The sequence below is a fragment of the Drosophila santomea genome, chromosome 3R, assembly GCF_016746245.2.
Source record: "Drosophila santomea strain STO CAGO 1482 chromosome 3R, Prin_Dsan_1.1, whole genome shotgun sequence".
In the NCBI taxonomy this organism is placed as follows: Eukaryota; Metazoa; Arthropoda; class Insecta; order Diptera; family Drosophilidae; genus Drosophila; species Drosophila santomea.
The window spans coordinates 12,363,196-12,433,717 of record NC_053019.2 but is presented as its reverse complement, the minus strand read 5'-3'; the positions used below and the strand labels follow the sequence as shown (position 1 = coordinate 12,433,717).

Genomic DNA, 70,522 nt, shown 5'->3' with positions numbered 1-70,522 from the left:
TTACTTGGTTTTGGGTGTCGAAATCGCTCGTCAGTCTGGGTGTAAGTTATTTAACTTTGGTTGCTTTATGAAATTTAATAATTTATATTGTAGATTAATTGGGTTTAATTAAGTGGTAACGATGTGAAATCACGGAGTGATGGGATTGTCTTATCGGGCAGAGGAAAAGTGAATAGTAATTTATAGCTGGATTCAACTCTCAAGATCGGATCGTCTTAAAGGTGCAACTATTCCATGTTCTCAATCCCCACAACGCAACTTTAAAAACTCGTTCAGCAAACACACAAGCAGCTCCATAAACTAAGTTGAACAACTTTAGCTGTTTGCATGTTTCAGCTGGCTGAGTGAAAATATTTCTTAGCATTTCGACGCATGTTCAGAGTTTTGTTTGCTGTCGTTGTTTCCATGTTTTGATTTGCAACACGCCGGGATCCTTTTGTCCTCCGGTCAGCAGGAGTAGCCTCGCAAATGGGAAAGGAGGAGGGGGTGAAGGAGGAGGAGGAGCTGGCCAACGCAACAGCAGGCGATAACAGGGAGCAGGAAGGCGCTCATTGACTTTGCCCTCGAAGTTGTCATTTGGTGCGTCTACTGCTGCTGCTTCCGATAACCAAAGACGGACACATATTCTACACTTGAAAAAATACCAGTTAAAATTAGATATGTTTTTAAACATTTGTTTAATGCAAAAAATTTAAGCAAACTAGTTACAAGTAACACAATATACGGATAAGAGATAACGAATAACTAAGAATGTATTTATTATAATATAGATTTATGCATTTTAGATGTGTCATAAATTTCATTGCTTAAGAATAAGAGCTATATTTATGCGACTTTGCAGAGAGCCCTACATTTTTATGTTTAACTGACTTCTTTGGAGAGTTTCCTGCATATGTATATGTTGTTCACCAAGAAGTGAGTTAGATTTTCTCTCCGTGTAGACCACATACCTATGGATGTGGTGGGGCTACTCTCAGCCATTCCGTGTCGCAGCATGTTGTCAGTGTTTATGTCCATGCTTTTTGGGCATTCTTCTGCTCATTCTGTCCATTCTGCATTCTGGGCAGCCTCTCGATTTGTTTTGTTTTGCTTCTGGTTCTGATACTGGGCCCGATTCCACATCCACATCCATAGCCACATCCAATTCCGAATCCGAATGCGATTCTGATTCCGATGCTGGGTTTTGTTTTGGTCTTTTGTGTCGTCAATTGGTCGAGTGCGTGCCTTGCTGCCATCTCTGTCTTCCGTCGAGTGTTTATGCCTTTGTTTTGACTTCGGCCTGGACTCGATTTTGTATCCGATAATTTATTGCCCGGCTTGTGCCAAAAAAAAAAGAAGAAAAAAGTCGAAAAAAGAAGAAAGGAAGACAGTCAGAAGTTATAGCGAAAGGGAAAAGGAAAAGGATATGTCGTGTGCCCAGAGAGATATGCGGGACTCCCGATGGCGGGTCCTCGAAAGGCCAATGGCAACACCTTCGCATCGCATCGCATCGCATCGCATCGCATCGAGCATCTGTTACTACTTTGGTAGCCCCTGATTTTGGTCACTTTTGTGACCGAGCGATGCTGTTGTTGTAACAACTTTGTTGTGTCCTCTGTTTATGGGATGCTCCTTGGCTCCGGCCCTCCAATTTGGAATCCCGAATCCCGATACCCGTAAGGTCCCAACAATGGCCACAAATGAAAAATCCACTTCGACTCATTGTGTCGCCTGTCACCTGGAATTAGTAACTACAAGTATGTTAAAAGGTTCATTCATGTTGCGCTTGTTTTGACTTTTGTTTCGCGCCATCCTCCCAGCCGTCCTGAAAGACATTTGTAGTTCTCGGCTTAGTTTGGTCTGGGATTCGTTCTGGGGCTCCCGACATCTCGGTGCATCCATGGTATCAGTTTCGCTCAGCAGCTTCACGGTGTTCCCTTGTCTGTAAATTGATAGCCAGCCAAAATAGTCCGCATATTTGCCATGAACAATTCGTTCTCGAGAACATAAACACCGTAGCAGAGAATGCATTTTCCCAGTATTTTTATTTCAGATGAGTGTGATAAATTGCTCCAATTTAGGGAATTTAAATTACTATTTATAAAATAACATAAAATAAAAGAAACTTATACTAATTCAGGTTCCATTCAGTTATCATGATTCGATTCCCATTTCAAGTAGCTTTAGTTTATTTATGCTGGTGCCACAACATTCCATGAAGCATCCACGGGCTTATACTCACCACCTAAGATCTGTGTGGTTCTAGTGTTCCCTCTTGGGTTGATATCTTTAACGTCATTATAACTTACAAAATGTGTGGGATAGGTGTTACTATTATACTTTGGAGATCCGCTAATGGCAATTGCCAAATCGGTGCGCTTTTGCGAAATGCTTAAAGCTTGAGCTAACTCATTGATCGCATTGAAATTAGTAGGGGTCCAGGCCTTAATAGTGGCTTCTAAGGGATAAAATCTATTTTCTTGGGTCTGGTTGAACAAAGCCAAGTGGTTATTCAAGGCTGACAGTTTTGTGATGGAAGTTTTCGTAAGATTTCTAACCTCAGGAACGTTCTTTAGTTCGATTTGAGAATTCACTTGCGAGATGTTTAGATTAGCAACCGAATCCCTTAAGCTATTTACTTTAGGCACGATATATCCAAGGAGAAGTTGGTTCACAAAGTTGAGTCTGCCATCCAATCTTTTGGTGCTGCGCAGGATTTGTCCTTGGGTAGCGTTAAGTTTGACTCCGAGGTTCCTTACACGATCCTGATTCACCTTTTGGAGTCTAACTAAATCGGATACGGTTTCAATTGATCGGTTGGCAAATAAGTCTATTTTCTGAATAGAGGTGACAACGCCACGAAGAAGTTTCGCTTCCCACGGCAAGAGTTCCTGGCTCTGTTTATGGATAAACCCCTCGGTGGCTTCAATTATGTCAAGATATTCCGCCTGGTTGTCCAGTTCAGCGTCTATTTTCCAGTTAATTGTGCTGACAGCATCAAGCTGAGTATTGGACAGAGCGAGGGCTTCTGAGTTTTGAGCCAGGAGTGCAAGAATCCTTTCTTCTTCTGTTGGTTGTTCAGTGGTTGTAGTTGATTCAGTTGTGGTGGTCGTAGTATCTTCCGTTGAATCCGAGGTTGTGGTGTTATCTGTTGTTGAACGAAGTGTTGTGGATGCCGTTGTTGATAAAGACGGGGTGCTGGTGTTAATTGATGTGCTTGTAGTAGCCGTGGAAAACTCAGTGCTAGATTCTGTCGTGGTGAAGTCAGATGTGTTTGGAGAAGAATCAGTTGTGGTCGAAGTAGCTGCTGAAGTCCCAGAATTCGTGGTGGAAGCTGATGTCGTAGTTTCTTTAGGCATAAAATCGCTTGTGGTAGAATCAGTTGACGATGAAGATGTTAGGCTGAAATCAGTTGTTGAATCAGGTGGAGAAGATGTGGTCGGAACACTTGTGGTTTCAGTAGTCGTAGAATCGTTTGTGGTGGAATCAGTTGTTGATGGAGAAGGTGTGGATTGTGTTGTCGTTGAAGAGGGTGTGGCGGAATCAGTTGTCGATGGAAAAGTTCTGGATTCTGTTGTTTCTGAGGAAGATGTGGTGAAAACTGTTGTTTCTGGAACTCTCGTGGAAGCTTGAGTTGTGGTTGAAAATTCGGTCGCAGAATCTGTTGTGGTAGATTCATCTGTGTTGGGATCATTGGTGGTTGAATGGGAAATGTTGGAATCAGTTGTTATAGCAGACGTTGAAGAGTGAGTAGATGCCGGCGTCCCTGTTGTGGAAATCGTTGTTGATAATCCGTCTGAGGTAGATTTACTTGTAAAGCCAGTTGTCGTAATTGAAATCGGCGCGGCTGTGATGATTGGAACATAAGTAACGCCTTTAGATTCAGTTTTCGCCACATCGTCAATATCCTCAAAGTCCACGAATCCCTTCACTGGACTCAAGGGCGAATCTGCTGCAAAAGCAGCCACCATGAAGATCAACAAAATAATTGCAATTAGAAGATTCATTTTAAGACCACACTTAATGCTGGTTCTCTTAATAGAACTATGAGTTCAACTGCCATGTGATGGCCTTCACCCCAGCTTAAATACACTTTACATCGCCGCCCACGTTCACGTTTCGGTCTCAGGTGCAGGTGTGCTATCTTCAACCGCTTTCTGATTCTCAGCATTCTTTTTCTTGTACCGTGCACTTTTTCTTTTATCGGTTTTATGCTGTGCTTTATGGGTCAGCTTGTTCAGCACGAGTTTGATGTTTGAAGAAGCCACCGATTCTGGTTCATTGTACTTGGAAATGTAGACAAAGAAACGACAAACAAAGAGACATGTGGCTAGATTTCCACAAGCGACAATTGCGGAATATCCATCAATAGGAAAGCTAACTATTAACCACATAAAAGTCAACGCCAGTCACATGAGGGTCACACTCAAAGTCAAATTTTAATGAAAAAGTGATTCATCATTTAAGCGGCTGCATCAATTAATGGCCAACGGGGTGAGTGGGGCGCAGAAGGGCGGGCCCCTCAATAAGCGGGTCAAATTAGAATAAATAGTTACACAAACAAGCAGACCCCTTTGCTCCCTGCTACTCGCGGCCAAGGGGCGGGGAATTATTGCAACAAATCAAAAAATTAAAAATAAATAAAAATGAATTGAATAATTTAGGTCACCAATATGTGGCTCTCTCCCTGAAGTGCTCGATGCCTATGAATGGGTCGAGTCAAGATGATGGTGGTCGCCTTTGGTGGTTGGGGGTATGGGGATTGGGTTGCTTTCGATATTCCTCATTAATTAATTGCCGCATAATTCATGCATTGCATGCTGCATGGATGTACTCAGAAAATAGGAAATAAGTTCAAATTACAAAAATATGTTTTCCATGGCTTCAGAGTGTAATTTAGAAAAAGTAACTATTTTCCAAGCTTTTTCGGATACATAGAATGAATCTTAATCCGGTAAAAGGGGTACAACAATTCATGCAAATACATTTTTTTGTAGAAGTATTTCTGGCTGATTTTTAACTAGTCTTCTTATTTTAAAATTAGTTTTTTTTAAATATTTATCCATGTCAGCTTTCTTTCCCAGTGTGGAAGAAAAACATTCGATGCGCGTTCTATTCGTTATTGGAAAACATGAACATATTTGGAAATGGGCCTACGTTTTGAGTCCGTTCCTATTTCTTATGCTGGTTGACATTTAAACCCATTTCGATCGTGGCAGAATGGGGCTGCTCCGATGGGTGGATGGGAAGGGAATGAGGAGGGCTTGGTAGCTTGGCATGCAATTATGCATTCATCAAGATTATGACACGACATGCAAGTTCCTCTTGTGTCTTTAGCAGCAAATGAATTTGTACTTGGCTGTGGGTGTTGTTCTTGTCGCTGGGTTTTTGCCGTAGCCATAGCCCCCAGTGTTTTGATAGAACAATTTTGCCGCAAGCTATGTTTTTTTTTCCATTTTGCTGCAGGCTGTGGTGGCAGCACACGCGATTTGGAAGCGGCGCGTAATTAATCGTCAAATGAGTTTAATTGTTTATGTCTCTCGCTCGCGTCTGTGAACTGAATGCGGTGTCTTCAGATGACTTTCAGATAGGAGCGCGGAATAGCAGAGCACATCAAAATTTGGCTCACAAGCACTTAACTAAGCAGTTTAACTAATGGCCTGAACTCGAAACAAACTGTGCTGCGGATTAGCTTGATTACTTGTATTTAATTTATTTATGGATGCGAGCCATCTTTGCTATTTCCTAATGATACATTTTATTTTGTTTCGAACAAAGCAACCTCCTTACAAGCTCTATTAGTACGCGAAATTAGAAAATTATGAACCAGCCGCAGAGAAAATTAGAAGAGCATTTAAAAAAACAATTTCAGCTTTGGGGGTGCAAAGTCACCGGATCCCGGGAACCCTTATTCCTGACTCCTGGTTTCCTGGATCACCGACATACGCCTTGGTTCAACATTCATCATCATCCGAGTGCAACCACAGTGGATGTGGCTTTCCGCTGATTAAAGCAAAAAACAACAAAATTAACAAAAAATTTGCATTTTAATACAAAAATTTTGAGCATGAGCTAAAAAAAAGTGTCCATACCACCCAGTTTCGGTTTGTACACAGGGGCTGAAACAAAAGAAGAGCTAATAATTTTATCAGCCACAAACAGTTGACAAAATCAGCAAAATTCTTTTTCCAGCCAGCTCCTGCATCCGTTTCGCGTGGAAACTTAAATTAACTGTGAAAGAGACCACGCAGCCAAGACATTTGTCTTTTCCCACTCCCGGCCAGGATTTTTCCGCGGCTAGTGGTGGAGTGTTTTTGGGAGTCGCACTCCGCGTCCTGGAGATTATTAATCATCTTTTGTGCGCTGCTTTTCGTATGCCTCATTGCAGGGTCCTTTCCTCCTTTTGAACTTTCTGTCCAAGTCTGAGCTGCTGACTCCCATCCCGTGTATTTGCCGCATCTTCGGAGGAAATCCTTTGCTAAGGAAATTATTTTGTTTTTTCTCTAGCCATACTTTGTGTACGGTTTTAGATGCTGGCTAATGAATTTCTCTTGATAAAGAACTTCATAAATTTTCAACTTAATTAAGCTGCACCGCCTGTCAGTCGGCAGCTCAGAACGTGAGAGAGACCTGTGCGTGTACTACTTCTGGTAAAAATTTGTGGACAAGGTGGTTATGATGATATGAGAATGGTTCTGTGGATTGATTTACAGATGTAGCTGGTAATTAAGATGGCTAAGATAGCACTTAAACTGTCAGATATCACAAGCCATATATCTTGAGATTCATGGGATCACTTGGATAGGAAATCATATCCGGGATTAATAAGCAGTTTCGATATATATGTAATTTTATTAAAACTTATATTCCAACAAGTGGTACAATTCATGTACACATCCATACTGTGCTTGCAGTTTTTTGGTGGCATTTATAACCCTCTGGGCAGCGATTTTCCGGTTTCGTAATCTCTAGGAAGTGTGCCAAGCCAGCAAATTGATCAAAGAAAGCCTTCAGCTCTCCTTGCGTGTTTTGATCTTCGCCTCTTTGGGCTTAAAGCGTTAATTCGTAATTTATGTGTCACACAAATCGAAATTGAATGCCAGACAAAATTATGGAATATTTATCATTTCACACGGGCCCAAACGAAGTGAGCCACCAGGCATATTATACATACGATGGGGGCCTCGAAACGTTTGTCAATTCGAATTACGAATTACGACAAAGTGCGCTTAAGTTATGTGCGTGTTTCGACTCGGGCGGAGAAAGGAGTCGGTCGGTACTGGCCATAAAGTTGGGGTCCCATTTTAAGGGACCGTCCCCTTTAGGTGTCCAAGTCTCCAAGTGTTGTGCCTGCTAACCGTAAACCGTGAACCGTGGACAAAGAGTGAAATATTTATAACGTTTGCATACAGAGTCGAGGAGGAATGAATGCAACTGCCGGCGGCGGCCGTTGGCCAATGTCCAATGTCGGATGTCCAATGGCTGGCAATCCCTGCAGCGGTGGCAAGTGTTAATTGGAATCAATTTGATAATCTCCTCACCCGATCCACGGATATTCAGAGTATTCGAATGGCTGCGGGTCCGAAGTGCAGACCAACTCTGCTGAGTTCATGATAATTTCGCGGATGTGCGATTTTGATTGAAAATTACGCTGTGGGGGGGCTGAATGCTCGACTGGCCGAGTGTTTCCCTTTTATCGCACAAAGAACATAATTCAAGGTGAATTAATTTAAATGCCAATTTATTGCCAAAACAGGGACCCTCAATCCTGTGCTCCTCTCTGTGTTAAATGGAGCAGCCCTGAACGGGTCAAGAATAACTGTATATGGAAGTGACAGATTGATCATAAATATGGCTTTTCGGTTGGCGAGTCCGTTGTGGAGTTGTTCTCTTGATAAATTTGTTGTGACCGCGGGCTTTACAGCATTGCCATGTAAAAAACAGGATTTTTAACAATATATATTATAAAAACAAAGAATAATTCATATATCTCTCATACATTAAGCATATACCTTTTTAGAGAATAATACTTTATAAATTAATTTTACAAATCCTGTCTTGCTCTGAGATAAGCATTCTAATGATGAAATATCCTGCAAAGGTAAAAATGAGCAGTAAAATCTTGTGACTGACCCCATCCTCACTGAACTTCTAATTAAGCCAGCAGTAAGGGTCGCCACAATCCCCCAGAAAGGCCACCCATATCGCTGGTGAAAAACCCACCCGCAAGGCTGACATGTGGCTGATTAACATATTATGCGACAAAGTGCCACTGGACACACCACACACACACTCCACACACTCGCAGATACAGGCAACTGTGGCAATTCAACGCCTGTCACTGGCTGTTTGCGCAGATAATTCACGCCAACGCCAAAACAGAGCTAACCCAAAAAGTGGCTGGGGGCGGTGAGTCGAATGCGAATCCAGATACAGATACAGATTCGTATTCGGATTCGGATTCGGCTTCAGCTTCAGATCCAGATTCAGATTGGAGAGGCCACAGAGCGCGTTTGCATCGCTTTTTCGGGGTAATTGAAAAAGTTACCTCGACTTTTGTCGTTCTGTCTGGTTGCAGGAGTATCTGTAGTAGGGGATATGACGATTGCTATCGATGTCAGCGATATAGGTGAGTGCGAGACAGTCGGCTTGCCTTATGGGCCAATTAAGGGTTAAACATTTTGCATATGCAGTCTCTGTGATTTGCATAATTTCGGGTTGGTGTATCTGTATCTGGCCCGGCGATGTTGGTGTCCAATTTCATTAGCAACGTCCAGTCCCCAAAGCGAACCTTTCAATTTGCTGGGTGTTTTGAAATGGAACTTTCAGCCTATCTGTCAACGAAATGTGTGTATGTGCTCATTCGCCAGATCCCAGTCTTTTTGTCACATTTACGAGCATTTACATAAAATGAAATTGAATACGTTGAACATTTTTGGACATGTGGCCAGAAGGCCAGGAGGCAGGACAACAACCCTCTCGCAGTCTCCTTTTGTCATAATTTAATTAGTAAAGGTAAAAAATGAATCGTAACCCCATCCAACCATTCGGTACCCCCCTTTTGTTTGACCCCATCCCAGCTCCTTGAGGGACATAATAAATTTGTGGCCATTTCGCACAAGTCATAAATTAGGCAATTGGAATTTGTTTTCCAATTACACATATTTCACACCGCATGCCAAATAATTTAGCTTCACTGTCAGCCACTCGCGAGCAAAAAAGGCCGAGGGAGAATCGAAAGCTATTTCTATTTGATAATTTATAACGCACGGCAGCCGGAGCGTACAAGTACAAATTGTCAAAAGTGTTTTGCATCTCGAGAGGCGGCCAAGGACCACCCATGGTGCACTGCCTCCCCCTCTTAACCCGCTTTCCTGACCCCAAACCCAAAGATCGCCGCCACGCGACTCGTAACGAGTCACAAATTCGCATTGCAATTGACCAGACTCGGCGCAGTCTCCCATCATAATTTCTCAGCCAACAACACCTTCCTGGCCCAAAGTCCGGTTTTACAGCAATCCTCCACTGGGGGACAGAGATTCCGAGATTCAGAGATGCGGAGTTCCGGGGGAGGGGCATCTGCCACCCGCCTCGTCGGGCCTTGGCATTTTGTGCCACCCAACTGGCCGCTTATTTTTGCGTATTAACGCGCGAAATAATATTTTATTTTGACCATCGTCAAAGGATTGAAAAATGCCCGCTAATATCTTAGGGTCTTTGTGACGGCTTTGTGTGTTCAGCGGATCGAGGAGCATAGACTATGGATACTTGGCTCCACATACTTGTATGCATTCTCCGGGCTGGAGGAGGCTTATATAATTATTCTTTCTTTTCATGGCAAGTGCTGCGTATGTGAATGGTAGAGAAAAATCGAATGATGACTAGTCGAGTAAATCTTCAAGACCCTGGGCTTTCTATTATAAACAAGTGGCAAATTTGGGTAAAAATAAAAAAAATATTTTATGATGTTAATTAATTTAAAAAAAAAAAAATGCTTCATCAATTAATGGGGTATATACAATCTAAGGGAACTGTAAAGTTCTAGCCATAAATTACAAAGAAATTACTCATATTCGCTTTTATTTGCAGCAGAAAGAGTATTTTCTTATAAGTACAATGCACCTTTTATGTCCCCTCTAATATTCAGTGACAGCTGACCTTTTTGCCAGACAGACATAAAACTAGTCGCGCTTCAAATGATCATTAAAAGTTATTAAAAAGATTTTATGTGAAAACGATTACCTAGATTTTTGACTCAGAGTAACGTTGGTCTGTGTGGATTCTGTAACATTCAAGCTAAATTAAAAGATTGCGACAGGCCACTTTAACACCGTTTAAATCTATTAAATTATTCTCAGTTCTTGCAGCATATAATACGAAAAAATGGCCATTAATGGCCATTTTCCAAAATTTTCCGCATAATTTTGCATAGCTCATTTATGGCATCCTAAAGACAACAATTTTGTGGTACGAAATATAGTTCACGGACACACCTCCTCGCGCGGAAAATTGCGATTCTTCAAGCCAAATTCCCACGTTCCACCACCGCAAGACAAGACCAGGCCAAAAGGAGAAACAAGCCGAGTGCGAATGCAAATGCAACTGCTGTGGATCAATCATGTGCCTAGAGCCAAGTACTCAGTACCCGGCTTCATGCGATCAGCACCACTCAAGAGCAAATAAGTGCCGAGTGTGGGGGATTGGGATGGGGAAATAGTAGTGGCAGCAACCGTTACCTTCCTGGCCAATTGGTCACAAAATCTTAACACCTCCTTCAAGGTTGTGGATGATCAGATGCTCAGTTGATCGGATGGTGATGATCATCAGATCGGATCGCAGTCTGTTCACTGATCACTCAGTGGCGGCCATTAAAGTCAAATCATTTTTCACATTTAGATGCCGACCGTTGAGCCGCTGGAGGGAGGATCGTACAGTGAAGCCTAGTGCGGCACGGCGGCTTCAATTGATGCCCAAAATCTGAGTCCGAGTCCATCCATCTGAAATTGCCCCGATCACGAATCGTGGGCTGTGGGGGTGGGGGTGGATTGAAGTGAAGTGAAATATATTCGATGGCAATTGCGATGACTTCGCCATCGTGTTTCGACTGAAACTGAGACTGGAACTGAAACTCCGAGTGGTGGGACTGGGCTTACATAAAAGTAATCAAATCAACACCTTCATCAACTCCTTTGGCTACGCTCCAACCGCAAAGTGCCTTCCTTATTTCGGATCTTGGGGCCAATTTGGGTTTGGTAATTTTTCTCCCTGCCAACTTTGTAGCCCGGCTGTGGAGCAGTGGCGATCGGCTGTCGATCAAATTGTTATTCTCGATATCTAATTTGTCATTTGGCAGCGGCAATTTGGCCATTGGGCTGGATCTCTGGGTTAAGCCTGAACTTAGCTGGGCTTGACTCCAAGCTGAGCTGGCTACAAGCTGTCTGCAAGTGCACGATCCTCGAGATGGGCAGATTGGGCTTTGCCCGGGGCAAACTAGGGAATCCCGGCGATTATCTTGTCGGCGCGTGAAATTCCCCAGCCCCGAGCTCCGGAGGAATTGACCCGCAATTGATACCAATCCACGGCAATCCATTACAGAGGCTAAGCGCACAAGTTGCATGTCTCATTATTGGCAATTTCAGAGCAGTCCGGGTAATTGCCTCCGCGAATGCGGTTTCTGCCCGGTTTTGCGAGGTGGGTGCTTCGGCATGACTTGGGCATTTATTCCGGCAACACATGGTTTTTGGTTGCATCACGTACCGCTTAATGCCCAGATATATGTACATATATATGCCCGCTTTGAGGTTTGAGCAAGTTGTCCCGGAAAGTTATGAAAGTTTCCCTAGTTCAGCGGTCATCAGATGAGTGTTTCTGGGTTAAAGATCACTTCGGGGTGTGTAAATGTTTTCGAATCGGAATTTCAGTGGAATTTCAGCGCCTTGAGTCTCGTAGTTGAAACTATTTAGTTTAAACTTTTAGAATGAATTGACAAATTTTCTATAACTTTATAGTTTTTCTAATATGTGTATGTTGTTTGTAGACCGCCCTCTCCAAATTTTTCTAGTAAAAGCACCCAATTTTTGTTTAAATGTAATGGATTTTATTTAACATATACATACAATTTCTCAATTTTTAGTGTACCGAAAAAAACTGAAAGCAAATGCATTTCATTGAACGCAATAATCATTTCGTGTGCTGCTGATATTGATGTCTGTCTAACGTGATGGGTCTATAATCGGTGATAAGGACACATATTCAAACACTCACGATTACTCACACTCTGGCCGACACTTGCTTTTTAATTACAACTGCATTCATTATTTGTTATCAGTAGGTTTACTTTATTAAAAACATTGGAATCACTCTTAAAACTGTATTTACACGTGTTTACGTGATGCATTTAGTAAGCAATCAAATTGATTTAATGTTTATTTATACTTAACTTGTATTTACATACGCTTCGTTTGATTCTTACTAAGTGTTACTTTTTAATACGCATTTAAATTGAGTACTTCACTTATGTACAATTTGGCTGCAGTTGCGTCGAAATAGTGTTCTTACCCATGGAAAAAGATACCAAACAGAAAATGCAAACACAATACGGAATTCATTATAAACGCAAATTTTTATTATTACAAAATATAGAAAACTTTTCATACTCTATACACATAAATAAGATAATGCTTAAGCTTACGAAAAAATCGTTTAAGAACTGAAACTTGCACTGAACATTTTGTGTTTTTACTCGTAATGTTTACTAAATAAAAAATTCGCTAAATTTTGCATTCATATTCCAACAAATCGGGCTTTCCATACAGGTGCATCTTTGAGATGCACCCGGCGAGAGAAACCAGTCGAGAATCGAATGTAATTTTAAATTTTACTTAAAGTAAAAATAAAATTGCTAAAGCACACATAAAAATTGCCACACATCAAGTAAACATAGCTTAAAATTTTTGGTATATTTCTGCAAACCACTGGGAGTAGAGTTTCGTTTATGTATTCATATTTCATATATGTATATACGTGTATATGCTACATTACATATATAAATATTTTAACTATCTTTATGTTTTGTCTTTTGAAAGTGTTGGGGGGACTTTTCTCTTTCGCTTTCGCTTTCCACAATGCTTGTTCTTTCATTGATTTTCTCAAATGTTTGTGGTCTAAAATTAAGTAGAACTCAGTGCCATTTAAATATTATACACATTCATATGCAAAGACGTTTTTGGGCGCCTTCCTTCTTTTTGGGTTTAACTTTTGAAGTTCTCTGGGATATGTCAGCTGAGATTAGTTTGGCTCACAGCTGGGGCGGCCTAGAGAAAAACTTGAATTTTTCCGGGAGTTATGTACAAAGTTACAACAAAAGCTACAAATGGAAAATTAGTCAATTAAGCTACGCGGCGCTCTTCCTTCAACTGCTTTTTTTTTACATTTTTCTTTCATTTTTTTTTTGGGTTTTATGGTTTTTGGTGGAAGGGGGCGGGGCCGAGGGCGTGGTATCTACAAGGTTGCTTTATAGCCCCAATTCTAGATGCATAAATAATTACACTACTTGACATCCACAATGAGAGGAACTTCGCTGATATCGATTAAATTTGGCGGCGATTGCTGCTGTTGTTGCTGCGGGGCTATTGCTGCTGCTGCTGCAGTTGCTGTTGCAATTGCAGTTGCAGTTGCAGTTGCAGTTGCAGTTGCTGTTGGCGTCGATGAGGCAGATGACAGTGAGCCCGCCGAGGATGAGGTGGGCATTGCTGCTGCACCAATGCTGTTGCTGTTGCTGTTGCAGTTGCTGCTGCTGTTGTTGCTGCTGCTGTTGCTGCTGCTGCCGCTGCCGCTGTTGCCCACGAGCAACATGCGCTGGTGATGTTGCTGCAGGCACTGATTTGCATTGACTGCAGCAGCGGCCATCATCATGGTGGCGGCATCGCAGTAATTAGACAGCATCGTTGTGGTGTTCACCGTGGCTGTGGCTGCTGTCGCTGGTGTCGCATAAGCGGTGGTTGGCGTGGTCATATAATCGGTATTGCTATTGCCATTGCTGCTGTGGATGTTGCTGTTGGCCCCGCCGAAGAAACTGCCTGCACTCATATGATTGCTGCCGTTGCTGCTGTTGTTGCCGTAGTTGTTGATCTGCTGATTGCAAATGCCGCCGCCGCTGCCGTTGTTACCGTTGTGGCAGCCGCTGATGCTGCTGCTGCTGCTGCCACTGCCACTGCCGTATGTTGGCTGCATGACAGCAACATTGGTGAGCTGGTCATGACTGGCAGCGACAACGTTGTGGCTGCCACATCCACCGACACCGACTCCGCCACCGCCTCCACCACCGCCACTGATATTGCCACTGCCTCCGCCGCCGATGCCGATGCCGCCTCCGCCGGAATTGATGTTGAGCGTTGCAGCCGCCACAGCTGCGGCCGATGATCAAGTTGTTGTCAATTGGCGCCACATCGTGTGTCACATCGAAGGCAGATAGGGCCAGGAGAAACTGTTGCCGCTCAGCAGCATGTCGCGTATCAGCGTTTCAATTGGCGTTTTTCCGACTAGACGCACAAAAAACAATTGCTCAATGACCTAGCCGAAGAAAAGAACAGATAGGAGAAGACAGATTTTTATTAGGAGGGATACTTAATAATCTTTAAATAAAAAACTCAACGAGTACTGTATGAATTTGTATCCATAACAGAACCTCTAATCAAACGAGCTATTCTGGGAATTGCAAATAATCGGTTTCTATAATTTAAAGCCGCTATTTCATTTTATCTAAAGGGTTATCAAGTATATTATGAAACAGAGAGCTGTTTCAGCCTTACAATTCATTTTCCCTTTCTCGATATTCCAAGTACCTCCCTCATAAATGAATGTTTATTGACTGCTTATTGCGTAATAATTAACAAACTAATAAACTTACTTGTGAGGAGACCGTTCGCAGCGATGGCAATCTGAGGAGCAGCTTGCCGAATCTCGTGGGCTGGTTGGGATACTGGGTCCGGCAGTATTCCTCGAGGGCGCACTGCGACTTCTCTTGCAGGGATTCAATGTGCGTCACATCGGACAGGCCGCAGGCATCTTAAAGATAGGCATAACGAAAAGAAACCGTCAGTTCGCAGATTCACAGTTATGAATGCAAATAGGTGGTCGATACTCAAGGGGGCAGTTCACCTGGCGCCGACAGAGAGTTTCCAAGTCTCGAGTCTGCCTGTCACGTCAAACCAATAACCGAACATGAGCAGCTGCCACGCCCACAACGGCTCAGTTCAATTGCGCTGAGGCTGAGGCTGAGGCTGAGCACACTGAATAGCACAAGACAACAAGACAGCAAGACACAACGGCAGTGGATCGATGACGAAACGGGGAGATTACGTCATGTCTATTTGATTTATGTTCAATTGAAGTCGGCTGGTCTACTGAGAAGCGAACAACAACAACAGTAACAGCGAGTACAACACTTGGGTTAATTAAATTCGGGAAAATTAAGCCGCAAGACAACGCCCTGTCCCCGCAAAAACGATACCATACCAATGGCTTTTCCATCTTGTCGGCGGCTAGCCGTGGCATTTAATTACAACGATGCTAGATTGCGCATACGCAGCGTGTGCCGTCGAGTGTTAATTGCCAGGCACCAAAAGTTTGCTTATCAATTGCCGCTGTAAAAGCATCAACAAAAAACGGCAACGAGCGGTTCTTCTATTTTTTATACTCAAATGCACACATGTGCATTTATTTTGTTGTGTACTTGACTGTTTGAAATTCAAATTAGACATCAGCACTTGTAAATTTGCATAGCTTCAAAGCATTTCAAATGGTCGACGTTGCTGTTAAGAATGGCGTTTCGAAATTGCATATGAAATTTTGTTTGCTTAATTAGTCACTGCACACACGAGGACTCTATTACGCAAGAGAAAGAAACTGAGACCTGCAGCTGATATATCATTTTGCAGTCGAGCAGCTAATGATTGGGCCATTTGCCATTTGCCATTTGCCCACCGATATCATCGTGATGGCAGCTCATATATCCGATTGCCGAACTCTCTGCACTGTGATTGCATGGCCAGTTGTCTTGGTCTTAAACTGCATGTTGTTAATGGCACTTGGGGTCGTATTGGCTGTATTGGCCGCACGCAACTCCGAATCTGAGCTGGCCATAAAAGACGAGTGTCAGCTGTAAGCCAAAACCACAGGCAAGATCTGCTCGATGATTGGCTTTGGCTGGCAGATAAACGTAAATGTTCGACGGCAGTTATCATATAAATTTCCCGGGCTTTGCCCCCACACAAGGCGCGTAAATCAAGCTAAATGATTTGTCGCCAGCGGCAACAGGAATTCAATTAGCCATTATTAACCATTCGGTTTCATAAACAACGGCCAAAACAACGGCCAAAGGTAACTAGAGGTAATGGTAATAATCGTGAAGCTCTGGCGATACAAATTAGACATGGTCAGTCCGTCGAGCTCAACGAATCACTTCATTGGCCATGGCCATAATTGTCAATTGACTTTCCATTAGCTTGGACGAGATCCAAAGGATCCAATTGGGGGAGTCATAAGCACAGAGGGCGGAGGAGGTGGAAATTGTGCCAGGCCAGGCACTGAACATTTTTAGTTTCATTGAAATGCATCGGAGATGACGAGGACTTGGGATGCGGAGGAGTGGGAGTGGGAGTTGCATGCTCAAAGTGAAAGACATTCCACATCCAGGTCGGGCTCCACTCTGGGGAAGCACCAGCCCAGATCGGAGCTTTCTCGAGGGGTTAGCCTCGTCTCTGGGTTTTGATTTTTTGGCTTTGACTGCGGCTTTGTTAACTGTTTTGGGCTCGTAGTTATGTACCCTACGACGAGCTTGGCTTCGATTTGTATTTGTGTTTGGTTTTCAGTTTTCGGTTTTCGGTTTTCGGATTTCGGTTTGCTGTATTCAGTATTCAGTATTCGGTCGGTTTTGGGTCGTCGCAGTTACTAACTCAGCGAGGGAGAGATCGTGACCGCGTGTTTTAAATGCATAATGACCGTAAAGTAGTTGGTTGCCCAACCAACAGCAGACATATCGAAAAAGGAGCAACAGGAGTTTGGAGGGGGGCGGGGGTCTAAACTGTTTAACAAAATTATGAATTGCTGCATTATATTTTATTAGATTTGTGTTCTTTATGGCCCCAGTTCTGGCCGAGCAGGTCGTGCCGCGACCGCCAGAAACAGTTATAGCTTTATTTAGTTTTAATAAGGATCGGGTCGTGTGGGGTCAACTGTGGTGAAGGAGTTCCGCTCTATCGACTGCATCTAAATCTTGAGCAAACAGAGACTCCTCCGCCAGGCTGGCAAAAGGGAAAACCCAAACCTAATATCGAAACGCGCCCTTAATGATTCTAATCAACTCAAGTCTGCCCCGGCCCAAAAGTTACTGTTAATTGCCAGAGTCTCAGGCTTCGGGGCACGTCGTTGGCAATTTTCAGGCGAAAAGTAGCGCAGGCGATCAATGAGCGCCACAAAACGATTTGAGCGGCTGCTTCGAGCCGAGACGCTGCTCCGAGCCAGGCGAAAAACACACACAGAATGTTGGTCAAAAAGTGTGGCCAAGACATGAAAGCTACAACTCTTAACAACTGCAACAAACGACAGCAATCAGAGGGGGCTTGCGCGGAAAGGAGCTTTAGCTGTAGCTGCAGCTGAAGCTGAAGCAGGAGGAAGATGCACCATGGCCAGGTGGTGCACCAAGGTGGTGAGGTGGTAAGGTGGTAAGGTGGCCCCAGCCAGGTAACTTCGCCAGGCAATGGAGCAGCCAGAGGAGCAGACATGTCGTCAATGCGCTGCAGAAGATCTAGTAAGTCTATACCCGGTATTTTACTACCGCGATCGTGTCTCGTCTCCCACAATCTTCGAGCTGAAGACCCTGGGTATGGGCTGCGCAGCGATTGATCGGCTGCAGTTTATGGACTCATGCAGCCAATTCAAATGCAATTGCAGCTTGCCAGTCGGTCGGTCGGTCGGTTGGTCCAGGGTCTCAGCCAGCAAGACCACGAACTCCACGCCACACACGCCCCCTCAAGAGTGGGGCTAAGCTGATCGCGCCTTGCACTAAGAAAAAGTGGATTTAATACAAAACGTTTAAAAAATATTCGACCTAAATGAGGTGTAGAGGAGATCTGAAACCGATGGGCCTTATCAACAAGGAAAGTGGCAATTTAAACCGTTTTAAAGGTACATCATATAGAGAAATAGTGATACGACTGAGATCAAGTTTACTTTGACAAAATGCTTTTGGACGAAAGCTAAAGTAGAATTAATTCTAATCAGGCTGACTGAAAATTATTCGGTTCAGTGTAGTGAGGCCAAGCGACACACACAGCGTCTTGGAAATGGTAAAATTATTTTCATTGCAAGTTTGGCCAAGGCATGGACTTGGTCCATTCGTCCATTGACTTGGGCTTGTAAGTAAGCGACATAAACGAGTGTTGTATTAATGTTCATAATGTGGTATCTCGACGTCAATAAACGTCGCCACAAAGAGCAGGAGGGGATTTGGGATACCTCCAAGCCAGGTTGAGTTCAGATCAGCGGAAAAACAATTGCGACGTGAATTTGGACAGCTGCTTGACACGACACGAAAGAAGGGGGGGTACTAAATCAAAATCTCAGTTTTCCCTACCCATGCTGGAGAAGGGGGTACTAAATCATAATCTCAGTTTTTGCCTACCCATAACGAAAGTGATCTTAAAAGAGCTAACTTACGCTTAATTGCAAACTTAGCTTAGGCTAAAGTCAAAGAAAAGCTCAATTCACTCTATTTGCATACAAAAACTTCAGTGATTTATTTCGCGGTGAACCTAATTGTCTAAAAATAAGTGTGTATAAGGTATAAGGCTTTAAAAATATTTAAATTATTCGCATATAAGCTGGTGTGATTTATTTGTATACGTGTGCATGTTTTAGATGTGCATGTGTTTCAGTGTGTGTATAATCCCAAAGTCCAGAGTTTTGTTGCCACGTGCGGATGAGATTAAATTTTGTTTGTTTTTGTGTAAATAGCTTTGTTAAAAAATGAAATAAAAATGTGAAAAGATTAGTGTTAAATAAATGGTGGTTTTATGAAACGGAAAACTGATAAATTTGCTGAAATGATGAATGAAATGAATTCAACAAAATTAAAAGTTTTCCATCGAGCTGAAATAAATAGAGGTTCCAATACCTTGCGTTAGAGATGTGCCTTAAAAACTTAATCAGAACTGGTTCATCATTTTAAGAATCTAAGAAACTTGATTGATTTGGTTTCAGTTAAATAAGTTGTAATACTTATTTAAACGATGTGAAACTATTTTATTACAGTTTAAACTTTCTGGGTGAAGTAGTTTACAAAATACTAGTTATTCTTTTCAAACTATAAGCGGAATATTTACTTTAAAATATATACGTTTTTATGTGGAAATACAGTGGTATAGTAGGATAAAGTGGATTCCATTTCTTTAATAGTTAAGAAATAAAAACCAATTTATCGCAGATTAAAGACTTTACTTTTTGGTACTGAACATCAATGATCAAGTTGTTTAATTTCGTTACAAATTTAAAGCAATTTGATCATTGTTTAGCAAATTATTGAGTATAATCAAGTTTACAACTTCTAAATAATGGGAAAATGTATTTATACTTATTTCTCTTGATCAACGATAGATCCAATTTAATCAACAAAGCTCTAGTTTGTTTTCAACAACTGCTAGTAGGATCTCACTTGGAAAGATTTGCATCTTCAAAGATGAAGCATTAATCAGTTCATAAGTTAGTTCAGGTTAGTATGGTATTTGTTAGTAAGCCAAATATAGTAATTAATAAACAAATAAAAAAACTACAAATTAGTCAACAAGCAGTTAAAGCATTAGTAGGCGATAACGAGTAAAAACACAAGCCAGGATTAGATTTTTGTTTAACAGCAACAGCTTTATATATATTCTTAAAATTCTTTTCTTCTCCTCCCTCATCGAGTCTTTGTTTCATCAAATTTTTTGGCAAAAGTTCACTAATCGAATCTATGTAACTAGAACACTAGAATAAATTATGCTTAGTTTAAGGCAATAAATAGATAGAAACTAGCCATAGGCACTAAAGTAAGTACATGTACAGAGGGTTTCGGTCTACCTAACGCTATCAATATGGATACAAGTAAATTTACAATACAGGGGACTGCGATTTCTGTGAGATCCTACAACTGCCATCTACTACCGGCGAGGCTATAGGGCGAATACCTGTAACTGGGACTGCCGAAGGACGCGCTGCCGCTGCCGCTCGAGTGCGCAAGGGCATGGGCGTGGCCCACTCCCACTCCCACTCCGAAGGGCGTGCTGTGGTGGAACATATCGAAGGCCGAACCGAAGGCGGCGCGCGGTGGCGTCTGATAGTGGAACATGGCCGCCGCCGCCGCCGCAGCCGAGGGCGTCTGATAGGCTCCACCACCCAGCGAGGAGGAGGAGGCGGAGGAGGTCACTGGAACGGGAGCGGGCACAGGGAGCTGGGCCACGGAGGAGGTGGGCGCGGGAGCGGAGGCAGGAGCGGGAGCGGTTGCCAGCGAAGTACTCAGCGGCGAGGCGGTTAGGTTGCGGGAGGACGAACCGCTTTGCGATTGAGTAGGAAGCGAGGCGCCCAGCCCGCTGCTGTTGTTGTGACCGGAGGCGTCGCCTCCGCCGCTGCTAGGGGGCGTGGCCTGGGCCTGGGCATACAAACTGGCGAGCAGGTCCATCTCGGAGCCAGCGGACTTGGCCTGGCAGCTGCTGAACGCACTGCCGGCGGAGGGAACGAGGGGAGCAGAGGCGGACGCGGAGGCTGAGGCGGAGGAGGTGGGTACCTGAGCCTGTTCCGCCTGCTGCACTGCAGCCTCAACGCCGGCCACGCAATTCATGAAGGCTGCCAGGTGAAGCGGCGCCTGCTGCTGAGCCTGAGACTCCTGCTCCTGGCGATTCAGTTCGTCTAGGTGGTCACGCACCACAGCCAGGACATCGTCATTGGATGCCGTGGAACCCTTGCCAAGCAGTGCTGAAACCTTGGTGAGCAGTGCCGGCACATCCTTGTACAGAATGTCCAGCAACTTACCGGTGGTGAAGAGCACGATCGCCTTGAGGCAGGAGTACTCCGCGGAGTCGACATGCAGCGCCTTCAGCTTCTCCACCTGCTCCTGGAAGATGCGGATGTGGTCCATGAAGGCCACCACACGATCGGCGGCCATAGGGGAGGCATGAAGTCCGGCGGCGGCCAGCAGTGGCGCCACATGGAGCGGCATGGAGCACTGGCTGGCGTTCAGGACGAATAGCTCTGACCAGACAAGCCGGAGCAGGGCCACCTGGTCGGTCACCTGCAGCTCCGGAAAAAAGGGTATGTTCTTGGCCCACTCGACCGCCGAGAAGAGCAGTCGGGCGGCCAGTTCGCAGATGTTGTCGATGCCCATGATGTTGTTGGGCTGCATGCACTGGCCATATCGCGAGGTTGGATACGGCTCCGCCCGCAGCAGGAGCGAGATGTAGGAACTGAGGTACGAGTGCCCGTTAAAGCCGGCAATGCCCATGGGATCCCCGTTGGCAATCTGGTACTGCCCATGCATGCCGGCCAGACCGGGCTGAGTGGGTGGTACGCGTCCACGTTGGACAGCTGCAAAAAAAGAGGGAGAGAACAGGATTAGATTGGTTGAAAGATGCTAAATAACTAACAGATAGTAGTGTCAAAATGTTTGTTTGCCTATTTTACGAAACTAATCTTATAGTTAGGGTTTTCTCCTAAGAACATATCCTTTCCAAGGATGTACAGACACCCTGCGAAAGGGAATCCTGCTTTTGTTGGGCTTATTTTGACCGCCACATCACACTCGGCACAATGCGGGGCATTCAGCTCTGTTGGCAAAGCTGCCACAACTCACAATGCTCGCTATCTGGATATATCTGAGTATCTGGCCACCTCGATCTGCATGTGGAAAGAACTGCGTTGTTGCTGCTCGCCCTTTGTTGCAGGCGAAGACATCGTCATAAGATACTTTGCTGCCACCCCAGAAAGCCTTTCAACCCCTTATGCTATGTTGTCTCGACTGCTTAGATATGCAAATTTCAACTAAATACTTTCAACGCATCCTTCGGATACACACACACTGCCAAAGATACCGAAGGTATGGCAGATGTGGGGAGAGTCTCGGCTGATTTTGGGCAAATACGGCTGCAGGCAGGAAAGAAAATAATGGGCAGGTTTGTTTTTTTTTTTTGTTTTTTGCAAAGAGCGCGGCTATATATAAACATTATAATTAACAATGTAAATGCTTAACAACTGAGCAGCTAAATGGAAAGTGAAAGGCCTTTTGAACTCTGGCCGGAAACGACATTTCGCCAGACATTGACGTGGATACGTGAATAGTGCATTCGTGGATTCGTGGATTCGGACAGGAACATGAGCGCTGTGGATATAGATACTTAATATCTGCTGAAAGTTAAGCCGAGGCCACTTGGACACGCTCTCGAGTGTGTGACATGTGAGCGGGAACTTAAAACTTGAGCACGTGCTGGCGGAAGATTCATTCATTAAGCAATCAGGCAAAAGGGCAAGTCGGGTTAGTACTATCTCAAATGCCCATTCCAAGGCAAACCCTTTGCGCTGCTGCTTTCTTGGCTGCTGTAATCTGGGCCTGATCTCGGACGAAACCACAGGCTTAGGCAGATTCTCCATTTGGGTTTTGCGGCCAGCAGCTTTTAGCTTCTTCGCTGTTCTTGCGGTCAGACAATATTTTCCCAGGCGCATAAATAAGGCGCTGGACACTAAACCGGTTTTGCCGTCATAGATCACCAAGTGCATCTTATACAGAGGTCCTACGGACGGCCATCCCCTCACTCCACGGCTCACAATTACGCAAATGTATTGTGTAAATAAGTGTCCCTATCTCGCTTGCTCCTCCGCCGGATTGACCGAGTGGTCAACTGGTTCGGGTGGTGCAACCCCCGGCTTAATTGCTCCGGCAGGGCAATAAACAAACACCTTCGGACCCGGGACAGAAAGGGATTTCAGGATATGTCCATTGTGCGGACTGACCAGAAACGCTTTCGCTCTCGCTTTTCCTTTAAATCCGAATCGGAATCAGAAAGACGTTACGTTTCGTGGACGGAGCTGACCAGGTAGAGATCGGCGAATCCAGTTCCAGTTCCACTTTAACTTCCAGCTGCACCACCATGGTGGTGCTTCGATCCATAATGCTGTGTGCATTTTTAGCAATGCTTTGTTTTAGTGCGGATTCGAATTGGCCTGGCCCAAGGCTCCGATTGCGTTGGCCAGATTGCGATGGAGCTCTAGGTGTGCCTGGGATGTGTGCTTGCCAGCCCAGCTAGGCGGGTTGCCAAGGTGTGGAGTTTCCATCTGGCCGTGGAGGTGTAAAAAACCTTTTGCTGACCCACTTTCCTAACCAGCCAAGTCTCTCCAACTAGCTCCATCCATTGTCTGCCCAGAAATGCGTTCGACCAAGCCCACAAAATCAGTGAATGCAGGTGGTGTTGATTTGCAACCGGTGGATTTGGAATTCCAGTGGTCAAAGTTCACGAGCAAGAGTTCACAGCATTGGAATGGCCAGTCAGCCAGTTCCCTTCGCACCCCGAAATAGGTGGAAATCCCTTTAAAAATTCATCCTAAATCCCGAATAATTTTACATAATTTTGCTACCCCTAACAAAAGAAAAAACAAGTTTTTGTGCAGGAAAACTTCAGCTACCAGTTCCGCCCCATCCCACTTCCCTTGACTAATTGACACTGCAATTTAATTAGAGCGACCCGGAACAGCGATTTGATGTTGTTTTTTCAGGTTTTGTGAGGCTTTTTGTGCGCCAAACCCGTACAATTTCTTGACCCAGGGTCGTTCCAGGCACAACCTTTGTCCCGCTTCGCAACTAAGTACCATGGCCCTCTCATAAAGAGGGTAAAACCGAAGGAAACCGCCTATGCAGAATTGGGATTTTCTCACGATTTCTCAGCTTTGATAGCGAGGGACTAGTTTTACGCAGAACTTGTCATTAAAGAAATGTGACTCAACATCGAGTGGACAAATTTTGAAAAACAAAACCCAGATCCAGAATGTGGCAAAAGGTGTTGAACTCTTTTGCGTTTTACGAGTTCTGGGGCAAGTACTGGGTGAGGAAATATCAGATTTAATGGGCCCAACAGGTAGATCGCGGACCGGGGTCGGACTATGTCATTAGCCAAAAACTAGTCTTGGCTTAGGTAAATTTGAAATGCCTTTTTCACAATCCGACGGCGACTAAATAAATGTTTATATTCATTTAATTACAAGTGCATTGGGAGGAGAGGAGGCTGCTGTAGCTGCATTTTAATTGCCCGTAGTCGCCATAAATTAACGTTTTCGTTCTTAACCCAAATCGATGTGTACACTGTTCAGACATCTGTAGCCGTTGCCGTTGCCTTTGCTTTTGCCTGTGCCTGTGCCGTTGGCTATAGCCACAGCTATATCTATTAGCATTTTGCGAAAAACCTGTCAATATTAGTGCAAATAATAACAGCTTAGTGTCCGCTAACTGCAGTCAGTCTCTATCTTTTGTATCTGCGACTCCCTGACAGACGCTAATTGTTAATGCTGACAAGTGTAACTGGCCATTGGCAGTCAGTCCGTCAGTCAATCCGTCAGTTAGTCAGTCATTCAGTCAAAGAGTCAATCATTGTGCCGCTGCAGGAAAACGAGTCTCACCCAAGTATGCCAAATATTTGTCTTGGCCGTGCTTACAAATTAGTTACACATTGGGCTGCATTTGATTAACTGATCAATTGTGGCGCATTTCGCACAGTGTACGCGACTGGGCTTCATTGTAATTATGAACAAGCGATCGAACAAGTTTGCATTTGATCTTCGGGGTCAATAAGCTGGTCAATCGCCTGCCTAATTGTCTTTTCTCAAACTACTTCTATTGGGGGGCTTGCGTGGTGGATTACAGTGATACAGCGAATAGTATGCGAATTTGGGTGCCAACACTTGGCCTGATCCGCACTGATCTGGCATAGTTCCTGGCACCCAAATAACTAAACTGATCCGCACCGAACCGAACCCAATTGTTCTCTGCACATTCCTAGCATGTGACATTTAGTCATCGAAATGCTCTACTTCCGTTTCTTCTGCCGTTGATTTAATTTATTCTGTTTGCCTCTGGGTTTGACTTTTAATTGACCCACAGCACACACAGGCAGCAATGCCAGAATTTCTTTGTTCTGAATAACACATTTGTTTTTCTGTTCTATGCTAGTTGAGCTTCTGAATGGTGATGATGATGATGCTTACCTTCGCGTCTCATGCCCATTTTGAGGCACTTCTTCAATCGGCAATATTGACATTGATTGCGATGATGCTGATCTATGGGACAGTTTCTGCTGCCGCGGCACGAGTAAGTCAGATTGCGACGCACCGAGCGCTTGAAGAAAGACTTGCAACCTGAAAGGGAAAATATTCGATATTAATAATATGGAAAAACCAATGTATTTAAAGGTATTTCAACTTCAACCCAGTCTTAGAATGCCTGCGAACGCTACAAATTCCTTGGCACCACACGCTTCTCTAAGAAAAACAAAAAGCGAAAAGAATCGTTACCACTTGTGTATGGCAAAGTGAGTTCCGAACCGGGTTCCCTTCCTGATGCCCATGTCAATGGTCATGTTACACGTTTCATGGCTTAACGCCTCCCATAAAATTACCTTTAATGGCTTTCAATTAACAAAGTGTATCTTGGCCGCGGCGATACAACATCCCTCCCGAAAATAAAAGAGGGAATAAAACTGGCAGCAAGTTCAAGTTCGGCTGGCTGCAGCTCGAATGCCACGAATTTACTGTTAAGCTAGACGGCGGCCAGATCAGCCATGGCTCGTTGGGCTCCGGGGTTTTGGCCGCAACTTCAACTTGGCTAAGTGCTTTGGGCCACAGTTGGGTGTTGTTGTAGGACAAGCCAGCGACACGGCAAGTTAATGTCGCCGACGCGTATCTAAACATGTGTATCACTTGGCTCAGCATCAGAGTTTTCTGCATATAGAGCCCAGCTATTTGCTTTGGGGATATATATACACGATATATATATACGTGTATGTATAGGAGGCATTGTGTGGACCTGGTTTTCTGCCTTTTTTTCGCTTTTCCACAGACCAAAAAGATTTCTCACAATAACTCAAAACAATGGCATATGCTCATAAAATTCGTTTTAAGCTGTAAAATCATCATCAAACAAAATATGTAAGCGCTGAGCGTTTATGCAGACCCGATCCTATCCTATCCACTCCTCCACCCCCGACTTATATTGCATGCGATCGCAGGCTATAAAAGATCTTTCAATGCTTTTTGCCTTTTGCTTTTTGCTTTTTGCCTTTTGCCAATGCGATCGTGTGGCTTCAGCCTCCCACCGAAATGGAAACAAAACGTGGTCCGCAAATTGAAATTGATTGAGAGTCGATGGCTTAATGCACTAGCGGAAGATACCATAGATACCTTAGATTAAGATATCGATGAAATTAGCGCAGTTACTTTGAAAGTAAATCATAGCTGGCCAAATTAGATATGTCCTTATGATCCAAAATCGGAGATCTTGTAATCCCGAGCACCCGTTATAGTTAATCCACCAAAGGGCATTCAGTGTTCATCACTTTCGGCTCCTTCATAGAGACCAACCCGAGAGACAACTACGAACACATCTAGAAATACCCTCACTCACACACTGCCAGCTTTTACACCATATGATCTACGAATAACGATATTGTACCCAGTCACGATTTCTGCCAAAACGTACCGTTGCCTTTTGGCCCCCCCCCCGTACTCCCCCAATTTTCCCCACCGACGCTGACTGCGCTTCGAGTGTTCGCAAGAGAGGGGGGCGGAGGGGAGGAACGACTTGGCCAGAAAGGCAGAAAGCCACAAAGGCAGAGGTAAATAAAAGAACTTGCAACAGAGGCAAACTGCCCATATGCGCCTATCGCAGCTCTATCTAGAGCTGCATCCCATCCCGAGTATCTGGGTATCTTAACTTTCGGGATGAGCACAGAGGGGGAAGCGATCCCCAGTGGACTTTGCGATGCGAAAGATGCGCGTCGTTATTGATGAAGATACGAATGCGAGTACCAGTACGAGTACGAGTACGAGTGCATCGGGCAGATACCGTAAACAAAATCTGAGAGGGGGGATGGCGTGGATGGAGTGGATGGAGTGGATATCGTGTTATATCAATAACCGAAAAAGGGTGGATCGCTCTAGCGCTCTTGAGATACGATAGTGTGGGAAGTCCGGGGCGAAGCCCTAGAATCCTTGCCTCTTCTACGGCTTCGGGCTTAAGCGTTTGCCATTTTGGCTTAGCCAAAAGAGTCCACGTCTTGACTTGGCCATCTTCGCATTTGCGGTTGTTTCAATTACCGCTTCACCTAATTGCCAGCAGCGGGTGGCTGAGGAAGTACATAGTTCGCGTGTGCTACGCGCCATAAAGCGTTCAATACAGTTAGAAGAGGTTCCGAGAACTTAGCTAAGCTAAGCTAAGCGTTTTATTAATTGAACTTCCTGAAAGTGAGCTGGCTGCATCATCTGTGTATCTGCACCGCACGAGATCCCCTTGCCGCTTGGCTGGGCAATTTAAAGCGTTAAATTAGTTGGCTCTAGACCGAGAGTGTACGAGTATCTGTATCTTTTGGCACATGCACTCGGGTGGCAGATGGCCCAATCAATTGCGGACTCCACTTTTCCCCATTTTCCCCGTTTTCCCCAGCCGCGGTCAATGATCGCTTGGCCCAGAGGTAGCGGAACGGAGATCGGGGGATTGGAGCCCAGGGGATCGGAAAATGGAGCGATGCAAAGTCAAAGTCGCCTTGACTTTGGCTCATTTTTTAATTACCAATGCACACACAGAGGGCAGCAGGGGAGAGGGCCATCATTAAAGTGCAATAATTAAATGTTAAGCTTGCAACACGGAGCAACTAGAAGCCAGTCCAAGTAATTAGCACAAACGGCAGCGCCAAGAATGGTGCACAAGTCCAGACAAAATATCTGGAGTACAACCGAAACATAATTACAGCCCCCGTCGACAGGCACGAAACTGGTAGTAATTCATAATGCGGCTCATGCACTTGAAGTATCTACAAAATGCACTGATTATGAACGGGGTCTCTAGCAAAAAATACGGAAAATAAGAACCTAGAACGGAACTTGTGAATTCCGATATCCCACCGGGCCCAGTCGTTTTATGGCCCAATATGGGTCAACTGTAAACCAAATGCCAATCTGGGAAGTTCCCTCTATCCGTCTATAAACGCAGAACCAACCTTCGCAATGGTTTCGCTGGAATCGGAGCAGTCTTAACTGGCTTTTCATTTGCATCTTCCATATGTCACGTTGCCCAGGGGGGAAAATGCAAAGAAAATGCCGCCTTAGATAAGCGATTTGGCTTTGATTTAACTGATGCTATGCGAAGTTATGCGGCAAGTCGCGTTCTCTCTGTTAGCCGCAAATGCCGAAAGCCGTGCAAATGCTCTGGTCATGTAGCCAAGTACCTTGGCTTGGTTCCTTTGGGCCTGGCCAGCCAGCGACACATGGCGATAAGCGGGGTTATGGCCAAAGGTAAAGACTCTACCGGCTAGATCGCAGAGCAGTGCTGGCCAAGTTGCAACTTGTTGTTTTGGCCCTCTGGAAGATGCACACAAAACGTGCTGGGCCTGATCGATTAGCCGAACTTGGCTGAAAACGAAAATTGCGCATGAAGTGGCAACAGAGGAAAATGCAGCAACCAGCAACCAGTAACCAGCCGAAAAGTTTGTGGCCCAGAGCTCGAACGCTCGGAGAAGTTGGGGCTTAACATAATTAATTAAACCGTTACATTATAAAGCGGATCAAGTCGGTAGTTCACGATTTCCTTACCCCAGAGACCCTCTTTCATTTCGGGGGCCTTTTTCGAAATCGCATCGTGTCAGGATGAATTTTTTGCGCCTCATTTCAAGCGACTTGTGACTTGAGTTTCGGAATCGGATTCGGAATTGGAATTGGAGGTGGAAGTGGAACTGGGGGACTGGTCTGCGAGACGGGGCTAGTCTGCTTTATTGGCTCGAACATTTCTTCTAAGTACAGCGATTTGTAGTACAAGCCAGCTTTTAATGATTACAATGTCTGCCTGGCTGCAGTTTCCAGCTTGCAGTTTGCAGTTGTTTTTGATCCCCAGCCCTATTGGGTTTGTTTGTTTGTCTCTGCCTTCCGTCTTCTGTCTTATGTCTTATGTCTCGGCAATATCTGTACAATTAACTTTTGTTTTTGGTGATTTTCCTTTGGCTGCCCTTAATGAAGGGTTCAGCTCTGGGCTCATTAATGTTGACACAACGCTTTTGCAACGATTTCGCCTGTACTATATACTCTATACTCTTACAAGTATGAGATTATTGTGACAGCGTCGTTAACCCGATAAATGCCCGGGAATATTTGCCAGTGCAAACATAAAAATTTGTCAAAATAAATATCGAGGCCATAAGTTATTCCATTCACATGAGTTGGGGAGGTTGGGCAGAAGAAAAAAGAGCTACCGAGTTGTAAATCACCAGAAAGCAGACTGCAAATCGCACGGAAGTTATAAATGTTTATCAAAAGGCGATTTATTTGATATATGTTATGGGCATGAAATTGACTCGGCCCGCTTGGTAAACTCATTCCGGTACCGCTAAATGCAAATTTTAATACAAGCCTTGAATTTATCTTTGCCTCTTGCTAATTAATAAATAAGAAATTTGCTGCTGCGGGCGTTTTGACCACGCCCACTCCCCACTCCCCACTCCCAACAAAAGTGCAAAAAATACGAAAAATATGCCCAAAATTGCAGCGTCATAAATTGCAATGTTCGGTGGGCGTTGTTAATTTCTGCATTCGTATTTCTGTATTTACTTTGTTGCTTTTCCTTTGCTCTGGTGGGGGGCAGGTCGTATCACAGACAGCAAATTGATTTATGTTTTGCTTTTGTTAAATGCTCAAAGTGGAATGAATTTCCACAGCGAAAAGCGAATTTCAAAAGAGCGCCATTTAACAGATTGTCAAAAGGTGGAAAGTGAAAATCAGCAATGTATCTTTTATAAATAAACCAAAAATAAGCAGCTTTCTTCGCAGAGAATTGATGCGAAATAAAGCTAGATGTTATGGGTTTTTAGCCCAGAAGCAGTGTATAATTTCCAATAAACACCACAATAAAATCTTATTCATTTCGGCCTACTGTATTTCTTAATCTTTTTACTCAAGTTATTTGCCCACATCATAATGAAGTTAATTAAAAAGCCACACATGCTGAATAAAATTCTGCACAAAGGAAGAAGACAGAGCAGAGGAAACAAGATTCTCCCCGCCAAATCTCCGAATTCAAAGACTGACACAGCCACTGACCAAGTATTGTGCGACATCGAAAGATTCGGACATTTCTGCTCATCTCTTCAAAGAGCTGGAATGGGGAGCCTGAACTTGGGATTTTTTGGGTTCTGAGCCTTAATTGCCGAACGTGGGAATCTATTTAAATGAGTTGTGGATGTAAGCTCGTTCGCGGAAAATGTACATCCACGTAGCCGGAGCAAATGGAACAAGCTGGAAAATGTGGGGATTATTTATGCTGCCCCAAGTTGACAATCTGTGGCTGGCGGCTGCACTTCACACACATTATTTGTGGCAGCTAATGGGCTTGGCTGGCGCTTAACAATTAGTTGGGATGGCAATTTTTTACAGCTCTTTATGATCACCCCGCTCTTGTGGTCCTGCTCCGCCTGCCTACCCGATGTTTGTTTTAATTAATTGCATGCCAGGTACTTAGTAGTGCTGGCAACTTTTCGCGAAATTTATTTGTCATTGTCATGTGCGCGGTGAGCGGTGCGCCACTAAGTTATGCTAATTCCCATTTTGACATGGGTGCTGAGATAGTTTTCTTGTCGAAATTGGAAATTCAATTGGGTTCCTAGAAATAGTGGCAGTAATATTTGGTGCCAGCTTGTTGCTGCCACAGCACCAATTGATGGCTGTGCAACTAGCAAAGAGATACGGGAAATCTGAGCTTTTCGGCCACACTAATAGCCATGACAAATAGCCAAATTAATAGGGGATACGGTGCGAGGGGGGGGGCCAGAACGTAAAGGGGTCTTGCCGCATTAGAGCCATGCACTCATCATTAATATTATCGAGGCACTTTTATCAGCGCACATTTTTCAGCCGCCACTAAACCGTGACTTTTCCAGTTGGCTAAAGGTTACGGCTGCCATTCGCTTCAGCCTGCCGATGATGAGCGTCCTCCCAATTTCACCAACAGCTGGGCGCGAAATCAAACAAGTTGCCACCACAATGGGAGGACATGGGCAGGAGGATCTTCTGTTCAGCGGGATGGGCAAGAGGAGTGGGGTGGAATGAGGAGCGGACAACACGCATAAGCTACAATTAATCTTGCAGCTACGAGTACCGCGACTGGCGGGGTGTCTCGGCATAAATTCACATACCCATACCCATACCCATGGCTAGCTGTGTGCCCTGAAACCTGGAAACTGGACATACGGATAGACGTACGGACAGAAGGGACCTCCAGACGGACGGACAAGTGAGCACACACATACACACACACATACGCACACAGGCGGACACACACGAGTTTAGAGCTCAGACAGCCGAAACGAGTTGCCGCGCAACGGAGTGGATTGGAGTATCTTTCTTTTCTAAGAGCCACGAAAAGTATCTGCACCTCGAAGTGAATCAGCTGAAAGGACGCGGCCAGGCACCAGAGTAGCGAAACATAAAAAAAAAACCATGAAAACGCCGGCAATGATATGGGCTCAGTGGGCTTTATTATGATTTTTCCTACGTTTTATTTCGCCAGCATTTGAGTGAAGCTGAATGTGAAGCTGAAGCTGAAGCTGAAGCTACAGCTCTGCAGTCTGGGCGATTGCATAGAACAAAATAGATTGCTATCGTGGCAACATCATCAGGCCAACAGGCAACTACATACTATGCCACATGAAGGGATCCGGGGAAACACCTTCAGAATGCAACGAGGCGGTCACAGAGCCGCATATCTTCTGATTGTTGCTCTTGTGGGTTGCGCATGCGTACAAAATGCTCGGTGATTAATAATAATAGCAGCGCCCGCGAACGAACAGTGGGAGCCAACGGAGTGCCAAGTATCTGAGAATCTCTGGCGAATCTCTGGGATCATCATACCAATGGCCCACTGTGCCCGTGCCCAGTCATAGTCACTTCTTGGCTGGTAGTGGTAGTGGCAGTGGCTTTGGCTGTGTGCTCCAGTGCCAGAACATTTGAAGAGATACGAGCATGACAAGTTCAACTTCAAGCTGCACTAAATGCCAGAGCGTATGCCAGATCTCCCTCTATCTCTGAATGCAGTTACCCATCTGCCCCGCCTACCGTCCCTCTTCCGGAACTCCAGGTGAGACTCCCCTTATCCAGAAAGCCAGAAAGCCAGAAAGCCAGTGAGAGAGACAATAAGAAGGTGGGCGCTTCATTTAGCGGCCGCCGCACAATTTGCATGTTTGCACAACAATTGTTTGGCTTAGGACAAAGCACGGACCGTATTTTATTTAGATAATAATTTTTATCTGACGATAAGGCCGAAAGGCAGTGCGTGCCCGGATCGCAATATATGTATGTACATACATACGCATGTATGTATGGGTATTTTCAAGAGCTCTCGTGCTGGGAACTCTAGTGTAACGGAACGCTGACCAGAGATGCAAAAGTATCTGGGTATCTGGAAAGTGAACTGCCGGGAAAGGGATTTTTTGAGATACTTTATCACCACTTTAGTGGGCAATTGTAGCTGTTAAATTTAATTAGACACAATAGTATATCAGCAAGAGACAGTAAGCTCATGCGCAAACATAAATCTCGCTGGGGTCAAACCAAACTATAGTTTCGATCATAAATGTATTTTTTGCTCGTAAAAATATCTCTACATGATTTGAAGCCCGATCACCTAACTAGCTTTTGGGCTACGTAGGTTTATGGACTGCCCCGGCCGACAGATATACATTCCAGCTGCATCCCGCCAACTTTTGCAAATGCCCTGGGAAGAATTCCCACTGCCCTGCCATTCCGCCACACACCCACACCTGGCCAAGGGTTTATTGCCAACTCATCAAACTGCCATAACTCACCGCAACTGTCAAAAATCAGCGGCTGGCAGGCACGCTTTTGTGCTCGCTTTCTATTACGTTGGCCATTTCTGTTTGGTCATCCCCAGTTCGAGCCCGAGTACGAAATCAATTGACCCCCAATTGCACCTTGGCGGTGATATCGCTACTCAGCAATAAAAATTGCCAAGATATGATGCTCCTCAAGATGGCACCAAATCGTTACATTTTTGCTGAAGGGGTAGCATCCCTAGCTCACACATTCACTATAAGTATTCCCCCCAATTTGAATTGAAGTTCTCTCAGTGTACTCACCTTCGCAGGTAAATTGGCCGTAGTGCTTGCCGGAACTCTTGTCGCCGCAGACGACGCACTCGATGTTCTGCTTGCTGTCGATCTGGGATCCACTGTTGCTGCTCTGCGAGTGGGAGCTGTTCGCCTGGGAGCTGGGCGTGGTGCTGCCGCAGCCTGTGGGCTGTCCCTTGATGCTGGTGAGCATGTCCTGGCCGTGGCCCTTGATCAGGGGCAGCATGTCGGAGCCGTGTCCGGGATTGACGCCCGAACCGGAACCCGATCCGGAGCCGGAGTGATGGCCACCGGCGGATCCGCCATTGGCGCTGGGCAGGCTGCTGGACAGATCCTCCTTGATGCCGGGATGATGGCCGGAGCCCCCCTGATTGAGGCTGGGGCAGGAGAGGTCCTGTTTGATCACCGCCGACTGCTGGCTGGCCACGCTGCTCGGAGTGGTACCGCCGCCGCCCGTCGCCACGCTGCCGGTGGTGGTGCCCGGTCCGGCGGAGGCGGCGTGCAGGTGACCGCCGAGGGAGGCCGGCGGCTCGTGCCAGGCGCTGTGCGGCGGGACGCCCAGCCCCATCGAGCGGGACAGGCCGAGGTCGAAGGCCGACAGCTCCGCGCCGGATTGCGGGCGCGGATTGAAGAAGCCGGGAGCCGTGGACGGGGAGGCGCACATGACGCCGCCGCCGTACACGCTCAGCGAATTGTGCGTAATAATTTTGGCGGCCGGGTCGGAACACGTGGGATAATTGCTGGAATACACTTTGTACGCACTTGGTACGGTTCACACTTTGGTTTCGATAGAGTCCTCGGCTCTAGCTTTATTCTTGTATCCTTTGATTTTGTATTTGTCAGCCGCGTAATAATTCCTTTGTTTTTTATGTTATAATAAATTTAATATTTTCTTTTTAAGCTGCATATGCTATTGGCATTTCAGCTGGCTTCACTAATAAAACACTTGGTTTATTTTTGAATTTTTCGATGTTGCTTATTTATTTCCCGCTCGGCGCACACACGAGATATAATATCTTAAAGACTTGGAAATTTTTCAATTTCGGTATCTTTGCGTCATGCGGAGCAGCGAAATCTCAGCTGTTCTCGTAAGGCCTTTTAGAGCCTGACTGGCACAACATTCGTGGCAAAAGGTACACGACCCGACCCGACTCGACTCGACCGTTTCGACCTAACGACACATCACACAAATCTCTCTCCGCTCCCCATACTCAACTCAAACGGGCAGTGGTGCTGGTCTGCTCGCTCTCGTTCGGCTGGCGCTGCCGTCTAGTTGAGTGAAATCGCCGCTCTCGCTCGCTCGCGTTGGTGGGGCAAGACCTTCGACGCGTTTGGCTGGTTTGCCACCACCACTGAACCACCACCACTAGTGCGCCCAGTATACCCACCACCACCATCACCACCACCACCACTGAACAGAGTAGCTTCTCTCTCTCCGCGCGCGATTCCACTCAACGAAGACCGCTCACTCACTCACTCATCCAATCCAACTAGAACCCGTTTGCTCTTATTAGCTCGCTGTTGGGCGCATCTGTTAGATACTTTTACCGTTAAGGCTCTTTATCGCCGGACTTCTCGGTTTCGGGGGTCTCAACTTTTTGCCAATTTGTTTAAAATGAGTCTCCACCCCGAAAAAAGTTTTTCGTTGCTGTTTATCTTTTTGCTGGCTATTCGAATGGTTCTCCTCTGGTTGGCCAACCGCCTTAAAGTGCGTTCTACTTTGTAGTCCAACAATTTCAGTGGCGCTTTAAGTCCGATTTCTTATCTGGAGTAAGAGTTTGGCGGCCATAATGCCCGTTTGCGCTTAAATGTTTACTTTAAAGCTTCTTTTCTATTGGTTGCCAGCCAAATAACATCGAGATAAGCTGGTTGCTCATGAAGATAAGGCGTTGATGGATGGCAGGATGGTATGGGATGCGAATAGTTTACTATATGGTAAAGTTATATGATGCATAACTGACATTTTGTAGTTAACAAAAAACTAAAGGAACCCCGTTAAAAGAGAAGTGCTTCATTTTGTAAAGTTAGGAACTTTTATCACGTTCCTTGATGAGTTAATCAGAATATATAAAAACCGAGTAAAATTTTAATTGTTATAGATCCAGTTGCTTTATTAGTTATTATCGCTGTTTTTATGGCCCTACAGAAATCAATAAATGGCCAATAGACTTGTGAGATGATTAAATGGGATTTAAAAGCTGCCATAAAAAATCTATTGCAAGCACGTGTTGCAGAGAATATTTATAAAACTGGCATCGCTTTAAGACGCCGATTCGTATAATTTAAAAAGCAGTTCGATACTGTGAGATACTGACCCCGATGTCGCATAACGAAAACGCATCGTATTATTAACGCTCAATATACGCGGACTGCCCCTAAATGAAAGTTTGCCAGCTGTCTTGGCCAAGTGAAGCCCACTGACTGTCGTAATATAATTATAATAATTTCCCTGGGCTAATTGGATCAGTGACTGTGCAACTCGACTTGTGCTTTGTTGACTTTGTTTACGTGTCTGGTGGAAGGAAATGTGGTTGGGGAAGTGCCAAAACATGAAATCATAACGATAATTGAATTCATTCTTAACGAGGACACCTCGCGCAACCTGATATGTCCATTTGGCGACTGCTACTTCTTGGCTTTTATTTGGAATTAGCATTTAACTACCGCCCATTTGCACGCAACTAACTTCTGGAGAGTGAAAACTTAAAGGCAATCGCTGGATGCCACGCAACACTGTTGCCTGCCACTTCGTTTTTCATTCAAAACTGGTGGGTGGGAAAATGGAAAATGGAAAACGGCAAATAGCAAATGGAAAATATTGGAAAAGTGTCGCAGGCTGCAAAGCCAAGAGTTGCAGGCCAGTCCAAAGGGCCAAATTGTGGCCACCGCACTTTGCACTCCCCCGCCCCCCTTTTGGCCCGGAGAGTGGGCGCTGGTGGGCGTGGGTGGGCGTTGGTGGTCGTAGGTGGGCGCAGGGCGTAACGGGCCACGGAGTCTGGCGCCCTCTGTCGGTGCTTATCAAGGGGGTTGGGAAGGCCATGGGAAGGCCAGAGCGAAGTGCAAACGTACAATTGGATGATGAACGATACGCCACCCCGACTTTGCACTCGAATAAGAGAGAGAGAGAGAGCCACCTCCAATTGGAATCGGTTTCACTCAGTCGCCAGAGTTTCGTCAAGTTTTGCTGCTCTTTCGCAGGCCACGCCCCCTGTGCCACCATATAGCAATTTCACTCTGGCCCAGAGCTCCATCTCTCTCGGCTCCACTGGCATATCATTAACTGTATCGGAATTTCGCTCGTTTGCCTTTTTTCTGCCCCATAAAGGCAAAGGCGGCTGAAAAGGAAGAAAAAAGCATTTGGCTGGCTTTTTATTAACACCGCTAGATGTCTCTCTCTGGCAGCCCCGTTTAGGGTCTAATTCAATTGGCAGCGTCTCTCTTTCTCGGGCCATATGACTTATGTGTGTGGGGTCTCTGTGGCGATGATCTCCCGATCTCCCGATCCCCCGAACATCCTGATGGCTCTTCTTCCTTGAACCTAATCCTGTGCTCCGCGGCACCTCTTGTTAGTGTGCCTCGCACTCGCATCCATGTTGCGGGTAACCCCTCGAAACCCAGCCCCATCCCCATCTCCATCCCCAACCCTAATGCTCAATCCACTGGTTACATGGACTTCTGCGGAGTTCGCGCAGTCAGCCGGCACCTCCAACCCCTGTGGGTTAAATACTGACAACCCCATTTGAGCGCCTTTTTGCACTCGCTGCCACAGAAGCCCCAGTTCCCCTTTCCCTTTCCCTCCTCCCCCTGCTGACTCTTTCCCTTCCTGGTTGGCCATTTTTTGTGCTCCTCTTCTGCTTGGGACAGTTCATTGAAAGAGGGTGGTCCTCGGGGGAGAGTGGGGAGTGGAAAGTGGGCCCAGCTGGGCGGAAAAAGCTGTACGTGCAACTACAGTTGGCCAGATTGGAGTGTATTCCGGGCTTGTGGTGCAACTATAAAATACACATGAAAAGATGACCATATAACAGCCCCAATTGTTTTTCGTTATGAATTTTTACAGTATGATTTGACTTTCTTTAAATAAATCTATATACTAATAAAAAATTAAATAATATATTTCAAATGATTGTGTAACGAAATGATTGTAGTCTAAATTTAAGATATTCTTAGACTTAACTGCTCAGTTGTTATGGCATTAACTTAAAAAATAAAATAACATGACCAGGAGGGAAATTTGAAATTGAATGTAAATTACGTACAGTTGTGCCCCCATTAATTTCACTTATGTGCAGCATTGTGCTTGCAGCTCCGTTTGCCACATGTGGATGCACTGCTGCACTCGAATGCACGGAGCTCTGTGTTCCAAGGACTTTGGCTGGCTCTTAAGCATATGCACGGTTAGGGATACATGTTCTGGTTCCTACATGAATCTGCTCCCATTCTAGGACAAAGGGAAAGCTGTGGAGCAGCAACTTTTTTGCCACCCTCTCCTAAAATAGCAAAACCAACTGGCATATAATTTACATTGTTGCTTGTTTCCTGCTTTCTAGCCAACCCGCCCCCTCGCAACACCCGGCCAACTTTTACATTGATAAATTTTTAGTAATTCCTCTTCTCTCTGGCGGTTTTGCACTTCTTTTTTTTGCCTTTTGTCTTCCGTTGCTGGCAAGGACTTTATGAATAAGTGCTAAAATGCCAGAGACCAGGACCGCAATGGACCGGGCCATGTCATGCTGGTTAAACTGACGAACACGCGCACGCCCTCCCTTCCCACGCCCACGACCACTACTGCCACGCCCCCTAAGTCGTACCATACCACACCATCCTCCTAGTTGGTCTGCAGAAAAAGTTTCCTCCGCTGGCTGTTGTTTTTAGCCCGATGATTCATTGTGAAAGTGGAGCTGGTCGTGGCTGGAAAATGCTGAAATTGTATTCTGTTGTCCGGAGTCGCGTACACAAATGTGAAATTCGCCAGCCACAAAAAACCAAATTCAACAGCAAGAAACACTTTTGTTGTTAACAACTTTGTCATCCCAATATGCTTGATGAGCATTCATCACCGCGTGATGGATCTATTCCAGTGAAAAATCGGCGGAGGGAGTGATTCAGTTGTTGGAAAAGGAAATGGTACACTTATGATGGGACATACAATTTAAAAATATATTTTTTCTTTTATTATACGTTTTTTTCTTATATAAACATAACTTTAAATTTTAATATCTTAGTTAGTTACGTTAAATACTAGCCTTCTAAATTTAAACTTGTCTCTTAAAGCTTTAATTATATTTAGTACTTATTCAAATTTTATAAAATATATCTTACAAAATGAAAAATATATGATTGCTTTTTTTTCTCCTTTTCTTTTTCTCCTTTATTCTAAAATATATAAACATTTTTATTCCTTGCGTGGGTGTGTCTATATATGTTCCTTCGAACCAATTAAAAGTATCTGCAATTATTTAGTCTGTGTTTGTCCATTCGAAATAGCATTTAGGACGAACCCGTTCCATGGAAGCCTCTTTGACATGCGAGCCACAAAGCTGTTAAGGGTTCGCTTTGCCACAGAAAGCCAAAGTAGGTGTACTGAATCGAATCGAATGGAGTGGATGTGGAAGTGGAAGTGGGTGGTGGTGGGTGGGTGGGGAAAGTGGCAGGGCCCATGTGTTTGTGCTCCACTCGAAATGTATTTCGAGAGCGCATGTCAAAGGTCAGCCACTGCTCACATGTGTCAGTCGCTGTCGAAGTATCTGTATCTGTGTGTGGTATCTGTATCCGTGTCCGTGTGTACGTAATTACATGCGAACCTCCCCCTTTGGGGGTTTTTTAGTATGAGCTACTATAATATACGCTCCGCCTTGTTTATGGGTGTCTGTCCAGGCCGAAGCCATGAATTAAACATTCGCCATAAAAGCCTTTAGCTGCCGCACTGAAACATGTCACAAATCATTAGCACTTATTCAAATCCGGCGAAAGGGAGGCGTCCCTCGAATACAAAAACACAAGAAAAGCGGTCAACTGTATGCAAAAGATTAATGCAAAATATTCAAATGGAATATGTACATATTTTGTGACCCCGGCCAAGTTTGCCTAATTGCGTGAGACAGCCAAAGGTCAGAGGCGGCAGCGTTAACAATAAGAGATCACTGGACCAGATGCCCAAAACTCTTGGCGATGCATCAGCAGCATCCCAGGTAGCCGCTTGAACTCGACTCTTATTGTCGAGTGTCCAGCGATGGACTTAACCTTTCCTCTGCCGACGAGGGCAGCAGCAAGCTCGAGTCCCTATAGTAGCAACCCCCGAAATATCTCTGGACATTGTCCAGAGTCTATACGAATTTTCTGCTCGATTTTCTTAAAATTTTACAGCATATTATGGCAGCGCCAAAAGGGTTCCGCTTGTCCACTCCGATTACCTGGGTTTTTCGCCCAAGAATCCACAGCGTTTTTGGGGTTGATTTTGGGTCGATTTTATACGCATTTCGATTTTAATTCCATCTTCGGCGTCTTGCATACGGCGTTTTTGCATACGGCCCAAGACGCTCGGGGACTTATAGCCACGACTGCATCGTGGGAATTGGACACTGGTCAGCCAGCGCGGGGACATTGGCCAGATCAGCTGTGTGTCCTTTGGCAGGACTTCTCGTTGCCGCACATTAATCCGATTTTAATGAAGCGCAACGTTGTTGCGGTCGTGATCGCATTTTCTCGACTTCGGTCAGCCGAAAGAAAAACGCAGTTTCGGATTAGGATTCTTGAATAGACAAACTTGAATAAGGTCGGCTATACAGTGGCCATATTTTTGTAACTCAGAAAATGCATTATAAAACTCCACTGATAAATGCATTTTAGTCTGAAAATATTTAATAATTTAACTGAAAATGGAACTATATCCAGAAAACATATGTAGGTATATATTATGATTTTAAAGATCGGTAAAAACGAAATCACTTTATTTAAATCGATTTTTACGTCTTGTCGAAATCATTTCGGAAGTGGCATCAAATGTATCTCACCAATCCATTCAACCGTGAGGCATTTAACAGCCTTATCCCCAAACCCAAACTCGAACTTTCCCGTGGCTCCATGCGGGTCCCCACGATCCGACTCCTTCTGCAGACCCATCAAACTGATAATTGAGCAGTCAAACCGAAGTGAACCCATGCCAAAAAAGATCACTGTGAAAAGAAGACTCTCCTCCAAGCTTGAAATGTTTTTGTCCGAACTGCAGCAACCCGCAACAATGGCAACTCATTTCACTCGGGTTACGGCGGTGATGAATGATCTCATCAGCGAGGTGTCGACCAGAGCCACAATGATTGGCCCCACGTTTTTATTTCTTCTACTGCGGAACAGCTCCCAGAATAGCCTCCGATGTACAGAAAATCGTTTGCGGCCAAGTGTAAAATTTAAAATTTAATAATTAACAATTGTTTTTTAATTTCCCAGCGGCAAATCAGCGGCACTGCGATCTAAGCTGCCTGCCTAAATTACTTTCCCCCTTTTTGCCGCCTGTCAATCGGCCTGTAGTCTGGCCGAGATCTCTTTGTTAGGGCCATGATTAATGATGCAAAATTATGAACTCGCTTGTTCTGGGGCGGCGGACTGACTGGTCCGCCAGTTGTAAGTAGTTTTGTAAATCGGTTAAAGAAAAATGACTTCATTAAATTCATTAGCGCCCATGTGTGAAATTCGTTCAATTGCTTTCCGATGGCTGGTTTCCTTTGTGGCACCCCGATGTGGCTGTGGAGTCTTAAACGGGGGCACCATACTCCCATTGTGGCTCCATTTAAAGAAGGCGAATTGAACCCGCCTAATGACACCCTATACGGATCTCTTACCCACCGATTTGGGTTTAGCCGCAAACGAAATTTGGCAGTCTATTGCTCGATGCCCAGAGCTATTTGTTCGGCCTGGGAAAATCATTGGGGGTGAGGTGGGAGTCGAGAGTCCGGAGAAGGAGAAGGAGAAGGAAAAACCAAGATAATCAAGCCGAGCTGCAGTCAAATGTGCCACATAGATGGATGGATTTGCCAGTTTCGCCGGCTCGACTCATGTGAGCCTGAGTCTGCGACTCCGGCTATAAGTCATCGGCATTGATAGCCATCAATCGCCGACCGCTTTCCACGTTGCCAAGACCACAAAGTTGCCCAAAGTGGCGCGAAATGTACTATAAGTACAATTAGTCGGGGGCTGAGTGTGGAGTTGGCCAAAGCTGGAGCTAAAGCTGAATCTGAATCCCAAGACTTGACTTGCCTCCGGGACTGGGCTATGGAAATGCATCCATCCACAAGCTCGGGTTCGTTACCGACTATTACTCCAACGCATTTTCCAAACTTGGCTATTTTTCTTGGCGGCGGCTGCCTCGGCAACCGCAGAGCCCCTCGGTCCACCAATTTGGCTTGTGGTCAGTCACTTTGTCAGTTGGCAGAGCCAAAAGTCTTGGGCCTCATTCGCTGGCAAAGACGATGGCTCGTTGAACCTTTTTAACCGTTGCTTGGTCAAGAGTTGTTAACCATATTAAAGTGTTCAATGATTAATTACACGCGTCCAAGATTAATTGAAATCAATCAAAGCTGAAGTTAACTAATGGCAACACGTTTGTAATCCCCCAGCGCAAGTCCATTCTCCGTCTGTTTCTGTTTCTTTTTCTTTTTCTGGTATCTGGTATCTGGAATGTCGGTACCCTGGACTCGTACTCCTACTCCTACTCCTAATCGTAGTACCCGTAGTACCATCTCGCTGAAGAAGCCCCACACTCATAGTAATTTTATTGGCTACCCGAGCTCGGATTCCCAAGTTCTGCTGTTGAAGATTCCCATGCTTAATTACAATTAGGGATTTTGTGGGCCATACGCATTACTTGATGGATGTTTAGTTTGGAAAAAGTAAGAGTTCATAAAATACTGTACTCATTTCAAAGCTGTGATGGTCATTGAAATCACAAGGAAAACAATTTAGTTATCGTTTATTTGCAGCATAATCTAGCCACAGGATTATATCCTAAAGTAGCCGTAGTACGGGAATTTATAGAAAGTAGGAGAACCATTGCGGTAAGGATAACCATACCAATAGCGTTGTACTTTTCCTCTAATGGTGGGCCGACTGTAGAATACAGTTCGTTTGGCACGAGTCTTCACTGTGGGTCCGACATGGTTTTTTCCTGGCGAGGAACTGGTTTTTGATGGTTCCTTGGCTGAAACCAGGCTGAAAGCCAGGATCGATAACAGGACGAATAGGAATACGAAACGCATTTTCGCTTTCGATACGGGAACTTCCGAAAGCGTAAATCAGTCGGTTGAACTGATACACAGTGAGTTCTTTAAAGGGTTTTTATAGTCTGTGAAATAATGAGATTCAAGCAAAAATAACTATAGGCAATTGGTTAACCTATAGAATAGGATTTATTGCTAGTAATATAACTACATTTTTAATTTTGTTACGTAACCTTATAAACAACCATATATGGCTTGGCCGACCGAATGCATAAATGTACTTTAAAATAAATAGTGTAATTCCTGATAGGTATATTCATTTATATTTAATCATTTATTTATTTAATTACATTGCACCAACACTACCGCATTTAAATCGGGACCCCAAATGACACCTTAGATCCAAAAGGTGTGTCGTCCCAATTAAAATGAAAATATCCCTTTTTTAATTACGAGGTTACCCGGCTTGGAAGTTGTATCAATTGCCTGACAGTCTGCTAAGTTATGGATTATGCCCTTGGGGCAAAGGAAGGGGACTTCCCTTAGATCGCTTACAGAGTTACACACGTGACACTAACGGGAGGAAGTAACTTTAACCGACGAGCGGAAGCAGTCAAAGGACATGCTAAACCGCTTCCCCCGACAAACCCCCTACCCCACACACACACACACATACACATGTGGTTAATTATAATTACGCAATTTTAATATCAAAACAAGCCAGCCAAAAAGGAGGAAGGGAAGCATGTCCAAGTCCTGTTCGGATCCGTGGAGGGTTGTTGGCTTGGTTTGCTTTGGTTTTGGCTTGGTCGCGTTGAAAAGGCGAAAAGTGATGAATGAAATGCGATGATTTTCAGCTACCGAGCAACCCCCAACAGACAGGTTGAGTTGGCCACCTCACACCTTGAACCACCCATCACCCCACCCACCTCCGCCCACTTTCAGCTTTGATTGAGCATATCCGGTGGGATTAGAGCGAGGGGTTGCCCAGGTTTGCTGTCAGTTGCGGCTCGTCCAGCCAACCGAGAGTTATTAGCTTTTATGATATTGATAGAGGCCGATGTCTATTGACAATTAAACAATGACAGCACCACCCAGACCCACTCCACTCTTATCCATCCATGATGTACCATCCTGCCATCCTGAATCCTCGAATCCTCGAATCGAGGGCGTACTGTGTTTTGGGGTAAGTCATCGAGTTGGGCGTTTTGTTTGCGCGAACCCCTCGAACCTTCGATAAGAATCTATTGGTGGTTTTGGCCGCAAATTGATATGCACAAGTGAGCGGAGGATAATTTGCGTGGCTTTCATGTTGATTAGACGGGGATTAGTACATCATGGCGATGGTCAAATAAAACTTTATGTGGTATTTAACGCATATGCTACAAATTTGATTAGCGGACTGCTGACTGCTAAATGCCTAATTGTTAACTTGATTAATGGAAAAGTTGCCAGCGCAAAAAATGTCTGATGACATCCCTTAAATATTTACATAATTCTTATGCACTGGACTACTCAAAGTCCAAACTTCTGCAGAACAAAGAACCCAGAGATCCCAGAACACAGAACCCAGAGACAGACAGGCAGAGATTGGCCCAGAGGTCCAGCTAATAAAATCCAAATGATAATTATGACATTCGTACGTGATAATTGCCGCAAACCCCGACAAACTCCCACACAAGCCACCTAATCTGGAGAGGAGGAGCTGCAAAGTGCCCGAAAAGAAAGCAAACAGATCGTGACAGCTCGTGGAACATAAACAAACACACACCCTCCTGGACTTATAATTAGCATGGCTCAGGAGCAAGACCTGGCGAACGAACTAATAAATAAATGGAGATTTTCTGTTATTTATTTTTAAAATATTTCCCAGTCCCCCGTGAGAGGCCCGTTTCGAACACGTCGTCGTTTTGGGTCACACACATTCATTTGGTCGAGGTCAAGTTGCGAGATAATTTGGGACTCCTCAGATCCCCAAGACTAGGAGAAACGCACACAAACACATTTTCCAGTCTCAGTTTATTGGTGGAACAAAAGTTGTAGTGGATTTAACCATAGATGGGTCCGTAGAAGGGTCCGTAACCTCCCAAATAGGGACGACCATAGATGCCACCATAACCATAGCGTCCGTAGCCGAGAGGTGCTCCATAGGGATTAATAACGATCTGCCGCTTAGCACGCACTCCAGACTCCATAGCCTTTCCAGTATCCTTCTCCACCGACGGCGAATTGGTGGATTTCTTGGCGGTCACAACGAGGCTTAGAGCCAGGCAAACAATAAATCCGAACAAAATCGCGAAACGCATTTTTACTTTCGACAGGAGAATATCCAATCACAACGATATTTCAGGGTTATCTGACTTAGCCGGCACTCCAGATCAGCTTTTATAGTCGACTTGGAACGCAGTACCGAGCACTTATCGTATTGATATTAATGAGATTCAAGAACAATCTAAGCAAAATACAACGCCGAAATGTGGAACCTGCTCGACCCAAGTGACTAAATACAAACAACAGTTTAGTTCTGTGCATTTCACAAAATATTCACAAATTCGATGACGAAAGCAAACATCTCGTGAATTTCCGATCAAATCCGATCAATGCAAAACTAGAATCAATATTTGTTTAAATAATTAGCCATGATACGAATCCTGTATCATTCGGAAGTCTGTTTTGGGACTAAACGTTTTTAATTTTAAATCTTATCACGTTTGTATCTAGAGCAAATCGATGCTAAATTTAAGATTTTAGGCTAGTCATTCAAGAAACTAGTTTTTACGCACAGTGGAAGGTGTGAATAGTACGTCATTCCGCAGTTTGTAAACAAATATATATTTTTTTTTGGCAAAACCACAGACATACGGAAGCCTGATGGCTTGGTATTAAGCTGATAGAATCATCTCGATTTTTAAGTAGGTAAACAACAACATGGCGCTATATATTTATTGCGTGGAAATAGCCCAGTGTGGTCACACGATCAGTGATCAGTGATCGATGATCAGCGCTGAGTAAAAGCATATAAAATTACCAGGGCATAAAGCTCTGCAGACAGTCTGATTTGCTTTGATCTCTTACTCCTCGGGATCTGTCTGTCTGTCTTTATGTCTGATGTGTCCCCGTTTGCATTGCCATAAATCAGTGGGACTGCCAAGAGGAAGCGTCGATCGATCGACTCGGTATCAGTATCATTCCCATTGTCCGCCTCCCAGTTCCAGCCCCATTCTGATTTCGATTCTGATTTCCATTACCAGTTCCCCACATCCTCATACTCATCCACATCTAGGTCCACACATCCACATGTGCTGCCCAGACATTGTCGTCGCATTTGCTCTTCGATTCTCGATCTGTGCCGATCTGTGTGTTGTTGTCATGTGATTTAAGGGTTCCGTAAATCACGCTTCTTGTCTAATTTTGTCTCGCCCGAGATTCCCGGCATAGTTGCCAACTCAATGGAATTATTTCTTCGTGTCAAGTGCGCCCAAGAGAGAAGTTTTTGCACATGATCGCGCCACTTCGATCGCTGGCAGCTGCACATTTGCAACTGTATCTGCAACTGAATCTCCATCTGCATCTTCGGTTCGATCTCAGACTAAATCTGTAAATCTGCATCTGTATCTGAGTCTGCCATTTCATGTTAACTCACTGGCAACGACTGCCGCTGGGGATCCTCAATCGAGCATAACATTTGCAGACCTCATTGAGTTGTCTCCGCCACTTACGAAAAAGGCTTTGCCACAGAGTATCTGAGTATCTGGAGTTGTCTGGGCCAAGTCGTAGACAACTTGTCCATTTGCATGCCAACACTAGTTTGCCAAATGGCAGTAAGTTGCAGTTTAGGGTTGGGCTAGGAGTTGGAGTTGGAAGGCAAGGCAAGTCTCAATTAGGCCCCAGCCTGAACCCCATAATTAATTTACATATAATTGTTACAATCGGAAGTACACATCAAATGGCATAACGCTGTCCCCCACGTCGACCTGTAAATTTGTGATTATTGCTGGGCACCGGGAAGTATATAGACCATACCATACATATATAGCTAACCAAAATGGTAAGCGCCACCTGACACGCCCTCGTCATTTGGCAGATAATTGTGTGTTCGGATTGCTGTCCATTTGGCTGACAGGTGGAATGGTCTTCGAAACAGAAACCATTTGGCGTGTCATCAAAACAATGGCCGTGGCAATCACCACGCAATGAAGTTGCCGCCCCACCGACTTTTTCTAATTTGGGAATGTCACCGCTTTGACTGACGTCCAATATGATTTAACTAACTTTTATGACACCAATTATCGTGTTGGACTTTCTGGGCCACTCCATTTGGACAGGTGATGTCAGCGAAAGTTAACTGGATTTCGAGCGGAATGAATTCTCATCCGCCTTCCTCCGCCGAACAACATGGAGAATTTAAATTTGTACCTTTCGCCAAGAGATTTATGAATATTCAGGGTATAGGAAATGGGAAAAATTTGCACATTTCGATACGCAAATAAACATTTGAGTTTCCTTTGTCCGGCCAAGTTTAATTTTGGGTTTTTCCCTCAGATTATGGGGTAGATTTTCGCACTCGCATTCACTCGCTCCAGTTTGCACAAAAGATCTGTCCCAATTCAGATCGTGACGTGGGTCCCTCAAGCAGCTGGATGTCGTCTACCAGGTCTGAAGTCTCGAGATCGGTGGTTGCATTCTGGATATCTGGATGTACCATACATATATTTTCTTGGCTTTGTCTTGGGTGCGTGGTTCTGGGTGAAAATTTACCTAAGATTTCCGTTGATTGCATGTGAATATTTGATGATCGGTTTTGCTGTATGCAAAACATGTTTGCAAATTTTTTAAGTGCTACTTTTTTCTAGGCCTGCCCGCTGGGGTGGCGGCAAACGGCAAACTGTGCTCTGTTTTTTATTGTTCTTTGTTCGCATGGTCATAATAAGGCGGAACGTGTTGTAAGGCTGTTTGCTCGGGAAAGAATTGATGGTCTAGGGAGCTGGGATGTGTGAGTGACCTTAATTAGGAGATGCTGACCTCGTTTTTTGGGAGAATCTTAGAAAAACTTCTGGAATATTGTGTGTCTGAGAAGTGGGTAAACATTGTTACGTATTGCGGTATTAGTTCGTATAAATAGGCATAACGTTACTTATGTAGCTAACAATCTTTGCCTACTTATAGTACAATCAAAGTAATATAACATTTTACAATGATTTTTTAGATTTTATAAGCTTGTAATACACGTTTGGAAAACCATTTAAATGCGACATATTGCTTCTCTTCTATATGAAGTTCCCCTTTTATGAAGTTCTATCAGCATTTTAATTTATTTAACAACTCCGAACCATTTCCTATGATTAATCTATACCCTATTTTTCCCGCCAAAAAAAGTAACTACATTCTGTCACACAAACACAATGAAATGCTCTTATTCAAATCCCGAACTTCACGCCTAATCAGCGAACTGGACAATGGGCAAATGCAAATGCTGCATACATTTTTCGAAACGAAATCAGAGCATTAACACAGGAAAAGTAGGGAAATTCTTTAGAAAAACCTCCCTCCCTGCCATTTCTGTCCCTCAAGCGTTGATCTTTTGACCTTTACGCTTGAGTTCCTTAACTCGCCAGACATGCAAAGTAATGCATATGAGATTGCATATATGGTCGGGAGACTCTTGGGCGACTTTTCTAAGGGTGGCAACCGACTGAAAGGCGCGTACAGCCCAGAATGAAAAATGGCATTATACTGACCTTTAGTTTTCGGTACAGTCTTGGAGAAAGAAATTCTTAAATTCTATTTTAGAACTGTTAGATATTGAATAAGCTCAGCTGCCTAAGCCATAAATGTCATATTAATTACAATTTTCCATCAAACGATCATAAAACTCGAGATATCAAGTTTGGTAATTGGAAAAACCATTCCAAATGAATTGTTCCTACTCCGTCGATATAGCCGATATAGCTGCTATAGCCAACTCAGGTGCCAGATCCCCACTTGAGATCTATCGAAATTTACGAGCCTGAGGCATGAACCCTTTTAGGGCCATTTCACTTCAGCAATTCGATTGGGGAGGTGATAGAGCAGAGAACCTACACTCGAAAGGGGGTGAAATGGGAATTGTCAGCGATGGACTCAAGTGGAGATCGGCGGAGGAGCTCCTCTCTTTCGGTACTATCCACTGTGTTGACAACATGCTCTGCGAGATGTGGGTGCAGCAGTCGGTCCATGGAGCACGCGCCAACTTCAAGCTGCAGGCCGGGCCATAACTTCTTCGGTTGTCAGGCGTTTAGCTACTTAAACACTTAGGACAGCATGCGGGACGCCCTTCCAGTGGTTCTCTAGATGATTTGGCCGCCTTAATTGCATTTCTTCGATTCCACGCATGCCACTCACTCAACTACTTGGCGCTCCATTTCATTTTCGGCGACATGGGACATGGGCCCCCTTCTGTCCACGCAGCGTGTGTATTAGTAAATTTATTTGGTTTTTGGCAGAGATTTCGTCTCTGGGAAATTTATTAGCACATTAAGATAAAATGAAGTCGTTTGTGCCTCCACGCTCCACTCGCTCCACTCGATCCACTCGCGGCTCCCTCGTCTGGCATTAAATTTTATTGCCTTTTTTGCCCATTGTCGTCGTATTATCGCCCTGTCCAACTGCTCCGGCTCCAGCCTTCGATGCAGCTCCTCCTCCTTTGGCCAAGGCATTTCGGGAATTCTGTAGTTTTGGTATTTTGAATAATGTCAAGCATCTTTATGGTAGATTTATTCCGGCTAAGCATCGCTCAGCATCGCTCAGAATCGCTCAGCATTTCGATGTGGTGGGGCCGCAGAGTGGTGTGGCAGCAGGTGCGGTTTGGTTTTGGGGCATTAAGTATGATTAACAAATGATGAGCGTGTTCGAGGGAGCACATTAAACAGATGGATTACTAGTCGATAAATGTGGCTATTTGTGCCAATAATAAGTTGGGTGTTTCAAATTGATTGAACCCAATTCATTCTGAATTTTACTACACTCATTGCTTGTTTTTAGTGCTCAGCCTTAGTTATGTTCTGTAGTAACCGCAGATTGTAGAAAGACATTCTTGCTACACTCTATTTTACGACGACCAATTCCCCAAACTTGTACCATCTGTACTTTTGATAAAATGCATCATCCTAACATCCTAATCGAGCATCCTAAAGTATGCAAGGACATTAAAACTCAGGTAGCTTTTCATTATGCTCTCAAAAAGTATTTCCTCTCGAAACAAGCATAAACTGCGTTTAACTAGTTCCCACTAGATTTCCACACAAAGTTGCTATCAGTGCCGACCAATCTATTCCCAAGCGAAGCATCAATTAAAGGGTTCCAGTCGCAACTAACTGCACGCAACTAACTGCATCAATTAGGAGCTGCCAGCATAAACCACAAAGACCGCTGATTACAAAGTTCGGTGCTGCTGCAGTTGCCACCCCGCGAGTCCTGGCATTCCCATGCAAGGATAATGCAGCGAGTTCCGCTTAGGAAGTCTGACTTCCTGGCGAGGGAAACGGAACTAGAAACTGCACTTCATGAAGGAGGACGAGGGTGAGGGCGAGGGCGAGGGCGAGTACCCTTTACATGTCGCAGGGGGTGAACTGCGCCTGTTGTCCTGGCCGCAGTGTCCTGCCACTGATTGAGTGCATGACTGACCAAGTTGACGGACTCTTGTTGACTGACTGACTGACAATTAAATGACACACAGCGGAAAATGCGCTGCATGCAACTTCAAAGCGGCTGCAGTTGTCAGGCGGCGTGTGAAACGCTGACTTGGAGATTTCCATGCCAAAACAGGAAGTTGATGTTGCCACAGGAAATGTGATTTGTAGTTTTTCCTCTACTTTGCTCTCGTTTCCTTTTTTATTTTTTCTATTTTGATTAAAATTTGTTTGTCCTGCGACAGGTGAGGCGACAAAGCACCGACACCCGCAGCCGCAGCTGACTTTCCACATCGATTTCCGAGCAGCTTTTTAAAGTCCTTGCCGGGCCAGACGCCATTTTGATGGCAGCCAGCCAGCCAAGTCAACGATCCAGCTCCTCCTGCCGCCTTCGCCAGGACTCCCCGGTTCCTTCTACTTCTCCGCCGGCTGCCGCTTTTATTTGACAACTCGTTCCAAATAGCACAAAAGCCAAGCTGACATGGATACACATGAAAGTTGCGAGTCGCGAACGGATTTTTATTTCATTTTTTTCCGCTTCTCTCATTTCCTTGCTGGTTTTCATTTCGTTTTTATGTTTTTTCATATTTTGGCGCATGTCCTTTGGCGGCTGCGACTCAAAAGCGGAAGCAGCGGTCTCATATGTACCACTGCTGTTGAAGCACTTGAAAAAATTACTTATAATAAACTATTAAATAAACAAATTCATTTCCCAAGGCTGTACAACAATTATTTACACACTTTATAAAAATAATTATAAATAAAACAATTTTTAAGTGCTTCAATGATGAGGACATGCATTAAATCAAGAGCGTGTTTGACTGGGATTTTGTTCTTGGTGTATATTTGCTCCTGTTTCGGTGGCTCGCTTTCCTTCGCTGGCTGTAATCAACATTTTGCAATGCTCCTGTCTGCCGTCTGTTTGTTTATCAAAAGAGTCAACTGTGGCAACCTGGTGGCACCCTTCCCCCGCCCCACCTCCCCTCTGGTCGTGGTGAAATTTTCAATTTAATTTTCCCCGCTGCCATTTCACTCTGTTTGCTTTGACTTCGTTTCTTTCTGGCTTTCAACTTCCTTTCATTTCTCCTTTTTTGTATTTTGATGCATGACAAGACGCATTTGACAGACGACGGGTGCACCTACACAAACCAATCCAGAACACAGATATGTATACATATCTATATCCTGCCGCCAGGATATTCGCATGCAACGCATTGAGGAAGCACACGCGCTGCTCATTTGTCTCGTGCACGGAGAGCACAAGAAATTGAAGTGTCAAAAATTGTGACACCTCCGATTGTGCCCTATGACGGATCGGGGCTAAGAAGGAACGCATATGGCAGGGATTAGCTCGTTCCATTCATTGGAGCCCAGATCCATGGTGCAACCGTAAGTCGAAGGTAAGAGCATAACTCTAAGTGTATTAAATATAAAGTAGAAGTCATGGTTTTTATGTGCCAGATTCTCCCAATGAAATTGAAATGCAGAAAAATATGTGAAAACCTTTGTTTAAAAATACATAAATAAATAATTATACTATATGAAGCAGAGCTGTTTCATCTCGATGTCAGATCACTTAGCTGAAACCCATGCGCCGATTCGCTGTCATGGAAGGGAAAGTGGTAACCTAGCGACGACACATATCCCTAAACCGGGCAAGGGTTTCCCTCGGGTTGGTGCGAAGAGAAATTGTGATTTTATGCAAATACTGGGTGTGCGAGTGTTGTGTTGTGTAAGGGAGCGACAAAGATTCATTCCGTGTCATCAGTCAACTTGATGGTGTAATTATATAGCATTACAAAAACACAATAAAAGCGGAACAGCCCGAGCCAATGCCGCACCAAGTTCAAGTGCCGAGTCCATAGTCGTGGAAAGTGTTAATAATAATGATGATGATGGCGATGGGGATGCTGCCGATGTGGAAACTGGATGCTGGAAACAGGATATTTTCGGCCGAATAATTGACTGCAGTTACGCGCCTGTTACGGCCCAAACTCGCTGGCAGTTTATTAATTTAAATGTCACCGTTGCTGGGAAGCTCATCCCAGTACATCCCGCCGAGCCAATGTCAAGAGGTGAAATTTCAAACCAAAACAGTTTCCCATTCACCGCGATTTTTTCTGTCTTTCGTTTCTGAAAACCAACTACGATTTATCTTCATTAAATTGGGAGTTTTAACGAGCGCGGAAACTTCCGGAGTCGCACTACCTGTATATGAATTCGGAGTGTTAGTCATAGTCGGCTCAGTTCAAAGTTTAAGCCCATGCAGCCAGAAGTGACAACTCAAGATTTTTCCTAAGACTCGAAAAGAGACGAAATTGAGCTGCAGGTGTCAAGAAATCAACTAAGGTGGCCTGGTCAAGTGGAGGCCATTAAAAGAGCGTTGGGCCAGCAGTTAAAAAAAACTATAAAAGACGGGGAAAATTCTAGTGTATAAGCATAATACCGTTTAAGGAAAATTATAAAAAGAGTTTAATGGTCCACACGAGTCAACGGACAAAGTTCATTTGATGGCTTTATTTCTTCGAAGGGAAATCACTTCCACACCGGATATCGTAATTACTTGTTTTTGGAACTTTATAAAAGTTGAAGAATACAAATTTGAGAAATGCTTGTAGAAAAACGTAATTCTGTGATAGTTTCAAGCGCAATAATTTACTTTCGAAAGCTTTCTGAATACTACGTGCCAAAACTTCCATTTATATCTGGTTTTCCTTATTTAGATACTTTCAATTCCGTTGGTGCTCGCCACAAAATGGCCACCCATGTCAGGACTCAACTCATGCGCCCTGAACATCAACTGTTGCCCCTTCAAATTGACCCCTTTGTCGGGGCCACCGAACAAAAAGAGTTGGCAGTAATAAAAGCGAAGTCCGAACTTGGGACATTGGCCATTTTGGATGCGATTCGCACACAGCTTGACCGATGGACGATGGGCCAATCCTGCCGTCAGCAGGATGCGCGCCTTGCCATTCAGGGGACACTCCCTTGGGTGCTGAGGGAACTGCCCAAACTGGTTGGAGCAATCCGCATTTGAATACAAAAATCATTAGAATTCAACGTGAAAACGTCTTAAGTTTCCTGCTGCTCGGACTGTGAGAAGAAACGGGAAAAAGTACGGTGGTGACCTCTGAACTCTGCCTATCCCGTTGCGAGCTGTCGTCCCGAAGGGGTAATACCAAAATTACGTGCGTGACTGACCAATGCGCTGACCACTGTCCAGTTTCGAAGGGCCTCAGCCGCATCCTTCAAGGATATCCCAGTCCAACCCCGTTTGGCAAGCGCACCCGGTGTCCTTCAACTCCTCATGACTATCCCGTCTCGAAAGCTGTCTCCTTAATCATTAAAAAAGTCTAATTTATGAAAATAATCTGTTTGCTCTGCGCAGTCTTCGGTCCAGAGTTCCAAGTCCAGGTGTAATCCGAATCCATTCTGGGTGCCCAGACAATCGCTTTTGCATGGCCATGGCGCAACTGACAAATACGAACAATGCGGCCATCAATCAACGGATTTTCGAGTTCAACAAGCGGTTTGCGTTTCAATCTTTTGGATAAGTAAATTCACAAATGTTTGCGTAATTAGCCTAATGGACAATTTGCGTAGCAGCGAGAGTTGAAAATTGGTTTTAGATTAGCTGGCCTTCCAGGAGATGAACACTTTGTATATATACCAGAAATAGTTTTAGCTTTAATGGGCTATCCAGTTATTTAATATAGTTAAGTAAAATATAAAGAAAACTCAGGCTTCTGTTACTTGAAATGCTTAACCAGTAGAATATTTATATTTCTATTTAATTTAGTGAAATATTCCTCTAATTACAACATATTGTGGTTACCTGTTAAAGATCATGGCAATCTTTCGGCACGTGCAGCATCCCAAAGATGAGAGTGCAAAAGTCAAGCCAAATAAAGGGCAGTCCTTATACAGCATTCGACTGTCCCAGATCGAGATAGCCCTGTCCGCTGCAGATATACAAATAAATAAATCATATCAGAGGTAAAGGGATCCTCGACGTAAAAAACGAGATCAACAAGATCAACCCTTCGACGCAAACATTATGATCTTGGGCATTAAGAAGTAAGGGCAAACAAAGCATCCGAAAAAAGGATAAAAGGCGAACAAAGGCCCGTGGAAGCTGAGTGGCCTAATTTGTCGAGTTTCAGTTGCGACTTGTGAGCTGTGAGTTGTGAGCTGTGAGTTGTGAGTTGCGAATGGCAAACCCCGACACAAATGGGCCAAACACCCGAAGAACCGCACTCACTAAATGGTCCACAAAGGAATTTCTGCGGAGGCTGCACGCGTAGGTTCCAAAGGTCGGATACTGAATGCCACAAAGGGTTTCATCCCGTTTTCTCATGATCGGATTGGAAGGATTATGAGTTCGCGATCTTGGTAGTCGCTCTGTTTGTTTTTTATTTTTCAGTAGCTTCTTAGCTGCTTTGGGACTTTTGTCAGGACCCCTGGCACTTGAGTGTTCATTGAGTTTTACGCATCTGACGATTAGCATGGGCAATCCGCTTCTGGAGATGAGAGGATCTTCAGATTGGCAACAATTGTGTGTGCTATGGGCTCATTGTGTTTTAACACTTTGATGGGAATCAGGGGTTGTTCGAGGTGGGCGTGTACTGACAAGTGACGACGATTTTCCCACATTAAGTGCGCTCAAAATGCCGCTCAGCTCAGCGGGATTCCCTTTTTTGCACTATCTGCAACTGTGGCCGCTTTTGTATCTGAGTGCCATTGAAAAGGCGTTCAAGCGCGCAATTTCGCATGTTATTTTCGCTAAATTGCGCTAATCGCTTAAACTTTTCAGCGACCACTCGTCGAGGGTGGGGCGAATGGCGGTGAAACCACATTGTTTACGACTTAAGTCCCATTTAATATGTTGTCATGGCGAAAAAGGTTTATGCCGCATTTGAATTAGGCTTTTCTTTGGCGCAGCGCTTTGACACAAGTCACTGATGAGCTGGGAAACTTTCCACTTAATTTTGATTCTTTTCATACGCGCCCACACCGTAAAAAAGCTCTTCAATGGCCACTTGAGGCTTTTTGTCGCATCCTTCTATTCAAATCCCAACCAAATTACATATTCATGTGCGGAGAGACTCTCTCAAATGGGTCTCAAGGGCTCGTTTCAATTATCCTTTCAGGGCTTTCTGCGGAAAATGTGAAAGCTGACGACAGCAGTTCATACCCTGGCCAGCATCCAACCAATCAGTACAAGTAGCATGCTGCTAAGATGCAGTTCCTTAAAATCCTTTCTCGACAGTTGACGCTGCACATTTTTGGGGCTCTAAACCCTTGAATTTAGAGCCTGACATGAATTGCGGAAGGAAGCTGCCAGAGAGCGGGTAATTCAATCGATTATGGGGACTTGGTCAGCGACACTTTGTGGTCAAACAAAGCCGGCTGCATAAAGTACCAGGAGTTATGGGCATCGGAAACACGAATAGTAGTAGTAGGATGAATAGAATCGATTTCAATGAGAATAGGCAGCCGGCCAATATCCTTTGAGTGACTCCCTACGGATAAGATCTAAGAAATAGTCAAGCTGTGTGCGAGGGCCTCATTAAACGGTATTTCTGTGGCCAGTCGTATCTCACAGTTGCATCTTGTTATCTCGTCAAGAGATTTGAGTGTGCGAGTGTGAGTGTGTGAGTGTGTGAGTGTGCGTGGGTAAACTCTCTGCTTGGCGACAATTTTGCGTCATTTGCGGTTGGTTGTCTTGGCCAAGAGAGCGGGGAATGTTGCGGAGGGACCCTGAACCCATCCATCCATCCAACCATATAGTCGAGCCAACAAAAGGCGCCTTTGTTTGGATCCTAAGTAGTCGTATCTTGAAGAACGTGTATCTGTATCTTGGGCTGCTAAACTGCAGCTTGCATGTGTCGCTGCTCCTGTGAGTGGGCACCCTAATGTGCTTCTAATGCGCTGCCACAGACCGCATGAGTATCCATCTATTGTCCCTCGCCAATCGACGCCCATTGTCTTTCGATTCGAGGCGTGGGATACTGCTAACCGTTTGGCATTTTCCAGCCGGCGGTGTGGAATACGCAAATACACACAACAATTGCATTATCTGCGTGAAACTACTTGCAGTGCGTTAATCTCAATCGCGGTTCAACGTGAACCTAATTGAAATTGTTCACCCTAAAAATTGATGTCGCCAAAGATCAGGGAACGCGTCTGTTCGCCGCAGGACAAGAGTTCAGCGGACAGTCATGTATGTGAAGAATTAATCTCACAACTCCCGCCTGATGTGGACATCACTTTGGGTCCTCAGCGGAGCGACGAGCTGATAAGATGCGACATTTGTACAGTATATGCGAGTATTTATGTATTTATAGCTACTTATTTGTTCGTTATAAGCGTGTGGAAGTTTTTTTAATATTTTTGCTCTATGCTCTCGGTTTGTTTACATTTTCGGCCTGGAAATTGACAGTCCAACACAACGAAAGCAAAAACAAAGACGGACACTCGACTGATAGATTAGCGAGGTTGGTTTTTCGGTCCGAGGAGGAGGCTGAGGTAGCGGGATGGCAATCTCGAAAGCACTTTTTGATGAACGGACGTGCACAAGTCTCTGCTTAAAAGCAGGTCAATTGACCTCGCCTCAGTCGCTCTCTCAAATGGCGCTTATCAGGCACTCGTAGAAACAAAATGCTTCTTATCAACAACTGTCTGCAACGACACTGGGCCTCTGAGTGGAAACATCAAGAAGAAAACAGCTTGTGGAACGAATAAGAAGCCCGAGATTCTTCCCCCAATTCATTGGAATTGATGTGTTTTTTTATTTGCTGAAAACAGCTCTTTGTACTTACGACTGATCAGTTTGAACAAGGAAAGCCATATTGCTTCAATATGCTTTCTTTTATAGTTTATATACATTCTGAAAGGAGTGGAAAGAACTGAACTTTTGAAATCAATGTATGAATGTATTCTTATATGGTAACTATAAAAATCGTTATAAATATTGAACCAGTTTAGTTTGAACAAAGGCTTCTAACCCCTGTAATAGCCATCGATTTGGTGGTCAAGAAGCAGATCCAGTTATCAGTCAGGTACCGTTGAATCGGAATGGAACCATTAATTATTTCCCTAATCCATCAGCATCCGTCAACAGCTCGGGCCTCTCACCTCGCCCAGTCTCACCTTTGCCTCCAACTTTCTCACACTCTGCCGGATCTGGATATTAATTAACCATGCCAAAATAGCGAAACTGACCATTAACACCGAAAAGGTTGAGAAGCCGAGGCGCATGGACGAGCAATGTCAAAAACTATTATCTCTCTAATGGGCGAAAACACACGCGTTGTGTCCTGAAAGGGGATACTTTCTCGGCTCATCAGATTCCGGCACGGACATTTCATAACTTCCACTGACCGCTGGCCAGTTCAAGTAGAGCCACCAAAGCAACCGAAGCAACCCCTTCGCTCAGCTTGAGACTTCTTTGCAATCCTTTCTTCTCTTTGCTTAAGCCTTTGTTTTTCCCGGCATTGTCCTGGGCACCGGGCACTTTGCATAATCAATAATCCTTGTCGCTGGCCCGCCATTGTCGCGCTGACCAACACGTCTGAAAAGATAAATTATGGTTTGTAGTCAAATTGAAGGCAAACAATCCCGGACAAAGACCAGACCAAGGGAATGCAATGGGTTGGAAGCGACCGGGATGGGGTGGTCATCCGATCGTCCCGAAGACAGCTGCCGTGTGCTGGAATCGGACAATGTCCGAAGAACCCATGGGCCACAAAAGTTTGATTTAATATTTTGGGATATAAGATTCAATTGCCTTCTTGGGGAGAGCTTATTGGGCAGAAGGGGGTAAGGATGCCAAGTTAAGAACATATTTTAACATTTAAAGCAGGTGGTTTCCTTAAGATTCGAATTAGAAATTATACTATTTCTTAGACGATACCCATTCCATTCCAATAAGTCACTATTATGGAGCGATAATCATAGTCAATCATTCTTGCCCAACTCCTGTTTAAATATTTACACACCTATGCTGACATAAACATACATATATGTATTTCTTTGAATCGAACCGAGAATCAAATTTAACCGATGGGTTGGCCAAATCCCTGGCTAAAGCAAACATAATTACACATTTATTTAAATGTGTAACAGCATTCGCCGAAAAGAAAGCAGATAGTTGACCTTTTCCACTCGCTGCAATCGCCAAAAGTCCTTAGACAAACGGCCAGCTGTGCAAATGTCAAGACGTAAGTGTCAAAATGCTCATTAATAACGTCATCCTTAACGGACGATGGCTGCAGGATCGGAAGCGATGTCCTTCCTGGCCAGGACAAACACACATGGACAGCTATGGCGAAAGACGGAATCGATGAGAATGCAAAAAAGCAAAGGTACGGCTAAGCCACATCATCAAAGCGAAGTATGGAAGTCTGGACAATGGGCAAAGTTCGTCAAAGGATGTTTGCGCAAGTAAACATTGGAAACTATACGCCAGGAAGAAGGATATGAGCTGTGTGTCCCTCGTGTATGGCAGTGTTAAATTGAAAAATTATGATAAATAGCACAATGGGATGGGGGAAGTTGCACAACAACCAAACCCACATCCCACTGAGAGAACGTCTTCGCGACGGTGTGAGTCATATGCAAAAGGATATTAATACCACGGCAGGACGCAAGAAGGGGTTGCGCCCAAGACGAGCGACCGGCCTCGACGGAGTGTTGCTAAAGTGTGCACTGGCCTATAAAGGACACCCATTCGCCACGGGATATCATTTACGATGCCGTGTCGTTTGACCGCCCAACGGGACTTTGGACCGCACCGTCTTCACCCCTTCTCCTGCCAACTTCCAGCTTCCGCATCCGAAGGTCCTTTGTTTATCTAGCCGGCAATAGTTCACATGAGCTTATCATCCGCAGCGCGAGTGTTTGCGAAAAAAGTTTGCCAATTCGCGGGGGGTGTGCGAAGGGGTTAGCCTTAGGACTGGAGAGTCCTTTTGGTCCTTCTGTTGACAATTGTCGTTACTGTGGCTTTGGTCTGGTGGGATATTCTCGGCTTAGTCGTGTAATGCCCCTTTGTCTTTATGGTTCGACTTGGACGTTGGCTGGTGATTACAGAACCGGGATTTGGACTGTTATCACAGGGCACATAACTTTGGATACTTTATTCGTCAGCGGGGTAAAACTAGAAAGCGGGGTAAACCATCAATCGATGTAAATGTTATGCACGGTGATGGAGTTTCCCGGCTTGTAGCCGCACTTCTGGGCCCACTCCTCCACCTCCGTCTCCCGGATCACGCGCCTTGTGGTCACGGAGTCAATAGTGCACATAGTGTCCCCCTCCAGCTCTTCGCCCACTTGGTCCAGTTGGTCGAGGCGATCGTAGATGATGCCCCGCACTCCGTGCCTCTTCAGCTTTTCGCGGATGTCCAGGTCAGTGGTGGAACTACCATAAACAAAAGCTTCCATATTGATCTGGCGCAGGTATGCCATTGTCGAGGGCTTGTTCAGTAGCGAGTTTGCATGAAGAGTCAGCCCCAGGAATTGCAGACTATCGCAAAACCTCACGGCAAACTTCTGAACGCTTACCCTTTGGTCTGCATACTGAACCGGCGAGTGCGGATCCTCCAGCAGTAGAGTCACGGGATATACATTCTGCTTAAACCGAACCATGGCACAGATGTCTGCATCGAAGCTGCAGAAGACGATGCGCCTCCTTCCTGCCTTGTGCAAAACTATCTCCAGGATGGTATCCACATAGAAGTTTCGATCGAAGGTGGGCTTAAAGCTGCCGCTCTCCCAACGCCGCACACTGGTCATCTGGGGCCACTTGATCTCGATGAGGAAGCCCATGTCGACGGACAGATTCTCCTCATCCAAGAGATCAAAAAGCAGGGGAAAGGGGCGCTGCTCTTGCAGCATTCGATCACAGGACATCTCGCAGCCTTTGCTACCAGCGAAGCGCAGGACCTTCACCTGCTTCAGCTGGTCGTAGGTAAATGCCTCCAGGGGAACGGCAATGAGATCCTTTCGTTTGGATCCACCCATAGCGAGCAGCATAAGTTTGTTAAGATTCTCGTAGGCAAATATCAGCAGATCCTGATTGTCTAGGAGATCCTCAAAGCTAGGCATTCTCTGAAGCAGAAACCGCAGTACAAAATCGTGGTACACCACCACTTGGGCATCCTGCGTGAGCTGGACATCCATTTCCACCATGTCCGCATTGGCCAAAACAGCCTGCTTGAAACCATACAAGGTATTCTCCCTCACCAAATCCGATCCCAGCCGGTACGTATTTCCCGATCCCTTGTGACCGATGTTCATGCACAGGCGATTTTTGCGCCAGTAACGCTCGTAGCTGTGACTCAAATCGCAACGGAAATTGGGCAAGGGTCGAATAATTAAATAGCGGACACACATCTCCATCAGTGGACGGTGGGTGGAGGCGCAGGTGATCTTCACCCGGGCGGAGCCTTCGGTGTCCAGCAGCTGATCTGGCATCAGGAATCCGTAACCGTAGTGATATGGTGGTTCATCGGAACCTGCTTTATGAGCGTATGTGTACAGATCCAGGCGGTAGAGCGTCTCCTCTGGGAAAGCGATGGAACAGTGGAATAACTCCATGTCCTCCGGCCCACATCGAACTCCGAATCGTGGCTGCGAAGTCAAGGGATTTTGGGCGCTCAGATTGACAACCTCGATTTCAGCCAGTCGAAATTGCCGGGTTTCTCCCTTCCTTTTCTGTTGGGCCAGATTGCGCGATAGGCGGGTTTCCGATGAAACCATTTTGAGGGGATCGGCTGGTTCGAGGCAAGGATTCTCGGGAACCTCAAACATTGGCTGCACATGGACGTACAGAAGCCTCTGTTTCTGGCGCTGCCAGCTGAATGGAGCATTGAAGATCTTCAGGTGCAGAATGGTCTCGGTGGTGGCCCATCCGCGGTCCACCTGGTTGGCCTCATCATCGTCGTGTGGTTTTCCCAAGGTGTCGCAGCGCTTTAGCATGTTCTGACAAGTGCGAATCACTCTGGGAATCAGTTGCGACTCCCAGAAGCGGATATACACATCTTTCGTCTGGGGATCATGGACCACTACGCAGTACCGGTAGTGGATGTCGATGTTGCGGGGTATCTCCAAGATTGCCTCGAACTGACAGCACGTGCATAGGCAGTTGATGCACTCGTGCTTTGCCAGGATGAACACCTTCTTGGGATCCCAGTTCCCGAGAGAGGGACAGTTGCCACTTATGGCCACATACTCATTCCCTTTGAGTGGATGGTGGTACACCACACAGAAGGGCCACTCTGTGGTCGGAACTGGAGGTGCAGGTGGTGCCTCTCGTGCCTCCGAAGCGTTACTAAGTTCGTCTTCCTCGGGCTTCTGCTCACACTCCTCGCGATCGGTGGCAAAGAACCATCGATGCATGGTCAGAGGTCAGTGTCAAATATAACGAGAATTTCGGAAAGTCTTTATAAGTGTAATAGTATAAATTGGTAGTTGGTAACAATTATTTCAACAAATTTCAGTGTATGCTTGACAGACATTTGGAATAATTTCTACATCACATATTGCTGAAGCACGACAAACTGGTTGAAGAGTTTTCCAACCTTTTTTCCAAGAAATCATAAGTCTGAACTTCTCATTCGTGCTGTCTTAAATAGTTCTTACACAATCAATTCTGGAAACTACCTCAGTCCAACGCTCCCCATGTGACAATTCTTACTTCTGTTTTTCACATGACAAAACATATAATTAGCTAACCACAAGGAACCAGGATAATGTTTTGGGGAATATTATGAAACGCAATGAAACTTTCCCACCAAAGTCAACTAAGCATCCTGTCATATTTCCCGCAGGATGTGATCTTTTGATCCGGAAACTATAAAATTGGTACACCAAGCCCGGAGAAATCTCTGTGTCGCGGAGAAGGCACGCAACCGCAAGCCCTCTTTCCCCTCTTTCCCCTCGAACACTGAAAACACTAAAACGAGCCACCTGCGACAGGATCGGAAAAAAGGAACCAGGATCGAAGCAGGGACACGCCATACACTAAAACTGAGGGGTTGCGCTCCTGCTCGAATGGGAAAATTAGACTACGCTTTAGTCAGGGGAAAAAACCAAATTAGTGTGGGCTTTAAAATTAAATTTTAATTGTAGCCTCTCCGAAAACTGTTTGTAAACTGTGGGAAATTCCGAGTCACCGCAATGATTCCAAATATAGAAATGTCAGTCTGAATGTTTGGAGTCCGGAGCAGTGACAGTTGTCAATGAAACCATTTCGGGCACTTCCCAATTTGAGTATCTCACCTTACCGAAATCAGGGCAACACTTCGCTGGCTTCCAACTTGGGGCGCTCTCGAATTTCCGTGGTGCCTAATCCGCTTGTTTACTAAACAAATCAGCTGAAAAGGGGTGACATCGAATGCAAAGGGGCCGGGCCGAGTAAGAGGGGTCTCCCAGGATGGATCGAAATTTATGCCCGTCAACGGCGATTAAACAGCAAACGAGGCAATCAAGACGATCCGGACACATGCCAGAAGCCTCAGCCCCAACCGCAGATGCTGCAACTCGTTAGCTCTGTCTTCTGCTTCATTTTGGACCTCAAAAAGTATATAAATATCATATAACTTGGAATTTTAATGATGGAAAAGGAAAATTACGCAAAGAAGGTAAAATCATACTTAAGTTATTGGCGTGTTCCACTCTTCAGTAATAAGTGACTATGTGCTGACTATCCTAACAGCAATTCTTCCATCGATCCCGTCTTCGACAACTTTTTTATGACAAACCATGTTAACTCGCCAGTAATTAACTAATATTTGCTTTAACCCTCCCAAACATTTTTTTAAGGACACAGTGACGTCAAGTGTGTCGCAAGTCAGGCTCTCGTTCTGGTTTGAACCTTCTGTGGTGATGCAGCACAAAATTGGAACACATGTGCGCTAGACCGCAGAACGAGTGCCAAAAGTGCTGTCCACCAGCCATGTCCGTTTTCCGCTCCTCGCCTCGTCCTGCTTCCTGACCTCGTCCTGCTTCCTGACCTCGTCCTGTGTCCACAAACAGCAGCTGGAACTGAAACCGAAACTGAAACCGAGTCCGCCGCGCCTGCGCACTGGGCAGCAGGTAGAAGTCCTTTCGGATCTTTTCGTTTGCGTGCAGAAACACTTGACTCAGATTGTTTTGGGCCCTGCGGTTGAGATTTGTATGGCTGTGTTGCAGTTGCAAGTGCAATTAAACGGCAAACAAAGCGAGACCGCAGCTTGTGCCCAGGTAGATCAGAGATCAACTGTCAACTGGCTGCCGCAATTTGCTTGGAGCGCTTCCTGGAAACACAATACGCAATCCTAATTAAGCATAAAGAGACTAATTTCCCCGGTGCCCCTATGTGCTCCATTGTGTGGGAAAATCTAATTGGAAATCTGTGAACACAGTCGCCTTTCTCGCGGTCTTCAAATTACGCTCATTGCACCGAGGCCTGTGCGCAGGCGGTCTGAAAACACACGGGGGAATGGGGGATTACTGTGGAGAATTCGGATTTTCCGCTTTGTTTTCGTGTAGTTGAATATCCTTGGGAAAGTCGGCGATCAGGATTTCCTCAATGCCTTTCCTCAGGCAGTGTGAGAGCGGTAAGTAAATAATATCTTCTAGAATACTTACGTGATCTTGGAGCTGTCCGATTTCCTGGTGGATGTCCTCGGGCAAATACGGATGCAGGATGTGCGCACAGGTTGGACAGGATATCCCCAGGACATTCACTGGATAAACAGGTGCTTAGCAGTATTTTCCCAGGGAAAAACTGGCTACACTCAAAAATCCAAGAGTGATTATTCCCCCTTTGGAACGGTAAACATGTCAATAAATCATCCCAGCACTTCTATGTCATTCAACCACTCGATGGAAATCAATAGCCGGAAAATAGTTTTCCTACTCAAGCGTAAAACAAATCCAACACCGAAAACACCAAAAATCACAAATTAGCTAAACGACAACTGTAGTGTGAGAAAAAACCGAACAGGAACAGCATTTAAATACGGGAAAAATCATTGACACATGGGACTCCACTGGTTTGCCCGTCGAAGTCAACTGCAACCTTATAGCAACATCTGGACAAGTATTAAAAAAACAATAACATACCCTTAAGTGACATCCACCGCGTCAGGATCTTCGACGGCAACTCGCCCGTTGAAGATTACAATTTATGACTGCGGCTGATTTTCCAAATATTTAACCATAAGTTGGGTCGACAACGTGCATTTCTGAAACCCATTGGAATTTGTTACACTGCGGTGGAGACGGAAAAAACGACCAGAAAAAACGAAACAAATTCTGAAAGATTTCCGTGAGAAACGATACAGGATGTAGGGATATTTAAATGAGAGTGCGGAGCCGCTAAGCTATTTTAATTGGACGTGGGGGAAATCCAGGCAGGCAGATACTTCCACGAAGTTTAAGAATCCCTTTCTTGCCGATTTATTTACGATTTCCACGAGCTGTGATCTGAAATTCGAAGCTGGACTATCTTCTCTAGTTATATTTTTCTCACTGCGATAAGCCTTTATCGCCGCATAGAATAGCTCTGAAAATTGAGCAGTTCAAATGTAATTTATGAGACGAACTGGAGTCCAAGATAAGCTAGATGAGATTACATGGGATCAGAAATGCCACAAGCGAGTCGAATTTCATGTCCAACGTAAGGGCGAAGGAGTCCATATTATGACTCAATAATACTTTCAATATTTATATCAATTGTTATTAAATATTATTGGGCAGCCGAACCACCCTTACCCTCAACCCTTCTGTCGAGCGAACGTTCGATCCCTCCTGGAAATTGGAAACCGCAAGGAGCAATCAAAGTCAGCGGCGAATGTGAGAATTATTGGGTTTCGGCAATTTAGTTGCACAACGGCAAAAAAGGGGCAAAATACCCGGGTGTTGGGTGTCAGGGTTCCGGTGCAGTTGAGCTTCGAGCTTCTGTTTCTGCCCAAGTGGTCACTCACTTACTCACTCACGCTAAAAGGTAATTAACCGGCTGAGCTGAAAGACTATAGTATATCACGGAACATAAGCGATCCCGGATGTGTCGAATGGCATTAGCATAGGGCGTGGAGGTGGGATATGCAAAGCGAAGCCCCAGATGTTTCCACATCGGAACCACTCTTATCAGGACTTGGACTTCCGCTCTGACTTTGCCCACCTTCCGAGACCCAGAGATCTGGGCTACCAGCAGAGGTTCTGTGGTTCCCACACGGTCCGCTCACCTGCAGAATAACTATCTCGCGAACGACCCGACCCAGATGCAATGTATTCATCACTATTATCATGGCAAATGTTTGCCCCCAGATAAACTGTGTTTAAATACGGTGCCGAGAGCCATCGTATTCATTAGTTTAAGTTTAGTTGGCTTGTTGACTTGTTACTGCATTACGCATACTCGCACTTCCTTCGGCCCTCGACTCAGTTGGTTCATTCATAAAATTAGATTCCGCCGGGCGTCTGCTGCAATCCGAATGGCATCCCACGGATCTTGCACTATCTTTGAGATATTCGGAATGCCAAACAAATGTTGCCGCTAAGTGTAAATAAGTTTCGGGCAAATTCGTTCTGTTTGCCCGCCGTTATCTGCGCGTTCTTTTGATAAAAGTTGTTTCTGAAATGCGGCAAGCAGCTGGCTAAATTCGAGAACATTTCCCACAGGCCGCATACCCATGCACTCGACTTATTCTAGGATGGACTGGAATTATTGGCCCGTTCTGGATTTTTGGGCTAAGTTCAAAGGTCAAGCTCGGAAGGTATGCACTAAAAACGGAGCAGAAATTGGTAGTAAAACCCGTTTTTCCGTGTCCGAAATCGAGTTGGTTCCTGATTTATTTTAAAGCCTCGAGCTGACCCATGAGAAGTTTTCGTCCATTTTGACCTTTGACACCGACGAACCCGAAAGCACTCACCCCTAACACAGAGCCCGCCAAACGGGATAGTTCTGAACTGACCGCTACTAGGCGGAAAGCAAGGAGATTAGTGCCCCTGGCAATTCCGTTTTCCATCATTTGATTATGAATTAAAGACACAATCGTACGCCGACTGCGATCAGAGTTCAATTGCTCAATTAGCCGATCGGAACTCCTGTGCTGGAAGCTGGGAATGGGAATGGGAATGGGAATGGATGGGATCGCTCATAATTGGCCCACTCAATGGGATTTCCTATGTGGCGACATCATGTGGAGTGGCCACAAAGTGGGGCTGCTGGCTCTTAATCATGTTAATGGCATTAAGCAGCTTAATCGACGGCAAAGATCTAAGCCCTCGCGTCGATAATCAGCCACGGAGCAGAGACCACCCAGCCAGAGTTTGGCTTCAGCTCCTATACTCCTACTCCGATTGCGATGCCGATGCCGAATCGGAATCCGAATACGACTCCAAGTCGTCTAATTAAAAACAAAAGTCCGCCGCCTTGTAAATGTCAAGCGATTGCCACAGATCACGAACTTCTGCTGCTGCTGCTGTTTTGCAGTTGCAAAATCAAAATGCATTAAGCAAAAAGCAAAAGCAGCCACAATTAGCCGGCAGTTCGAAGTCGGCAAATGACAAACAAATGAGCAGGGCAACCCAAGCGAGTTGAGCTCTGGGGGGGAAAGAAAAATACAAATACAGAGGAGAATCATAATAAAATAATTGACGGAACTGGGGGAACTGGACCCCCTTGTATTGACATTTGCCACCGGGGGCTGACATTTTAATACGACTGCTTGCGAAAGCAGAGTTTCTTGTCGTGTTTTTGTCAAACGATTTCATAAAAGCCCAGTACCCAAGGAACTGAAAGGGATCAAGCTGTCTGGTGATCTTGGACCGGGGGCAGGGTTAAGGGTGGTAGCAAAGGTTCTTCTCATGTAAATATTTATGTAAAATAGTGCCGAAATAGTTGAGTTTCGCAGTGACTCCATCGTAAATCTTTGGACCCCCTCAATTAACACCTTTTTGTGCCCAATTCTCACACTCGGACCATCTGGTCAGCTTGAAGACAATGGGCCCAGCTAGAACGCCCTCAAAATGAGCATGAAATTGCTTACGGAAGGAAGTTCGGATGCCACAAAAACACGGCCTAAAACAATTGCTTAGACATTTAGCACGCGGCACGGGAGGCGAGAGTGGAAAAACTAGACTAAAATAGTTGTATTCCCCCATGCGAAACCGTTGGGCAAGCAATGAATGAGCTCTGGACGACCAAAGGGAAGTGTGCCGACATGAAGACATAAAAGGCTAAAATGTCCATAAATATGGTCAATTATTTTGGTAGCCGGACAAACAGTGGACCTTCGTAGGAGGTGTCCGCATCCGCATCCGCACCTCCCGCAGCTCCCGCCTCAGGTCCTTTCCTTTCGTCAGCCCGTAAATCACCGAGAAGGCAGAGCAACTGGAAGACAATGGCTCTCGGGTAGGTGTGTCACCTTGCACAACAACAATGGGCGACACCTTCTGGACGAGACAAAGACATCATCACTGGCCGGCCAGGAGCCGGGTTTTAAACTATTTCCTATTCGGTCCACACCCACGGCAGATGTCTGTGTCTGTGTCTGTCTTCTATGCGGAATAGAAGTCGATCCTGATGCGGCTAATGCGGTAATTAGATAATACCTGAGCTGCGGCCGAGAGAGGCACGCGGCACTTCCCCTTCTACGCCGACTTTGATTTCGATTGCCCAGAGGCTGACAAATACGGGTTAACAGATTGCAATCAGCTGCGTAATGCGATACTCGGGGCTAATATAGAAAAAAGAAACAAACAGAGAATATCCGCAAATGTCGCGACTCGAACGCAACTCGTTGCCTCAGTTGCAACCCCTTGGCAGGAGGAGATCCTGCCCAGGATCTGTATCAGTTTCGGTGACTTCACCGCATCCCTCAGCGAGCATCCTTTGAAATCAAAACCGCGAGCATTAGTAAACCCATGTTTTGCGCTCTCTTGTTCGGCAACCGCAATTGTAATTTTATAACCCAATTTGAGATGATTTTATCCCGCCAGAGGCAATAAAAAATGCCCTCAGATTGCTCGACTCGATTGAAACTGCGGAATGAGTTGGACGATATTTGATACTTTGCGCTAGATGTTTTGATTAGGCTTCAATTTAGCGGGAGCGGGAAATTGCCAGCTTCCCCGAGTGCATCATTAGGTCTAACCCTTTCCCATAATCCTGCTGCGAACTTTGAGCTGGCCAACCCTTTGACCAATGGTCAAATGTCAGTTTTCGGTGATCTCACTGCGACAAGGGCAGCTGCTGATCTTTTCTCAAGATGCTGCTGCATCCCTGCCTCCACTCCGGAGTCAACCCTCGGGGTTAACATCTTGTTTCGCAACTTTGTCAAACACAATTAAAAAACACACACGAAATAATAATGGAATTTTGATTGAAGTGCCAGCGAAGTGTCAATCACAACAAAATGATGACGTTTTCCAAGGATCAGAATTCGCAAAACGGTATTGTACTATTAATTAAATAGAGTAGAGCCGGGGGTAGAATAAAAATCAAATGGTTCACTTAACACGACTGCTTGTCCCTCTCTGTGAGAACCCCTGAGAATGGTGGAAATTTCATTAAAAATTCTCTCGATTTATCCCAAAAAATCTAGTTTTTCTTTTGAGGAAAATTACACAAATCATGCACCCAAAAAAAGGAATAAAAGCCCTCGAAAATCCTGCTGTATGCAAATGCAAAAGACGTTGCGGGGTCATCGGGTCATCTTGTCCACACCGAAGGGTTGCTTCACTATTTGTCCAGGTGTGTCCCAAGAAATAACGCTCGCTGATGTGATTTTTCATTAGAAATCCATAAAACTGAAATCGCAAACTGCGCTGCCGGACAGCTTATTATGCGTGACAGCATTTACGGCCATGACAATCGTATCGCCATTGGCATATCTTCAGGGACTTGAGATAGTCGTTTGTTCCGCATTCGGGGCAGATGGCTCTCTATCAGATACTTGCCCGGATTCAATTAGCTGCAGATCGAGGGAGTTGGAGAGGGAGGAAGATCCGGGAGCAGTATATTTTTATGATGCTTACCAAATGGAATATGTACAAAGGATCCTACGATTGCAAACCTTCAATTAGATTGGATTTTAAGACTTTATTAAAGTGTGATTCACTTTTGTGGCTTTATTGTTGAGATTCCGAATCATATTAGGCGAAACGTAACGTATATTTGAGTTCTTTCAAGTCTCGATAGTTTTTGGCGGGACTTTGCTGTCGAATTCCCAGTTTTTGGCAAAGAAATTCCATCAATAACAAATACAATTTTCCCTATTCATACTTTGGTGCATCAGAAGCCCTCAAAGGTGCCAAAAATGCAGCATAATCTTAATGAAAATTTGGCGAAAATCTCCTTGGGCTGCCAAATCGAACAAAACAAATCCAAAACAGCCTATTGTATTCGCCAGATTCCGTTCTGAGCTGTCAATAAATATTTATGAATATAATAAAGTCAACTCCGAGCTGAGAACAAAAAAGTGATGCCACGCGGCTTTTCTTTTTTCCCTTCGCGAAGGAAAACAAATTTGCTTGCTTTCAATGCTGTTGTTTTATTTTCAAAGGAATCAAGACGGCGGCTCATGCATATGCAAAAGGTAAGCGAAAATATTAGCAGAGCCCAAGAAACTGGGTCAAAGGTTACTGCACACGCACGCATACACACACTCTACTTTCGGCCCAAGGGATTTTCACCGGGGTGTGATTTTCCATGAAAACGCATATGCAAAAACCGCGCTACCTCCCCTTGCTGTTTTCCCCCTTCCGAAAGTGCCTCCTCTCACCACGTTCCGCTTGACAATTATTTTTGGCACATTTTCAATGAATTCAGCGTTAATTTCCGTTTGATTTTTGAATTCAATGCGCCGCTTTTTGCACCCATTTTTTCCATGTCCGGAAAACAGAATAGCGAAAATGCCATAGTTACAGTTGCTGTTCCGCGGCCAGCATCATTAATTATAATTTTCAATTTGATGTGTCGCCGGGACTAATTCGATTTTTATGTTCTGCCTGTGATTTGGCGAAAAAGTCGGTTTCATTTTTTCCATGGTAGTTTCCAGAGCTATGTTTCCACCAATAGAATGACCACATGCAAAAATGTCTTGTATTTTTTGTTTGTGCTTTATTTTTCTTCAGGCGATAAGGATGTTTCCATTTTTCCTGTAAATGGCTTAGAATCTAAAAGTTTCCCATGAAAATCTCCGTTTTGGTCCAGTTCTAACGGTCAAATGTCCATCAGACGCACGAAGTTCAGTTGTTTAACTGGACC

General features: G+C 44.9%; 8 protein-coding genes across 9 annotated transcripts; all 8 read right to left on the bottom strand.

Moving 5' to 3' along the window:
• Positions 1-2,005: 2,005 nt before the first annotated feature.
• LOC120454151 (cell wall protein DAN4) lies at positions 2,006-4,022 on the bottom strand. The gene has a single exon (XM_039639210.1). It carries the CDS (start codon positions 3,984-3,986, stop codon positions 2,172-2,174), a length of 1,815 nt encoding a protein of 604 aa, XP_039495144.1. The 5' UTR covers positions 3,987-4,022; the 3' UTR covers positions 2,006-2,171.
• An 8,623-nt stretch (positions 4,023-12,645) lies between these two features.
• Positions 12,646-14,227, bottom strand: LOC120452180 (uncharacterized protein DDB_G0283357-like). Its single transcript, XM_039636290.2, has one exon. The coding sequence runs from the start codon at positions 14,209-14,211 to the stop codon at positions 13,528-13,530; it is 684 nt and encodes a 227-aa protein (XP_039492224.1). The 5' UTR covers positions 14,212-14,227; the 3' UTR covers positions 12,646-13,527.
• Positions 14,228-14,409: 182 nt separating this feature from the next.
• On the bottom strand, positions 14,410-34,510 carry LOC120452179 (steroid receptor seven-up, isoforms B/C). Of its 2 annotated transcripts, XM_039636289.2 has the most exons (5): positions 33,399-34,500; positions 25,255-25,404; positions 21,043-21,594; positions 14,888-15,045; positions 14,410-14,550 (listed from the first exon to the last, which is right to left on the bottom strand). In XM_039636289.2, exons 1-5 carry the CDS (start codon positions 34,051-34,053, stop codon positions 14,434-14,436), a joined length of 1,632 nt encoding a protein of 543 aa, XP_039492223.1. In that variant the 5' UTR covers positions 34,054-34,500; the 3' UTR covers positions 14,410-14,433. The 2 variants fall into 2 exon arrangements, with proteins under 2 accessions (XP_039492223.1, XP_039492221.1); XM_039636287.2 differs by lacking the exons at positions 14,410-14,550; positions 14,888-15,045 and having other exon boundaries at positions 20,021-21,594; positions 33,399-34,510.
• Positions 34,511-42,298: 7,788 nt separating this feature from the next.
• Positions 42,299-42,702, bottom strand: LOC120452066. Its single transcript, XM_039636129.2, has one exon. The coding sequence runs from the start codon at positions 42,635-42,637 to the stop codon at positions 42,380-42,382; it is 258 nt and encodes an 85-aa protein (XP_039492063.1). The 5' UTR covers positions 42,638-42,702; the 3' UTR covers positions 42,299-42,379.
• Positions 42,703-44,598: 1,896 nt separating this feature from the next.
• Positions 44,599-44,962, bottom strand: LOC120451977. Its single transcript, XM_039636003.2, has one exon. The coding sequence runs from the start codon at positions 44,902-44,904 to the stop codon at positions 44,647-44,649; it is 258 nt and encodes an 85-aa protein (XP_039491937.1). The 5' UTR covers positions 44,905-44,962; the 3' UTR covers positions 44,599-44,646.
• An 8,083-nt stretch (positions 44,963-53,045) lies between these two features.
• Positions 53,046-53,315, bottom strand: LOC120454119. Its single transcript, XM_039639153.1, has one exon. The coding sequence runs from the start codon at positions 53,313-53,315 to the stop codon at positions 53,046-53,048; it is 270 nt and encodes an 89-aa protein (XP_039495087.1).
• A 1,450-nt stretch (positions 53,316-54,765) lies between these two features.
• On the bottom strand, positions 54,766-54,918 carry LOC120454253. The gene has a single exon (XM_039639380.1). The coding sequence runs from the start codon at positions 54,916-54,918 to the stop codon at positions 54,766-54,768; it is 153 nt and encodes a 50-aa protein (XP_039495314.1).
• Positions 54,919-59,363: 4,445 nt separating this feature from the next.
• Positions 59,364-61,789, bottom strand: LOC120453670 (glycerophosphocholine phosphodiesterase GPCPD1). Its single transcript, XM_039638480.1, has one exon. The coding sequence runs from the start codon at positions 61,660-61,662 to the stop codon at positions 59,443-59,445; it is 2,220 nt and encodes a 739-aa protein (XP_039494414.1). The 5' UTR covers positions 61,663-61,789; the 3' UTR covers positions 59,364-59,442.
• Positions 61,790-70,522: the final 8,733 nt, after the last annotated feature.

Bases quoted from the DNA above. Each gene is read 5' to 3' on its own strand.
- LOC120454253 (XM_039639380.1), bottom strand. From the start codon at position 54,918: ATGTGGGAAAATCGTCGTCACTTGTCAGTACACGCCCACCTCGAACAA.
- LOC120452179 (XM_039636287.2), bottom strand. From the start codon at position 34,053: ATGTGCGCCTCCCCGTCCACGGCTCCCGGCTTCTTCAATCCGCGCCCG. The intron at 25,405-33,398 runs GTGAGTACACTG...TTTCCCTTTCAG, and splicing joins CGGCCAATTTACCTGCGAAG to GTTGCAAGTCTTTCTTCAAG. The intron at 21,595-25,254 runs GTAAGCATCATC...CTTTTTTTGCAG, and splicing joins AATGGGCATGAGACGCGAAG to CTGTCCAACGTGGACGCGTA.
- LOC120454151 (XM_039639210.1), bottom strand. From the start codon at position 3,986: ATGAATCTTCTAATTGCAATTATTTTGTTGATCTTCATGGTGGCTGCT.
- LOC120454119 (XM_039639153.1), bottom strand. From the start codon at position 53,315: ATGATTTTTGTATTCAAATGCGGATTGCTCCAACCAGTTTGGGCAGTT.
- LOC120452180 (XM_039636290.2), bottom strand. From the start codon at position 14,211: ATGCAGCCAACATACGGCAGTGGCAGTGGCAGCAGCAGCAGCAGCATC.
- LOC120453670 (XM_039638480.1), bottom strand. From the start codon at position 61,662: ATGCATCGATGGTTCTTTGCCACCGATCGCGAGGAGTGTGAGCAGAAG.
- LOC120452066 (XM_039636129.2), bottom strand. From the start codon at position 42,637: ATGCGTTTCGTATTCCTATTCGTCCTGTTATCGATCCTGGCTTTCAGC.
- LOC120451977 (XM_039636003.2), bottom strand. From the start codon at position 44,904: ATGCGTTTCGCGATTTTGTTCGGATTTATTGTTTGCCTGGCTCTAAGC.